The sequence below is a fragment of the Scyliorhinus torazame genome, chromosome 15 (assembly GCF_047496885.1).
Source record: "Scyliorhinus torazame isolate Kashiwa2021f chromosome 15, sScyTor2.1, whole genome shotgun sequence".
Taxonomy (NCBI): domain Eukaryota; kingdom Metazoa; phylum Chordata; class Chondrichthyes; order Carcharhiniformes; family Scyliorhinidae; genus Scyliorhinus; species Scyliorhinus torazame.
In genome coordinates this window covers 208,181,962-208,250,863 of record NC_092721.1, presented here as the reverse complement: position 1 = coordinate 208,250,863, position 68,902 = coordinate 208,181,962, and positions in this window count along the sequence as shown.

Below are 68,902 nucleotides of genomic sequence, written 5' to 3'. Positions count from 1 at the left end.
GAGAGCGGCGGAGACACAGTGAAAGAGCGCGAGGAGAGCAGCGGGGACAGAGTGAAAGAGCGCGAATAGAGTGGCGGGGACGCAGTGAAAGGGCGCAAGGAGTGCAGCGGGGACACAGTGAAAGAGCGGGAGGAGTGCGGCTTGGATACAGTGAAAGAGCGGGAGGAGAGCGGCGGAGACACAGTGAAAGAGCGCGAGGAGAGCGGCGGAGACACAGTGAAAGAGCGCGAGGAGAGCAGCGGGGACAGAGTGAAAGAGAGTGAGGAGAGCGGCGGAGACACAGGATAAAAGAGCTCGAGGAGAGCGGCGGAGACTCAGTGAAAGAGCGCGAGGAGAGCGGCGGGGACACAGTGAAAGTGCGCGAGGAGAGCGGCGGGGACACAGTGAAAGAGCGCGAGGAGAGCAGCGGGGACACGGTGGAAGAGCGCGAGGAGAGCGGCTTGGACACAGTGAAAGAGCCGGTGGAGAGCGGCGGGGACACAGTGAAAGAGGGCGAGGAGAGCGGATGAGGCACAGTGAAAGAGCGCGAATAGAGTGGCGTGGACACAGTGAAAGAGCGCGAGGAGTGCAGCGGAGACACAGTGAAAGAGCGGGAGGAGAGCGGCGGGGTCACTGTGAAAGAGCGTGAGGAAAGCGGCGGAGACACAGTGAAAGAGCGCGAGGAGAGCGGCGGAGACACAGTGAAAGAGCGCGAGGATAGCAGCGGGGTCAGAGTGAATGTGCGCGAGCAGAGCGGCGGTGACACAGTGAAAGAGCACGAGGAGAGTGGCAGAGACACAGTGAAAGAGCGCGAGGAGAGCAGTGGGGACAGAGTGAAAGAGCGCGAGGAGAACAGCAGAGACACAGAGAAAGAGCGCGAGGAGAGCGGCGGAGACACAGTGAAAGAGCGCGAGGAGAGCGGCGGGGAGACAGGGAAAGTGCGCGAGGTGAGCGGTGGGGACACAGTGAAAGAGCGCGAGGGGAGTGGCTTAGATACAATGAAAGAGCGCGAGGAGAGCGGCGGGGACACAGGGAAAGAGCGTGAGGAGAGCGGCATGGATACAATGAAAGAGCGCGAGGAGAGCATTGGGGACAGAGTGAAAGAACGCGAGGAGAACAGCAGAGACACAGAGAAAGAGCGCGAGGAGAGCGGCGGAGACACAGTGAAAGAGCGCGAGGAGAGCGGCGGGGACACAGGGAAAGTGCGCGAGGTGAGCGGTGGGGACACAGTGAAAGAGCGCGAGGGGAGTGGCTTAGATACAATGAAAGAGCGCGAGGAGAGCGGCGGGGACACAGGGAAAGAGCGTGAGGAGAGCGGCATGGATACAATGAAAGAGCGCGAGGAGAGCGGCGGGGACACAGTGAAAGAGCGCGAGGAGAGCGGCGGGGACACAGTGAAAGAGCGCGAGGAGAGCAGCGGGGACAGAGAGAAAGAGAGCGAGGAGCGCAGCGGAGTAATAGGATAAAAGAGCGCGAGGAAAGCGGTGGAGACACAGTGAAAGTGCGCGAGGAGAGCGGCGGGGACACAGTGAAAGAGCGCGAGGAGAGCGGCAGAGACACAGTGAAAGAGCGCGAGGAGAGCCGCAGGGACAGAGTGAAAGAGCGCGAAGAGAGCAGCAGAGACACAGAGAAAGAGCGCAACGAGAGCGGTGGAGACACAGTGAAAGAGCGCGAGGAGAGCGGCAGAGACACAGGATAAAAGAGCGCGAGGAGAGCGGTGGGGACACAGTTAAAGGGCGCGAGTAGAGCGGCGGGGACACAGCGAAAGAGCACGAGGAGAGCGGCTTGGATACAGTGAAAGAGCGCGAGGAGTGCGGCGGGGACACAGTGAAAGAGCGCGAGGAGAGCGGCGGGGACACAGTGAAAGTGCGCGAGCAGAGCGGCGGGGATACAGTGAAAGAGCGCGAGGAGAGCGGCAGAGACACAGTGAAAGAGCGCCAGGAGAGCAGCGGGGACACGGTGAAAGAGCGCGAGGAGAGCGGCTTGGAAACAGTGAAAGAGCGGGAGGAGAGCGGCGGGGATACAGTGAAAGAGCGTGAGGAGAGCGGATGAGGCACAGTGAAAGAGCGCGATAAGAGTGGCGTGGACACAGTGAAAGAGCGCGAGGAGTGCAGCGGGGACACAGTGAAAGAGCGGGAGGAGAGCGGCGGGGTCACAGTGAAAGAGCGTGAGGAGAGCGGCGGAGACACAGTGAAAGAGCGCGAGGAGAGCGGCGGAGACACAGTGAAAGAGCGCGAGGAGAGCAGCGGGGACAGAGTGAAAGAGCGCGAATAGAGTGGCGGGGACGCAGTGAAAGGGCGCAAGGAGTGCAGCGGGGACACAGTGAAAGAGCGGGAGGAGTGCGGCTTGGATACAGTGAAAGAGCGGGAGGAGAGCGGCGGAGACACAGTGAAAGAGCGCGAGGAGAGCGGCGGAGACACAGTGAAAGAGCGCGAGGAGAGCAGCGGGGACAGAGTGAAAGAGAGCGAGGAGAGCGGCGGAGACACAGGATAAAAGAGCTCGAGGAGAGCGGCGGAGACTCAGTGAAAGAGCGCGAGGAGAGCGGCGGGGACACAGTGAAAGTGCGCGAGGAGAGCGGCGGGGACACAGTGAAAGAGCGCGAGGAGAGCAGCGGGGACACAGTGGAAGAGCGCGAGGAGAGCGGCTTGGACACAGTGAAAGAGCCGGTGGAGAGCGGCGGGGACACAGTGAAAGAGGGCGAGGAGAGCGGATGAGGCACAGTGAAAGAGCGCGAATAGAGTGGCGTGGACACAGTGAAAGAGCGCGAGGAGTGCAGCGGAGACACAGTGAAAGAGCGGGAGGAGAGCGGCGGGGTCACTGTGAAAGAGCGTGAGGAAAGCGGCGGAGACACAGTGAAAGAGCGCGAGGAGAGCGGCGGAGACACAGTGAAAGAGCGCGAGGATAGCAGCGGGGTCAGAGTGAATGCGCGCGAGCAGAGCGGCGGTGACACAGTGAAAGAGCACGAGGAGAGTGGCAGAGACACAGTGAAAGAGCGCGAGGAGAGCAGTGGGGACAGAGTGAAAGAGCGCGAGGAGAACAGCAGAGACACAGAGAAAGAGCGCGAGGAGAGCGGCGGAGACACAGTGAAAGAGCGCGAGGAGAGCGGCGGGGAGACAGGGAAAGTGCGCGAGGTGAGCGGTGGGGACACAGTGAAAGAGCGCGAGGGGAGTGGCTTAGATACAATGAAAGAGCGCGAGGAGAGCGGCGGGGACACAGGGAAAGAGCGTGAGGAGAGCGGCATGGATACAATGAAAGAGCGCGAGGAGAGCGGCGGGGACACAGTGAAAGAGCGCGAGGAGAGCGGCGGGGACACAGTGAAAGAGCGCGAGGAGAGCAGCAGGGACAGAGTGAAGAAGAGCGAGGAGCGCAGCGGAGTAACAGGATAAAAGAGCCCGAGGATAGCGGCGGGGACACAGTGAAAGAGCGCGAGGAGAACGGCGGAGACACAGTGAAAGAGCGCGAGGAGAGCGGCAGAGACACAGTGAAAGAGCGCGATGAGAGCCGCAGGGACAGAGGGAAAGAGCGCGAAGAGAGCAGCAGAGACACAGAGAAAGAGCGCAACGAGAGTGGTGGAGACACAGTGAAAGAGCGTGAGGACAGCGGCAGGGACACCGGATAAAAGAGCGCGAGGAGAGCGGCGGGGACACAGTGAAAGTGCGCGAGGAAAGCGGTGGGGACACAGTGAAAGTGCGCGAGGAGAGCGGCGGGGACACAGTGAAAGAGCGCGAGGAGAGCGGCAGAGACACAGTGAAAGAGCGCGAGGAGAGCCGCAGGGACAGAGTGAAAGAGCGCGAAGAGAGCAGCAGAGACACAGAGAAAGAGCGCAACGAGAGCGGTGGAGACACAGTGAAAGAGCGCGAGGAGAGCGGCGGAGACACAGGATAAAAGAGCGCGAGGAGAGCGGCGGGGACACAGTGAAAGTGCGCGAGAAGAGCGGCGGGGACACAGTGAAAGAGCGCGAGGAGAGCGGCTTGGATACAGTGAAAGAGCGCGAGGAGAGCGGCGGGGACACAGTGTAAGAGCGCGAGGAGGGCAGCGCCGACATAGTGAAAGAGCGTGAGGAGAGCGGCTTGGATACAATGAAAGAGCGCGAGGAGAGCCGCAGGGACAGAGTGAAAGCGCGCGAAGAGAGCAGCAGAGACACAGAGAAAGAGCGCAACGAGAGCGGTGGAGACACAGTGAAAGAGCGCGAGGAGAGCGGCAGAGACACAGGATAAAATAGCGCGAGGAGAGCGGTGGGGACACAGTGAAAGTGCGCGAGTAGAGCGGCGGGGACACAGCGAAAGAGCGCGAGGAGAGCGGCTTGGATACAGTGAAAGAGCGCGAGGCGAGCGGCGGGGACACAGTCAAAGAGCGCGAGGAGAGCGGCGGGGACACAGTGAAAGTGCGCGAGCAGAGCGGCAGGGACACAGTGAAAGAGCGTGAGGAGAATGGCGGAGACACAGTGAAACAGACTGAGGAGAGCGGAGGTGACACAGTGAAAGAGCGCGAGGACAACGGCGGGGACACAGTGAAAGAGTGCGAGGAGAGCGGCGGGGACACAGTGAAAGAGTGCGAGGAGAGCGGCGGAGACACAGTGAAAGAGCGCGAGGAGAGCAGCGGGACACGGTGAAAGAGCGCGAGGAGAGCGGCTTGGATACAGTGAAAGAGCGGGAGGAGAGCGGCGGGGATACAGTGAAAGAGCGTGAGGAGAGCGGATGAGGCACAGTGAAAGAGCGCGAATAGAGTGGCGGGGACACAGTGAAAGAGCGCGAGGAGTGCAGCGGGGACACAGTGAAAGAGCGGGAGGAGAGCGGCTTGGATACAGTGAAAGAGCGCGAGGAGAGCGGCGGAGACACCGTGAAAGAGCGCGAGGAGAGTGGCAGGGACAGAGTAAAAGAGCGCGAGGAGAGCGGTGGAGACACAGTGAAAGAGCGCGAGGAGAGCGGTGGAGACACAGTGATAGAGCGTGAGGAGAGCAGTGGAGACACAGTGAAAGAGTGCGAGGAGAGCAGCGGAGACACAGTGAAAGAGCGCGAATAGAGTGGCAGGGACACAGTGAAAGAGCGCGAGGAGAGTGGCGGGGACACAGTGAAAGAGCGCGATGAGTGCAGCGGGGACACAGTGAAAGAGCGCGAATAGAGCGGCGGGGACACAGTGAAAGAGCGCGAGGAGTGCAGCGGGGACACAGTGAAAGACCGGGAGGAGAGCGGCTTTGATACAGTGAAAGAGCGCGAAGAGAGCGGCGGATACACCGTGAAAGAGCGCGAGGAGACTGGCAGGGACAGAGTAAAAGAGCGCGAGGAGAGCGGTGGAGACACAGTGAAAGAGCGCGAGGAGAGCAGCGGAGACACAGTGAAAGAGCGCGAGGAGAGCGGCGGAGACAGAGTGAAAGAACGCGAGGAGAACAGCAGAGACACAGAGAAAGAGCGCGAGGAGAGCGGCGGAGACACAGTGAAAGAGCGCGAGGAGAGCGGCGGGGACACAGGGAAAGTGCGCGAGGTGAGCGGTGGGGACACAGTGAAAGAGCGCGAGGGGAGTGGCTTAGATACAATGAAAGAGCGCGAGGAGAGCGGCGGGGACACAGGGAAAGAGCGTGAGGAGAGCGGCATGGATACAATGAAAGAGCGCGAGGAGAGCATTGGGGACAGAGTGAAAGAACGCGAGGAGAACAGCAGAGACACAGAGAAAGAGCGCGAGGAGAGCGGCGGAGACACAGTGAAAGAGCGCGAGGAGAGCGGCGGGGACACAGGGAAAGTGCGCGAGGTGAGCGGTGGGGACACAGTGAAAGAGCGCGAGGGGAGTGGCTTAGATACAATGAAAGAGCGCGAGGAGAGCAGCGGGGACAGAGTGAAAGTGCGCGAGCAGAGCGGCGGTGACACAGTGAAAGAGCACGAGGAGAGTGGCAGAGACACAGTGAAAGAGCGCGAGGAGAGCATTGGGGACAGAGTGAAAGAACGCGAGGAGAACAGCAGAGACACAGAGAAAGAGCGCGAGGAGAGCGGCGGAGACACAGTGAAAGAGCGCGAGGAGAGCGGCGGGGACACAGGGAAAGTGCGCGAGGTGAGCGGTGGGGACACAGTGAAAGAGCGCGAGGGGAGTGGCTTAGATACAATGAAAGAGCGCGAGGAGAGCGGCGGGGACACAGTGAAAGAGCGCGAGGAGAGCGGCGGGGACACAGTGAAAGAGCGCGAGGAGAGCAGCGGGGACAGAGTGAAAGAGAGCGAGGAGCGCAGCGGAGTAATAGGATAAAAGAGCGCGAGGAAAGCGGTGGGGACACAGTGAAAGTGCGCGAGGAGAGCGGCGGGGACACAGTGAAAGAGCGCGAGGAGAGCGGCAGAGACACAGTGAAAGAGCGCGAGGAGAGCCGCAGGGACAGAGTGAAAGAGCGCGAAGAGAGCAGCAGAGACACAGAGAAAGAGTGCAACGAGAGCGGTGGAGACACAGTGAAAGAGCGCGAGGAGAGCGGCAGAGACACAGGATAAAAGAGCGCGAGGAGAGCGGTGGGGACACAGTTAAAGGGCGCGAGTAGAGCGGCGGGGACACAGCGAAAGAGCACGAGGAGAGCGGCTTGGATACAGTGAAAGAGCGCGAGGAGTGCGGCGGGGACACAGTGAAAGAGCGCGAGGAGAGCGGCGGGGACACAGTGAAAGTGCGCGAGCAGAGCGGCGGGGACACAGTGAAAGAGCGCGAGGAGAGCGGCAGAGACACAGTGAAAGAGCGCGAGGAGAGCGGCGGGGACACAGTGAAAGTGCGGGAGGAGTGCGGCTTGGATACAGTGAAAGAGCGGGAGGAGAGCGGCAGAGACACAGTGAAAGAGGGCGAATAGAGTGGCGTGGACACAGTGAAAGAGCGCGAGGAGTGCAGCGGGGACACAGTGAAAGAGCGGGAGGAGAGCGGCGGGGTCACAGTGAAAGAGCGGGAGGAGTGCGGCTTGGATACAGTGAAAGAGCGGGAGGAGAGCGGCAGAGACACAGAGAGCGGCAGAGACACAGTGAAAGAGCGCGAGGATAGCGGCGGAGACACAGTGAAAGAGCGCGAGGAGAGCAGCGGGGACAGAGTGAAAGAGAGCGAGGAGAGCGGCGGAGACACAGGATAAAAGAGCTCGAGGAGAGCGGCGGAGACTCAGTGAAAGAGCGCGAGGAGAGCGGCGGGGACACAGTGAAAGTGCGCGAGGAGAGCGGCGGGGACACAGTGAAAGAGCGCGAGGAGAGCAGCGGGGACACGGTGGAAGAGCGCGAGGAGAGCGGCTTGGACACAGTGAAAGAGCGGGTGGAGAGCGGCGGGGACACAGTGAAAGAGGGCGAGGAGAGCGGATGAGGCACAGTGAAAGAGCGCGAATAGAGTGGCGTGGACACAGTGAAAGAGCGCGAGGAGTGCAGCGGAGACACAGTGAAAGAGCGGGAGGAGAGCGGCGGGGTCACTGTGAAAGAGCGTGAGGAAAGCGGCGGAGACACAGTGAAAGAGCGCGAGGAGAGCGGCGGAGACACAGTGAAAGAGCGCGAGGATAGCAGCGGGGTCAGAGTGAATGTGCGCGAGCAGAGCGGCGGTGACACAGTGAAAGAGCACGAGGAGAGTGGCAGAGACACAGTGAAAGAGCGCGAGGAGAGCAGTGGGGACAGAGTGAAAGAGCGCGAGGAGAACAGCAGAGACACAGAGAAAGAGCGCGAGGAGAGCGGCGGAGACACAGTGAAAGAGCGCGAGGAGAGCGGCGGGGAGACAGGGAAAGTGCGCGAGGTGAGCGGTGGGGACACAGTGAAAGAGCGCGAGGGGAGTGGCTTAGATACAATGAAAGAGCGCGAGGAGAGCGGCGGGGACACAGTGAAAGAGCCGGTGGAGAGCGGCGGGGACACAGTGAAAGAGGGCGAGGAGAGCGGATGAGGCACAGTGAAAGAGCGCGAATAGAGTGGCGTGGACACAGTGAAAGAGCGCGAGGAGTGCAGCGGAGACACAGTGAAAGAGCGGGAGGAGAGCGGCGGGGTCACTGTGAAAGAGCGTGAGGAAAGCGGCGGAGACACAGTGAAAGAGCGCGAGGAGAGCGGCGGAGACACAGTGAAAGAGCGCGAGGATAGCAGCGGGGTCAGAGTGAATGCGCGCGAGCAGAGCGGCGGGGACACAGTGAAAGAGCGCGAGGAGAGCGGCAGAGACACAGTGAAAGAGCGCGAGGAGAGCCGCAGGGACAGAGTGAAAGAGCGCGAAGAGAGCAGCAGAGACACAGAGAAAGAGTGCAACGAGAGCGGTGGAGACACAGTGAAAGAGCGCGAGGAGAGCGGCAGAGACACAGGATAAAAGAGCGCGAGGAGAGCGGTGGGGACACAGTTAAAGGGCGCGAGTAGAGCGGCGGGGACACAGCGAAAGAGCACGAGGAGAGCGGCTTGGATACAGTGAAAGAGCGCGAGGAGTGCGGCGGGGACACAGTGAAAGAGCGCGAGGAGAGCGGCGGGGACACAGTGAAAGTGCGCGAGCAGAGCGGCGGGGACACAGTGAAAGAGCGCGAGGAGAGCGGCAGAGACACAGTGAAAGAGCGCGAGGAGAGCGGCGGGGACACAGTGAAAGTGCGGGAGGAGTGCGGCTTGGATACAGTGAAAGAGCGGGAGGAGAGCGGCAGAGACACAGTGAAAGAGGGCGAATAGAGTGGCGTGGACACAGTGAAAGAGCGCGAGGAGTGCAGCGGGGACACAGTGAAAGAGCGGGAGGAGAGCGGCGGGGTCACAGTGAAAGAGCGGGAGGAGTGCGGCTTGGATACAGTGAAAGAGCGGGAGGAGAGCGGCAGAGACACAGAGAGCGGCAGAGACACAGTGAAAGAGCGCGAGGATAGCGGCGGAGACACAGTGAAAGAGCGCGAGGAGAGCAGCGGGGACAGAGTGAAAGAGAGCGAGGAGAGCGGCGGAGACACAGGATAAAAGAGCTCGAGGAGAGCGGCGGAGACTCAGTGAAAGAGCGCGAGGAGAGCGGCGGGGACACAGTGAAAGTGCGCGAGGAGAGCGGCGGGGACACAGTGAAAGAGCGCGAGGAGAGCAGCGGGGACACGGTGGAAGAGCGCGAGGAGAGCGGCTTGGACACAGTGAAAGAGCGGGTGGAGAGCGGCGGGGACACAGTGAAAGAGGGCGAGGAGAGCGGATGAGGCACAGTGAAAGAGCGCGAATAGAGTGGCGTGGACACAGTGAAAGAGCGCGAGGAGTGCAGCGGAGACACAGTGAAAGAGCGGGAGGAGAGCGGCGGGGTCACTGTGAAAGAGCGTGAGGAAAGCGGCGGAGACACAGTGAAAGAGCGCGAGGAGAGCGGCGGAGACACAGTGAAAGAGCGCGAGGATAGCAGCGGGGTCAGAGTGAATGTGCGCGAGCAGAGCGGCGGTGACACAGTGAAAGAGCACGAGGAGAGTGGCAGAGACACAGTGAAAGAGCGCGAGGAGAGCAGTGGGGACAGAGTGAAAGAGCGCGAGGAGAACAGCAGAGACACAGAGAAAGAGCGCGAGGAGAGCGGCGGAGACACAGTGAAAGAGCGCGAGGAGAGCGGCGGGGAGACAGGGAAAGTGCGCGAGGTGAGCGGTGGGGACACAGTGAAAGAGCGCGAGGGGAGTGGCTTAGATACAATGAAAGAGCGCGAGGAGAGCGGCGGGGACACAGTGAAAGAGCCGGTGGAGAGCGGCGGGGACACAGTGAAAGAGGGCGAGGAGAGCGGATGAGGCACAGTGAAAGAGCGCGAATAGAGTGGCGTGGACACAGTGAAAGAGCGCGAGGAGTGCAGCGGAGACACAGTGAAAGAGCGGGAGGAGAGCGGCGGGGTCACTGTGAAAGAGCGTGAGGAAAGCGGCGGAGACACAGTGAAAGAGCGCGAGGAGAGCGGCGGAGACACAGTGAAAGAGCGCGAGGATAGCAGCGGGGTCAGAGTGAATGCGCGCGAGCAGAGCGGCGGTGACACAGTGAAAGAGCACGAGGAGAGTGGCAGAGACACAGTGAAAGAGCGCGAGGAGAGCAGTGGGGACAGAGTGAAAGAGCGCGAGGAGAACAGCAGAGACACAGAGAAAGAGCGCGAGGAGAGCGGCGGAGACACAGTGAAAGAGCGCGAGGAGAGCGGCGGGGAGACAGGGAAAGTGCGCGAGGTGAGCGGTGGGGACACAGTGAAAGAGCGCGAGGGGAGTGGCTTAGATACAATGAAAGAGCGCGAGGAGAGCGGCGGGGACACAGGGAAAGAGCGTGAGGAGAGCGGCATGGATACAATGAAAGAGCGCGAGGAGAGCGGCGGGGACACAGTGAAAGAGCGCGAGGAGAGCGGCGGGGACACAGTGAAAGAGCGCGAGGAGAGCAGCAGGGACAGAGTGAAGAAGAGCGAGGAGCGCAGCGGAGTAACAGGATAAAAGAGCCCGAGGATAGCGGCGGGGACACAGTGAAAGAGCGCGAGGAGAACGGCGGAGACACAGTGAAAGAGCGCGAGGAGAGCGGCAGAGACACAGTGAAAGAGCGCGATGAGAGCCGCAGGGACAGAGGGAAAGAGCGCGAAGAGAGCAGCAGAGACACAGAGAAAGAGCGCAACGAGAGTGGTGGAGACACAGTGAAAGAGCGTGAGGACAGCGGCAGGGACACCGGATAAAAGAGCGCGAGGAGAGCGGCGGGGACACAGTGAAAGTGCGCGAGGAAAGCGGTGGGGACACAGTGAAAGTGCGCGAGGAGAGCGGCGGGGACACAGTGAAAGAGCGCGAGGAGAGCGGCAGAGACACAGTGAAAGAGCGCGAGGAGAGCCGCAGGGACAGAGTGAAAGAGCGCGAAGAGAGCAGCAGAGACACAGAGAAAGAGCGCAACGAGAGCGGTGGAGACACAGTGAAAGAGCGCGAGGAGAGCGGCGGAGACACAGGATAAAAGAGCGCGAGGAGAGCGGCGGGGACACAGTGAAAGTGCGCGAGAAGAGCGGCGGGGACACAGTGAAAGAGCGCGAGGAGAGCGGCTTGGATACAGTGAAAGAGCGCGAGGAGAGCGGCGGGGACACAGTGTAAGAGCGCGAGGAGGGCAGCGCCGACATAGTGAAAGAGCGTGAGGAGAGCGGCTTGGATACAATGAAAGAGCGCGAGGAGAGCCGCAGGGACAGAGTGAAAGCGCGCGAAGAGAGCAGCAGAGACACAGAGAAAGAGCGCAACGAGAGCGGTGGAGACACAGTGAAAGAGCGCGAGGAGAGCGGCAGAGACACAGGATAAAATAGCGCGAGGAGAGCGGTGGGGACACAGTGAAAGTGCGCGAGTAGAGCGGCGGGGACACAGCGAAAGAGCGCGAGGAGAGCGGCTTGGATACAGTGAAAGAGCGCGAGGCGAGCGGCGGGGACACAGTCAAAGAGCGCGAGGAGAGCGGCGGGGACACAGTGAAAGTGCGCGAGCAGAGCGGCAGGGACACAGTGAAAGAGCGTGAGGAGAATGGCGGAGACACAGTGAAACAGACTGAGGAGAGCGGAGGTGACACAGTGAAAGAGCGCGAGGACAACGGCGGGGACACAGTGAAAGAGTGCGAGGAGAGCGGCGGGGACACAGTGAAAGAGTGCGAGGAGAGCGGCGGAGACACAGTGAAAGAGCGCGAGGAGAGCAGCGGGACACGGTGAAAGAGCGCGAGGAGAGCGGCTTGGATACAGTGAAAGAGCGGGAGGAGAGCGGCGGGGATACAGTGAAAGAGCGTGAGGAGAGCGGATGAGGCACAGTGAAAGAGCGCGAATAGAGTGGCGGGGACACAGTGAAAGAGCGCGAGGAGTGCAGCGGGGACACAGTGAAAGAGCGGGAGGAGAGCGGCTTGGATACAGTGAAAGAGCGCGAGGAGAGCGGCGGAGACACCGTGAAAGAGCGCGAGGAGAGTGGCAGGGACAGAGTAAAAGAGCGCGAGGAGAGCGGTGGAGACACAGTGAAAGAGCGCGAGGAGAGCGGTGGAGACACAGTGATAGAGCGTGAGGAGAGCAGTGGAGACACAGTGAAAGAGTGCGAGGAGAGCAGCGGAGACACAGTGAAAGAGCGCGAATAGAGTGGCAGGGACACAGTGAAAGAGCGCGAGGAGAGTGGCGGGGACACAGTGAAAGAGCGCGATGAGTGCAGCGGGGACACAGTGAAAGAGCGCGAATAGAGCGGCGGGGACACAGTGAAAGAGCGCGAGGAGTGCAGCGGGGACACAGTGAAAGACCGGGAGGAGAGCGGCTTTGATACAGTGAAAGAGCGCGAAGAGAGCGGCGGATACACCGTGAAAGAGCGCGAGGAGACTGGCAGGGACAGAGTAAAAGAGCGCGAGGAGAGCGGTGGAGACACAGTGAAAGAGCGCGAGGAGAGCAGCGGAGACACAGTGAAAGAGCGCGAGGAGAGCGGCGGAGACAGAGTGAAAGAACGCGAGGAGAACAGCAGAGACACAGAGAAAGAGCGCGAGGAGAGCGGCGGAGACACAGTGAAAGAGCGCGAGGAGAGCGCCGGGGACACAGGGAAAGTGCGCGAGGTGAGCGGTGGGGACACAGTGAAAGAGCGCGAGGGGAGTGGCTTAGATACAATGAAAGAGCGCGAGGAGAGCGGCGGGGACACAGGGAAAGAGCGTGAGGAGAGCGGCATGGATACAATGAAAGAGCGCGAGGAGAGCATTGGGGACAGAGTGAAAGAACGCGAGGAGAACAGCAGAGACACAGAGAAAGAGCGCGAGGAGAGCGGCGGAGACACAGTGAAAGAGCGCGAGGAGAGCGGCGGGGACACAGGGAAAGTGCGCGAGGTGAGCGGTGGGGACACAGTGAAAGAGCGCGAGGGGAGTGGCTTAGATACAATGAAAGAGCGCGAGGAGAGCAGCGGGGACAGAGTGAAAGTGCGCGAGCAGAGCGGCGGTGACACAGTGAAAGAGCACGAGGAGAGTGGCAGAGACACAGTGAAAGAGCGCGAGGAGAGCATTGGGGACAGAGTGAAAGAACGCGAGGAGAACAGCAGAGACACAGAGAAAGAGCGCGAGGAGAGCGGCGGAGACACAGTGAAAGAGCGCGAGGAGAGCGGCGGGGACACAGGGAAAGTGCGCGAGGTGAGCGGTGGGGACACAGTGAAAGAGCGCGAGGGGAGTGGCTTAGATACAATGAAAGAGCGCGAGGAGAGCGGCGGGGACACAGTGAAAGAGCGCGAGGAGAGCGGCGGGGACACAGTGAAAGAGCGCGAGGAGAGCAGCGGGGACAGAGTGAAAGAGAGCGAGGAGCGCAGCGGAGTAATAGGATAAAAGAGCGCGAGGAAAGCGGTGGGGACACAGTGAAAGTGCGCGAGGAGAGCGGCGGGGACACAGTGAAAGAGCGCGAGGAGAGCGGCAGAGACACAGTGAAAGAGCGCGAGGAGAGCCGCAGGGACAGAGTGAAAGAGCGCGAAGAGAGCAGCAGAGACACAGAGAAAGAGCGCAACGAGAGCGGTGGAGACACAGTGAAAGAGCGCGAGGAGAGCGGCAGAGACACAGGATAAAAGAGCGCGAGGAGAGCGGTGGGGACACAGTTAAAGGGCGCGAGTAGAGCGGCGGGGACACAGCGAAAGAGCACGAGGAGAGCGGCTTGGATACAGTGAAAGAGCGCGAGGAGTGCGGCGGGGACACAGTGAAAGAGCGCGAGGAGAGCGGCGGGGACACAGTGAAAGTGCGCGAGCAGAGCGGCGGGGACACAGTGAAAGAGCGCGAGGAGAGCGGCAGAGACACAGTGAAAGAGCGCGAGGAGAGCGGCGGGGACACAGTGAAAGTGCGGGAGGAGTGCGGCTTGGATACAGTGAAAGAGCGGGAGGAGAGCGGCAGAGACACAGTGAAAGAGGGCGAATAGAGTGGCGTGGACACAGTGAAAGAGCGCGAGGAGTGCAGCGGGGACACAGTGAAAGAGCGGGAGGAGAGCGGCGGGGTCACAGTGAAAGAGCGGGAGGAGTGCGGCTTGGATACAGTGAAAGAGCGGGAGGAGAGCGGCAGAGACACAGAGAGCGGCAGAGACACAGTGAAAGAGCGCGAGGATAGCGGCGGAGACACAGTGAAAGAGCGCGAGGAGAGCAGCGGGGACAGAGTGAAAGAGAGCGAGGAGAGCGGCGGAGACACAGGATAAAAGAGCTCGAGGAGAGCGGCGGAGACTCAGTGAAAGAGCGCGAGGAGAGCGGCGGGGACACAGTGAAAGTGCGCGAGGAGAGCGGCGGGGACACAGTGAAAGAGCGCGAGGAGAGCAGCGGGGACACGGTGGAAGAGCGCGAGGAGAGCGGCTTGGACACAGTGAAAGAGCGGGTGGAGAGCGGCGGGGACACAGTGAAAGAGGGCGAGGAGAGCGGATGAGGCACAGTGAAAGAGCGCGAATAGAGTGGCGTGGACACAGTGAAAGAGCGCGAGGAGTGCAGCGGAGACACAGTGAAAGAGCGGGAGGAGAGCGGCGGGGTCACTGTGAAAGAGCGTGAGGAAAGCGGCGGAGACACAGTGAAAGAGCGCGAGGAGAGCGGCGGAGACACAGTGAAAGAGCGCGAGGATAGCAGCGGGGTCAGAGTGAATGTGCGCGAGCAGAGCGGCGGTGACACAGTGAAAGAGCACGAGGAGAGTGGCAGAGACACAGTGAAAGAGCGCGAGGAGAGCAGTGGGGACAGAGTGAAAGAGCGCGAGGAGAACAGCAGAGACACAGAGAAAGAGCGCGAGGAGAGCGGCGGAGACACAGTGAAAGAGCGCGAGGAGAGCGGCGGGGAGACAGGGAAAGTGCGCGAGGTGAGCGGTGGGGACACAGTGAAAGAGCGCGAGGGGAGTGGCTTAGATACAATGAAAGAGCGCGAGGAGAGCGGCGGGGACACAGGGAAAGAGCGTGAGGAGAGCGGCATGGATACAATGAAAGAGCGCGAGGAGAGCGGCGGGGACACAGTGAAAGAGCGCGAGGAGAGCGGCGGGGACACAGTGAAAGAGCGCGAGGAGAGCAGCAGGGACAGAGTGAAGAAGAGCGAGGAGCGCAGCGGAGTAACAGGATAAAAGAGCCCGAGGATAGCGGCGGGGACACAGTGAAAGAGCGCGAGGAGAACGGCGGAGACACAGTGAAAGAGCGCGAGGAGAGCGGCAGAGACACAGTGAAAGAGCGCGATGAGAGCCGCAGGGACAGAGGGAAAGAGCGCGAAGAGAGCAGCAGAGACACAGAGAAAGAGCGCAACGAGAGTGGTGGAGACACAGTGAAAGAGCGTGAGGACAGCGGCAGGGACACCGGATAAAAGAGCGCGAGGAGAGCGGCGGGGACACAGTGAAAGTGCGCGAGGAAAGCGGTGGGGACACAGTGAAAGTGCGCGAGGAGAGCGGCGGGGACACAGTGAAAGAGCGCGAGGAGAGCGGCAGAGACACAGTGAAAGAGCGCGAGGAGAGCCGCAGGGACAGAGTGAAAGAGCGCGAAGAGAGCAGCAGAGACACAGAGAAAGAGCGCAACGAGAGCGGTGGAGACACAGTGAAAGAGCGCGAGGAGAGCGGCGGAGACACAGGATAAAAGAGCGCGAGGAGAGCGGCGGGGACACAGTGAAAGTGCGCGAGAAGAGCGGCGGGGACACAGTGAAAGAGCGCGAGGAGAGCGGCTTGGATACAGTGAAAGAGCGCGAGGAGAGCGGCGGGGACACAGTGTAAGAGCGCGAGGAGGGCAGCGCCGACATAGTGAAAGAGCGTGAGGAGAGCGGCTTGGATACAATGAAAGAGCGCGAGGAGAGCCGCAGGGACAGAGTGAAAGCGCGCGAAGAGAGCAGCAGAGACACAGAGAAAGAGCGCAACGAGAGCGGTGGAGACACAGTGAAAGAGCGCGAGGAGAGCGGCAGAGACACAGGATAAAAGAGCGCGAGGAGAGCGGTGGGGACACAGTGAAAGTGCGCGAGTAGAGCGGCGGGGACACAGCGAAAGTGCGCGAGGAGAGCGGCTTGGATACAGTGAAAGAGCGCGAGGCGAGCGGCGGGGACACAGTGAAAGAGGGCGAGGAGAGCGGCGGGGACACAGTGAAAGTGCGCGAGCAGAGCGGCAGTGACACAGTGAAAGAGCGTGAGGAGAGCGGCGGAGACACAGTGAATCAGACTGAGGAGAGCGGAGGTGACACAGTGAAAGAGCGCGAGGACAACGGCGGGGACACAGTGAAAGAGTGCGAGGAGAGCGGCGGGGACACAGTGAAAGAGTGCGAGGAGAGCGGCGGAGACACAGTGAAAGAGCGCGAGGAGAGCAGCGGGACACGGTGAAAGAGCGCGAGGAGAGCGGCTTGGATACAGTGAAAGAGCGGGAGGAGAGCGGCGGGGATACAGTGAAAGAGCGTGAGGAGAGCGGATGAGGCACAGTGAAAGAGCGCAAATAGATTGGCGTGGACACAGTGAAAGAGCGCGAGGAGTGCAGCGGGGACACAGTGAAAGAGCGAGAGGAGAGCGGCGGGGTCACAGTGAAAGAGCGGGAGGAGAGCGGCTTGGATACAGTGAAAGAGCGGGAGGAGAGCGGCGGAGACACAGTGAAAGAGCGCGAGGAGAGTGGCAGGGACAGAGTAAAAGAGCGCGAGGAGAGCGGTGGAGACACAGTGAAAGAGCGTGAGGAGAGCGGTGGAGACACAGTGAAAGAGCGCGAGGAGAGCGGTGGAGACACAGTGAAAGAGCGTGAGGAGAGCGGTGGAGACACAGTGAAAGAGCGCGAGGAGAGCAGCGGAGACACAGTGAAAGAGCGCGAGGAGAGCAGCGGAGACTCAGTGAAAGAGCGCGAGGAGAGCGGTGGGGACACAGTGAAAGAGCGCGAGGAGAGCGGTGGAGACACAGTGAAAGAGCGCGAGGAGAGCGGTGGAGACACAGTGAAAGAGCGTGAGGAGAGCGGTGGAGACACAGTGAAAGAGCGCGAGGAGAGTGGCGGGGACACAGTGAAAGAGCGCGAGGAGTGCAGCGGGGACACAGTGAAAGAGCGCGAATAGAGTGGCGGGGACACAGTGAAAGAGCGCGAGGAGTGCAGCGGGGACACAGTGAAAGAGCGGGAGGAGAGCGGCTTGGATACAGTGAAAGAGCGCGAGGAGAGCGGCGGAGACACCGTGAAAGAGCGCGAGGAGAGTGGCAGGGACAGAGTAAAAGAGCGCGAGGAGAGCGGTGGAGACACAGTGAAAGAGCGTGAGGAGAGCAGTGGAGACACAGTGAAAGAGTGCGAGGAGAGCAGCGGAGACACAGTGAAAGAGCGCGAATAGAGTGGCAGGGACACAGTGAAAGAGCGCGAGGAGAGTGGCGGGGACACAGTGAAAGAGCGCGATGAGTGCAGCGGGGACACAGTGAAAGAGCGCGAATAGAGTGGCGGGGACACAGTGAAAGAGCGCGAGGAGTGCAGCGGGGACACAGTGAAAGACCGGGAGGAGAGCGGCTTTGATACAGTGAAAGAGCGCGAAGAGAGCGGCGGATACACCGTGAAAGAGCGCGAGGAGACTGGCAGGGACAGAGTAAAAGAGCGCGAGGAGAGCGGTGGAGACACAGTGAAAGAGCGCGAGGAGAGCAGCGGAGACACAGTGAAAGAGCGCGAGGAGAGCAACAGAGACTCAGTGAAAGAGCGCGAGGAGAGCGGTGGGGACACAGTGAAAGAGCGCGAGGAGAGCGGTGGAGACACAGTGAAAGAGCGCAAGGAGAGCGGTGGAGACACAGTGAAAGAGCGTGAGGAGAGCGTTGGAGACACAGTGAAAGAGCGCGAGGAGAGTGGCGGGGACACAGTGAAAGACCGCGAGGAGTGCAGCGGGGACACAGTGAAAGAGCGCGAATAGAGTGGCAGGGACACGGTGAAAGAGCACGAGGAGTGCAGCGGGGACACAGTGAAAGAGCGGGAGGAGAGCGGCTTGGATACAGTGAAAGAGCGCGAGGAGAGTGGCGGAGACACCGTGAAAGGGACCGAGGAGAGTGGCAGGGACAGAGTAAAAGAGCGCGAGGAGAGCGGTGGAGACACAGTGAAAGAGCGCGAGGAGAGCGGTGGAGACACAGTGAAAGAGCGTGAGGAGAGCAGAGGAGACACAGTGAAAGAGTGCGAGGAGAGCAGCGGAGACACAGTGAAAGAGCGCGAATAGTGTGGCGGGGACACAGTGAAAGAGCGCGAGGAGAGAGGCGGGGACACAGTGAAAGAGCGCGAGGAGTGCAGCGGGGACACAGTGAAAGAGCGCGAATAGAGTGGCGGGGACACAGTGAAAGAGCGCGAGGAGTGCAGCGGGGACACAGTGAAAGAGCGGGAGGAGAGCGGCTTTGATACAGTGAAAGAGCGCGAAGAAAGCGGCGGAGACACCGTGAAAGAGCGTAGGAGACTAGCAGGGACAGAGTCAAAGAGCGCGAGGAGAGCGGTGGAGACTCAATGAAAGAGCACGAGGAGAGTGGCAGACACAGGATAAAAGAGCGCGAGGAGAGCGGAGGGGACACAGTGAAAGTGCGCGAGTAGAGCGGCGGGGACACAGCGAAAGAGCGCGAGGAGAGCGGCTTGGATACAGTGAAAGAGCGCGAGGAGAGCGGCGGGGACACAGTGAAAGAGCGCGAGGAGAGCGGCGGGAACACAGTGAAAGTTCGCGAGCAGAGCGGCGGGGACACAGTGAAAGAGCGCGAGGAGAGCGGCAGAGACACAGTGAAAGAGCGCGAGGAGAGCAGCGGGGACACGGTGAAAGAGCGCGAGGAGAGCGGCTTGGATACAGTGAAAGAGCGGGAGGAGAGCGGCGGGGATACAGTGAAAGAGCGTGAGGAGAGCGGATGAGGCACAGTGAAAGAGCGCAAATAGATTGGCGTGGACACAGTGAAAGAGCGCGAGGAGTGCAGCGGGGACACAGTGAAAGAGCGAGAGGAGAGCGGCGGGGTCACAGTGAAAGAGCGCGAGGAGAGCGGTGGAGACACAGTGAAAGAGCGCGAGGAGAGCAGCGGAGACATTGAAAGAGCGCGAGGAGAGCAGCGAAGACTCAGTGAAAGAGCGCGAGGAGAGCGGTGGGGACACAGTGAAAGAGCGCGAGGAGAGCGGTGGAGACACAGTGAAAGAGCGCAATGAGAGTGGCGGAGACACAGTGAAAGAGCGCGATGAGTGCAGCGGGGACACAGTGAAAGAGCGCGAATAGAGTGGCGGGGACACAGTGAAAGAGCGCGAGGAGTGCAGCGGGGACACAGTGAAAGACCGGGAGGAGAGCGGCTTTGATACAGTGAAAGAGCGCGAAGAGAGCGGCGGATACACCGTGAAAGAGCGTGAGGAGACTGGCAGGGACAGAGTAAAAGAGCGCGAGGAGAGCGGTGGAGACACAGTGAAAGAGCGCGAGGAGAGCAGCGGAGACACAGTGAAAGAGCGCGAGGAGAGCAACAGAGACTCAGTGAAAGAGCGCGAGGAGAGCGGTGGGGACACAGTGAAAGAGCGCGAGGAGAGCGGTGGAGACACAGTGAAAGAGCGCGAGGAGAGCGGTGGAGACACAGTGAAAGAGCGTGAGTAGAGCGTTGGAGACACAGTGAAAGAGCGCGAGGAGAGTGGCGGGGACACAGTGAAAGACCGCGAGGAGTGCAGCGGGGACACAGTGAAAGAGCGCGAATAGAGTGGCAGGGACACGGTGAAAGAGCACGAGGAGTGCAGCGGGGACACAGTGAAAGAGCGGGAGGAGAGCGGCTTGGATACAGTGAAAGAGCGCGAGGAGAGTGGCGGAGACACCGTGAAAGGGACCGAGGAGAGTGGCAGGGACAGAGTAAAAGAGCGCGAGGAGAGCGGTGGAGACACAGTGAAAGAGCGCGAGGAGAGCGGTGGAGACACAGTGAAAGAGCGTGAGGAGAGCAGAGGAGACACAGTGAAAGAGTGCGAGGAGAGCAGCGGAGACACAGTGAAAGAGCGCGAATAGTGTGGCGGGGACACAGTGAAAGAGCGTGAGGAGAGAGGCGGGGACACAGTGAAAGAGCGCGAGGAGTGCAGCGGGGACACAGTGAAAGAGCGCGAATAGAGTGGCGGGGACACAGTGAAAGAGCGCGAGGAGTGCAGCGGGGACACAGTGAAAGAGCGGGAGGAGAGCGGCTTTGATACAGTGAAAGAGCGCGAAGAAAGCGGCGGAGACACCGTGAAAGAGCGCGAGGAGACTGGCAGGGACAGAGTAAAAGAGCGCGAGGAGAGCGGTGGAGACTCAGTGAAAGAGCACGAGGAGAGTGGCAGACACAGGATAAAAGAGCGCGAGGAGAGCGGTGGGGACACAGTGAAAGTGCGCGAGTAGAGCGGCGGGGACACAGCGAAAGAGCGCGAGGAGAGCGGCTTGGATACAGTGAAAGAGCGCGAGGAGAGCGGCGGGGACACAGTGAAAGAGCGCGAGGAGAGCGGCGGGAACACAGTGAAAGTTCGCGAGCAGAGCTGCGGGGACACAGTGAAAGAGCGCGAGGAGAGCGGCAGAGACACAGTGAAAGAGCGCGAGGAGAGCAGCGGGGACACGGTGAAAGAGCGCGAGGAGAGCGGCTTGGATACAGTGAAAGAGCGGGAGGAGAGCGGCGGGGATACAGTGAAAGAGCGTGAGGAGAGCGGATGAGGCACAGTGAAAGAGCGCGAATAGATTGGCGTGGACACAGTGAAAGAGCGCGAGGAGTGCAGCGGGGACACAGTGAAAGAGCGAGAGGAGAGCGGCGGGGTCACAGTGAAAGAGCGCGAGGAGAGCGGTGGAGACACAGTGAAAGAGCGCGAGGAGAGCAGCGGAGACATTGAAAGAGCGCGAGGAGAGCAGCGGAGACTCAGTGAAAGAGCGCGAGGAGAGCGGTGGGGACACAGTGAAAGAGCGCGAGGAGAGCGGTGGAGACACAGTGAAAGAGCGCAATGAGAGTGGCGGAGACACAGTGAAAGAGCGCGAGGATAGCGGCGGGGACACAGTGAAAGAGCGCGAGGAGAGCGGCGGAGACACCGTGAAAGAGCGCGAGGAGAGCGGCAGGGACACGGGATAAAAGAACGCAAGGAGAGCGGCGGGGACACAGCGAAAGTGCGCGTGGAGAGCAGCAGGGACACAATGAAAGAGCGCGAGGAGAGCGGCAGAGACACAGTGAAAGAGCGCGAGGAGAGCAGCAGGGACAGGGTGTAAGAGCGCGAAGAGAGCAGCAGAGACACAGAGAAAGAGCGCAACGAGAGCGGTGGAGACACAGTGAAAGAGCGTGAGGAGAGCGGCGGAGACACAGGATAAAAGAGCGCGAGGAGAGCGGCGGGGACACAGTGAAAGTGCGCGAGTAGAGCGGCGGGAACACAGTGAAAGAGCGCAAGGAGAGCGGCTTGGATACAGTGAAAGAGCGCGAGGAGAGCGGCGGGGACACAGTGAAAGAGCGCGAGGAGGACAGCGCGGACATAGTGAAAGAGCGTGAAGAGAGCGGCTTGGATACAATGAAAGAGCGCGAGGAGAGCGGCGGGGACACAGTGAAAGAGCGCGAGGAGAGCGGTGGAGACTCAGTCCAAGAGCGCGAGGAGAGTCGCAGGGACACAGTGAAAGAGCGCGAGGAGAGCGGCTGGGACACAGTGAAAGAGCGCGAGGAGAGCGGCGGGGACACCGTGAAAGAGCGCGAGGGGAGCGGTGGAGACACAATGAAAGAGCGCGAGGAGAGCGGCGGAGACACAGTGTAGAGCGCGAGGAGAGCGGCGGGGACTCAGTGAAAGAGAACGAGGAGAGCAGCGGAGACATGGTGAAAGAGCGCGAGGAGAGCGGCTTGGATACAGTGAAAGAGCGGGAGGAGAGCGGCGGGGACACAGTGAAAGAGGGCGAGGAGAGCGGATGAGGCACAGTGAAAGAGCGCGAATAGAGTGGCGTGGAAACAGTGAAAGAGCACGAGGAGTGCAGCGGGGACACAGAGAAAGAGCGGGAGGAGAGCGGCGGGGACACAGTGAAAGAGCGTGAGGAGAGCGGCGGAGACACAGTGAAAGAGCGCGAGGAGAGCGGCGGAGACACAATGAAAGAGCGCGAGGAGAGCAGCGGGGACAGAGTGAAAGAGAGCGAGGAGAGCGGCGGAGACACAGGATAAAAGAGCTCGAGGAGAGCGGTGGAGACTCAGTGAAAGAGCGCGAGGAGAGCGGCGGGGACACAGTGAAAGTGCGCGAGGAGAGCGGCGGGGACACAGTGAAAGAGCGCGAGGAGAGCAGCGGGGTCACGGTGGAAGAGCGCGAGGAGAGCGGCTTGGACACAGTGAAAGAGCGGGAGGAGAGCGGCGGGGACACAGTGAAAGAGGGCAAGGAGAGCGGATGAGGCACAGTGAAAGAGCGCGAATAGAGTGGCGTGGACACAGTGAAAGAGCGCGAGGAGTGCAGCGGAGACACAGTGAAAGAGCGGGAGGAGAGCGGCGGGGTCACTGTGAAAGAGCGTGAGGAGAGCGGCGGAGACACAGTGAAAGAGCGCGAGGAGAGCGGCGGAGACACAGTGAAAGAGCGCGAGGAGAGCAGCGGGGACAGAGTGAAAGTGCGCGAGCAGAGCGGCGGTGACACAGTGAAAGAGCACGAGGAGAGTGGCAGAGACACAGTGAAAGAGCGCGAGGAGAGCACTGGGGACAGAGTGAAAGAGCGCGAGGAGAACAGCAGAGACACAGAGAAAGAGCGCGAGGAGAGCGGCGGAGACACAGTGAAAGAGCGCGAGGAGAGCGGCGGGGACACAGGGAAAGTGCGCGAGGTGAGCGGTGGGGACACAGTGAAAGAGCGCGAGGGGAGTGGCTTAGATACAATGAAAGAGCGCGAGGAGAGCGGCGGGGACACAGGGAAAGAGCGTGAGGAGAGCGGCATGGATACAATGAAAGAGCGCGAGGAGAGCGGCGGGGACACAGTGAAAGAGCGCGAGGAGAGCGGCGGGGACACAGTGAAAGAGCGCGAGGAGAGCAGCGGGGACAGAGTGAAAGAGAGCGAGGAGCGCAGCGGAGTAATAGGATAAAAGAGCGCGAGGAAAGCGGTGGGGACACAGTGAAAGTGCGCGAGGAGAGCGGCGGGGACACAGTGAAAGAGCGCGAGGAGAGCGGCAGAGACACAGTGAAAGAGCGCGAGGAGAGCCGCAGGGACAGAGTGAAAGAGCGCGAAGAGAGCAGCAGAGACACAGAGAAAGAGCGCAACGAGAGCTGTGGAGACACAGTGAAAGAGCACGAGGAGAGCGGCAGAGACACAGGATAAAAGAGCGCGAGGAGAGCGGTGGGGACACAGTTAAAGGGCGCGATGAGTGCAGCGGGGACACAGTGAAAGAGCGCGAATAGAGTGGCGGGGACACAGTGAAAGAGCGCGAGGAGTGCAGCGGGGACACAGTGAAAGACCGGGAGGAGAGCGGCTTTGATACAGTGAAAGAGCGCGAAGAGAGCGGCGGATACACCGTGAAAGAGCGCGAGGAGACTGGCAGGGACAGAGTAAAAGAGCGCGAGGAGAGCGGTGGAGACACAGTGAAAGAGCGCGAGGAGAGCAGCGGAGACACAGTGAAAGAGCGCGAGGAGAGCAACAGAGACTCAGTGAAAGAGCGCGAGGAGAGCGGTGGGGACACAGTGAAAGAGCGCGAGGAGAGCGGTGGAGACACAGTGAAAGAGCGCGAGGAGAGCGGTGGAGACACAGTGAAAGAGCGTGAGGAGAGCGTTGGAGACACAGTGAAAGAGCGCGAGGAAAGTGGCGGGGACACAGTGAAAGACCGCGAGGAGTGCAGCGGGGACACAGTGAAAGAGCGCGAATAGAGTGGCAGGGACACGGTGAAAGAGCACGAGGAGTGCAGCGGGGACACAGTGAAAGAGCGGGAGGAGAGCGGCTTGGATACAGTGAAAGAGCGCGAGGAGAGTGGCGGAGACACCGTGAAAGGGACCGAGGAGAGTGGCAGGGACAGAGTAAAAGAGCGCGAGGAGAGCGGTGGAGACACAGTGAAAGAGCGCGAGGAGAGCGGTGGAGACACAGTGAAAGAGCGTGAGGAGAGCAGAGGAGACACAGTGAAAGAGTGCGAGGAGAGCAGCGGAGACACAGTGAAAGAGCGCGAATAGTGTGGCGGGGACACAGTGAAAGAGCGCGAGGAGAGAGGCGGGGACACAGTGAAAGAGCGCGAGGAGTGCAGCGGGGACACAGTGAAAGAGCGCGAATAGAGTGGCGGGGACACAGTGAAAGAGCGCGAGGAGTGCAGCGGGGACACAGTGAAAGAGCGGGAGGAGAGCGGCTTTGATACAGTGAAAGAGCGCGAAGAAAGCGGCGGAGACACCGTGAAAGAGCGCGAGGAGACTGGCAGGGACAGAGTAAAAGAGCGCGAGGAGAGCGGTGGAGACTCAGTGAAAGAGCACGAGGAGAGTGGCAGACACAGGATAAAAGAGCGCGAGGAGAGCGGTGGGGACACAGTGAAAGTGCGCGAGTAGAGCGGCGGGGACACAGCGAAAGAGCGCGAGGAGAGCGGCTTGGATACAGTGAAAGAGCGCGAGGAGAGCGGCGGGGACACAGTGAAAGAGCGCGAGGAGAGCGGCGGGAACACAGTGAAAGTTCGCGAGCAGAGCGGCGGGGACACAGTGAAAGAGCGCGAGGAGAGCGGCAGAGACACAGTGAAAGAGCGCGAGGAGAGCAGCGGGGACACGGTGAAAGAGCGCGAGGAGAGCGGCTTGGATACAGTGAAAGAGCGGGAGGAGAGCGGCGGGGATACAGTGAAAGAGCGTGAGGAGAGCGGATGAGGCACAGTGAAAGAGCGCGAATAGATTGGCGTGGACACAGTGAAAGAGCGCGAGGAGTGCAGCGGGGACACAGTGAAAGAGCGAGAGGAGAGCGGCGGGGTCACAGTGAAAGAGCGCGAGGAGAGCGGTGGAGACACAGTGAAAGAGCGCGAGGAGAGCAGCGGAGACATTGAAAGAGCACGAGGAGAGCAGCGGAGACTCAGTGAAAGAGCGCGAGGAGAGCGGTGGGGACACAGTGAAAGAGCGCGAGGAGAGCGGTGGAGACACAGTGAAAGAGCGCAATGAGAGTGGCGGAGACACAGTGAAAGAGCGCGAGGATAGCGGCGGGGACACAGTGAAAGAGCGCGAGGAGAGCGGCGGAGACACCGTGAAAGAGCGCGAGGAGAGCGGCAGGGACACGGGATAAAAGAGCGCAAGGAGAGCGGCGGGGACACAGCGAAAGTGCGCGTGGAGAGCAGCAGGGACACAATGAAAGAGCGCGAGGAGAGCGGCAGAGACACAGTGAAAGAGCGCGAGGAGAGCAGCAGGGACAGGGTGTAAGAGCGCGAAGAGAGCAGCAGAGACACAGAGAAAGAGCGCAACGAGAGCGGTGGAGACACAGTGAAAGAGCGTGAGGAGAGCGGCGGAGACACAGGATAAAAGAGCGCGAGGAGAGCGGCGGGGACACAGTGAAAGTGCGCGAGTAGAGCGGCGGGAACACAGTGAAAGAGCGCAAGGAGAGCGGCTTGGATACAGTGAAAGAGCGCGAGGAGAGCGGCGGGGACACAGTGAAAGAGCGCGAGGAGGACAGCGCGGACATAGTGAAAGAGCGTGAAGAGAGCGGCTTGGATACAATGAAAGAGCGCGAGGAGAGCGGCGGGGACACAGTGAAAGAGCGCGAGGAGAGCGGTGGAGACTCAGTCCAAGAGCGCGAGGAGAGTCGCAGGGACACAGTGAAAGAGCGCGAGGAGAGCGGCTGGGACACAGTGAAAGAGCGCGAGGAGAGCGGCGGGGACACCGTGAAAGAGCGCGAGGGGAGCGGTGGAGACACAATGAAAGAGCGCGAGGAGAGCGGCGGAGACACAGTGTAGAGCGCGAGGAGAGCGGCGGGGACTCAGTAAAAGAGAACGAGGAGAGCAGCGGAGACATGGTGAAAGAGCGCGAGGAGAGCGGCTTGGATACAGTGAAAGAGCGGGAGGAGAGCGGCGGGGACACAGTGAAAGAGGGCGAGGAGAGCGGATGAGGCACAGTGAAAGAGCGCGAATAGAGTGGCGTGGAAACAGTGAAAGAGCACGAGGAGTGCAGCGGGGACACAGAGAAAGAGCGGGAGGAGAGCGGCGGGGACACAGTGAAAGAGCGTGAGGAGAGCGGCGGAGACACAGTGAAAGAGCGCGAGGAGAGCGGCGGAGACACAGTGAAAGAGCGCGAGGAGAGCAGCGGGGACAGAGTGAAAGAGAGCGAGGAGAGCGGCGGAGACACAGGATAAAAGAGCTCGAGGAGAGCGGTGGAGACTCAGTGAAAGAGCGCGAGGAGAGCGGCGGGGACACAGTGAAAGTGCGCGAGGAGAGCGGCGGGGACACAGTGAAAGAGCGCGAGGAGAGCAGCGGGGTCACGGTGGAAGAGCGCGAGGAGAGCGGCTTGGACACAGTGAAAGAGCGGGAGGAGAGCGGCGGGGACACAGTGAAAGAGGGCAAGGAGAGCGGATGAGGCACAGTGAAAGAGCGCGAATAGAGTGGCGTGGACACAGTGAAAGAGCGCGAGGAGTGCAGCGGAGACACAGTGAAAGAGCGGGAGGAGAGCGGCGGGGTCACTGTGAAAGAGCGTGAGGAGAGCGGCGGAGACACAGTGAAAGAGCGCGAGGAGAGCGGCGGAGACACAGTGAAAGAGCGCGAGGAGAGCAGCGGGGACAGAGTGAAAGTGCGCGAGCAGAGCGGCGGTGACACAGTGAAAGAGCACGAGGAGAGTGGCAGAGACACAGTGAAAGAGCGCGAGGAGAGCAGTGGGGACAGAGTGAAAGAGCGTGAGGAGAACAGCAGAGACACAGAGAAAGAGCGCGAGGAGAGCGGCGGAGACACAGTGAAAGAGCGCGAGGAGAGCGGCGGGGACACAGGGAAAGTGCGCGAGGTGAGCGGTGGGGACACAGTGAAAGAGCGCGAGGGGAGTGGCTTAGATACAATGAAAGAGCGCAAGGAGAGCGGCGGGGACACAGGGAAAGAGCGTGAGGAGAGCGGCATGGATACAATGAAAGAGCGCGAGGAGAGCGGCGGGGACACAGTGAAAGAGCGCGAGGAGAGCGGCGGGGACACAGTGAAAGAGCGCGAGGAGAGCAGCGGGGACAGAGTGAAAGAGAGCGAGGAGCGCAGCGGAGTAATAGGATAAAAGAGCGCGAGGAAAGCGGTGGGGACACAGTGAAAGTGCGCGAGGAGAGCGGCGGGGACACAGTGAAAGAGCGCGAGGAGAGCGGCAGAGACACAGTGAAAGAGCGCGAGGAGAGCCGCAGGGACAGAGTGAAAGAGCGCGAAGAGAGCAGCAGAGACACAGAGAAAGAGCGCAACGAGAGCTGTGGAGACACAGTGAAAGAGCACGAGGAGAGCGGCAGAGACACAGGATAAAAGAGCGCGAGGAGAGCGGTGGGGACACAGTTAAAGGGCGCGAGTAGAGCGGCGGGGACACAGCGAAAGAGCGCGAGGAGAGCGGCTTGGATACAGTGAAAGAGCGCGAGGAGTGCGGCGGGGACACAGTGAAAGAGCGCGAGGAGAGCGGCGGGGACACAGTGAAAGTGCGCGAGCAGAGCGGCGGGGACACAGTGAAAGAGCGCGAGGAGAGCGGCAGAGACACAGTGAAAGAGCGCCAGGAGAGCAGCGGGGACACGGTGAAAGAGCGCGAGGAGAGCGGCTTGGAAACAGTGAAAGAGCGGGAGGAGAGCGGCGGGGATACAGTGAAAGAGCGTGAGGAGAGCGGATGAGGCACAGTGAAAGAGCGCGAATAGAGTGGCGTGGACACAGTGAAAGAGCGCGAGGAGTGCAGCGGGGACACAGTGAAAGAGCGGGAGGAGAGCGGCGGGGTCACAGTGAAAGAGCGTGAGGAGAGCGGCGGAGACACAGTGAAAGAGCGCGAGGAGCGCGGCGGAGACACAGTGAAAGAGCGCGAGGAGAGCAGCGGGGACAGAGTGAAAGAGAGCGAGGAGAGCGGCGGAGACACAGGATAAAAGAGCTCGAGGAGAGCGGCGGAGACTCAGTGAAAGAGCGCGAGGAGAGCGGCGGGGACACAGTGAAAGTGCGCGAGGAGAGCGGCGGGGACACAGTGAAAGAGCGCGAGGAGAGCAGCGGGGACACGGTGGAAGAGCGCGAGGAGAGCGGCTTGGACACAGTCAAAGAGCGGGTGGAGAGCGGCGGGGACACAGTGAAAGAGGGCGAGGAGAGCGGATGAGGCACAGTGAAAGAGCGCGAATAGTGTGGCGTGGACACAGTGAAAGAGCGCGAGGAGTGCAGCGGAGACACAGTGAAAGAGCGGGAGGAGAGCGGCGGGGTCACTGTGAAAGAGCGTGAGGAAAGCGGCGGAGACACAGTGAAAGAGCGCGAGGAGAGCGGCGGAGACACATTGAAAGAGCGCGAGGATAGCAGCGGGGTCAGAGTGAATGTGCGCGAGCAGAGCGGCGGTGACACAGTGAAAGAGCACGAGGAGAGTGGCAGTGACACAGTGAAAGAGCGCGAGGAGAGCAGTGGGGACAGAGTGAAAGAGCGCGAGGAGAACAGCAGAGACACAGAGAAAGAGCGCGAGGAGAGCGGCGGAGACACAGTGAAAGAGCGCGAGGAGAGCGGCGGGGACACAGGGAAAGTGCGCGAGGTGAGCGGTGGGGACACAGTGAAAGAGCGCGAGGGGAGTGGCTTAGATACAATGAAAGAGCGCGAGGAGAGCGGCGGGGACACAGGGAAAGAGCGTGAGGAGAGCGGCATGGATACAATGAAAGAGCGCGAGGAGAGCGGCGGGGACACAGTGAAAGAGCGCGAGGAGAGCGGCGGGGACACAGTGAAAGAGCGCGAGGAGAGCAGCAGGGACAGAGTGAAGAAGAGCGAGGAGCGCAGCGGAGTAACAGGACAAAAGAGCGCGAGGATAGCGGCGGGGACACAGTGAAAGAGCGCGAGGAGAACGGCGGAGACACAGTGAAAGAGCGCGAGGAGAGCGGCAGAGACACAGTGAAAGAGCGCGATGAGAGCCGCAGGGACAGAGGGAAAGAGCGCGAAGAGAGCAGCAGAGACACAGAGAAAGAGCGCAACGAGATTGGTGGAGACACAGTGAAAGAGCGTGAGGACAGTGGCAGGGACACCGGATAAAAGAGCGCGAGGAGAGCGGCGGGGACACAGTGAAAGTGCGCGAGGAAAGCGGTGGGGACACAGTGAAAGTGCGCGAGGAGAGCGGCGGGGACACAGTGAAAGAGCGCGAGGAGAGCGGCAGAGACACAGTGAAAGAGCGCGAGGAGAGCCGCAGGGACTGAGTGAAAGAGCGCGAAGAGAGCAGCAGAGACACAGAGAAAGAGCGCAACGAGAGCGGTGGAGACACAGTGAAAGAGCGCGAGGAGAGCGGCGGAGACACAGGATAAAAGAGCGCGAGGAGAGCGGCGGGGACACAGTGAAAGTGCGCGAGAAGAGCGGCGGGGACACAGTGAAAGAGCGCGAGGAGAGCGGCTTGGATACAGTGAAAGAGCGCGAGGAGAGCGGCGGGGACACAGTGTAAGAGCGCGAGGAGGGCAGCGCCGACATAGTGAAAGAGCGTGAGGAGAGCGGCTTGGATACAATGAAAGAGCGCGAGGAGAGCCGCAGGGACAGAGTGAAAGCGCGCGAAGAGAGCAGCAGAGACACAGAGAAAGAGCGCAACGAGAGCGGTGGAGACACAGTGAAAGAGCGCGAGGAGAGCGGCAGAGACACAGGATAAAAGAGCGCGAGGAGAGCGGTGGGGACACAGTGAAAGTGCGCGAGTAGAGCGGCGGGGACACAGCGAAAGAGCGCGAGGAGAGCGGCTTGGATACAGTGAAAGAGCGCGAGGCGAGCGGCGGGGACACAGTGAAAGATCGCGAGGAGAGCGGCGGGGACACAGTGAAAGTGCGCGAGCAGAGCGGCAGGGACACAGTGAAAGAGCGTGAGGAGAGCGGCGGAGACACAGTGAAACAGACTGAGGAGAGCGGAGGTGACACAGTGAAAGAGCGCGAGGACAACGGCGGGGACACAGTGAAAGAGTGCGAGGAGAGCGGCGGGGACACAGTGAAAGAGTGCGAGGAGAGCGGCGGAGACACAGTGAAAGAGCGCGAGGAGAGCAGCGGGACACGGTGAAAGAGCGCGAGGAGAGCGGCTTGGATACAGTGAAAGAGCGGGAGGAGAGCGGCGGGGATACAGTGAAAGAGCGTGAGGAGAGCGGATGAGGCACAGTGAAAGAGCGCGAATAGATTGGCGTGGACACAGTGAAAGAGCGCGAGGAGTGCAGCGGGGACACAGTGAAAGAGCGAGAGGAGAGCGGCGGGGTCACAGTGAAAGAGCGTGAGGAGAGCGGCGGAGACACAGTGAAAGAGCGCGAGGAGAGCAGCGGGGACAGAGTGAAAGAGCGCGAATAGAGTGGCGGGGACACAGTGAAAGAGCGCAAGGAGTGCAGCGGGGACACAGTGAAAGAGCGGGAGGAGAGCGGCTTGGATACAGTGAAAGAGCGGGAGGAGAGCGGCGGAGACACAGTGAAAGAGCGCGAGGACAGTGGCAGGGACAGAGTAAAAGAGCGCGAGGAGAGCGGTGGAGACACAGGTAAAGAGCGCGAGGAGAGCGGTGGAGACACAGTGAAAGAGCGCGAGGAGAGCGGTGGAGACACAGTGAAAGAGCGTGAGGAGAGCGGTGGAGACACAGTGAAAGAGCGCGAGGAGAGTGGCGGGGACACAGTGAAAGAGCGCGAGGAGTGCAGCGGGGACACAGTGAAAGAGCGCGAATAGAGTGGCGGGGACACAGTGAAAGAGCGCGAGGAGAGCGGTGGAGACACAGTGAAAGAGCGTGAGGAGAGCAGTGGAGACACAGTGAAAGAGTGCGAGGAGAGCAGCGGAGACACAGTGAAAGAGCGCGAATAGAGTGGCAGGGACACAGTGAAAGAGCGCGAGGAGAGTGGCGGGGACACAGTGAAAGAGCGCGATGAGTGCAGCGGGGACACAGTGAAAGAGCGCGAATAGAGTGGCGGGGACACAGTGAAAGAGCGCGAGGAGTGCAGCGGGGACACAGTGAAAGACCGGGAGGAGAGCGGCTTTGATACAGTGAAAGAGCGCGAAGAGAGCGGCGGATACACCGTGAAAGAGCGCGAGGAGACTGGCAGGGACAGAGTAAAAGAGCGCGAGGAGAGCGGTGGAGACACAGTGAAAGAGCGCGAGGAGAGCAGCGGAGACACAGTGAAAGAGCGCGAGGAGAGCAGTGGAGACACAGTGAAAGAGCCTGAGGAGAGCGTTGGAGACACAGTGAAAGAGCGCGAGGAGAGTGGCGGGGACACAGTGAAAGAGCGCGAGGAGTGCAGCGGGGACACAGTGAAAGAGCGCGAATAGAGTGGCAGGGACACGGTGAAAGAGCACGAGGAGTGCAGCGGGGACACAGTGAAAGAGCGGGAGGAGAGCGGCTTGGATACAGTGAAAGAGCGCGAGGAGAGTGGCGGAGACACCGTGAAAGAGACCGAGGAGAGTGGCAGGGACAGAGTAAAAGAGCGCGAGGAGAGCGGTGGAGACACAGTGAAAGAGCGCGAGGAGAGCGGTGGAGACACAGTGAAAGAGCGTGAGGAGAGCAGTGGAGACACAGTGAAAGAGTGCGAGGAGAGCAGCGGAGACACAGTGAAAGAGCGCGAATAGTGTGGCGGGGACACAGTGAAAGAGCGCGAGGAGAGAGGCGGGGACACAGTGAAAGAGCGCGAGGAGTGCAGCGGGGACACAGTGAAAGAGCGCGAATAGAGTGGCGGGGACACAGTGAAAGAGCGCGAGGAGTGCAGCGGGAACACAGTGAAAGAGCGGGAGGAGAGCGGCTTTGATACAGTGAAAGAGCGCGAAGAAAGCGGCGGAGACACCGTGAAAGATCGCGAGGAGACTGGCAGGGACAGAGTAAAAGAGCGCGAGGAGAGCGGTGGAGACTCAGTGAAAGAGCACGAGGAGAGTGGCAGACACAGGATAAAAGAGCGCGAGGAGAGCGGTGGGGACACAGTGAAAGTGCGCGAGTAGAGCGGCGGGGACACAGCGAAAGAGCGCGAGGAGAGCGGCTTGGATACAGTGAAAGAGCGCGAGGAGAGCGGCGGGGACACAGTGAAAGAGCGCGAGGAGAGCGGCGGGAACACAGTGAAAGTTCGCGAGCAGAGCGGCGGGGACACAGTGAAAGAGCGCGAGGAGAGCGGCAGAGACACAGTGAAAGAGCGCAAGGAGAGCAGCGGGGACACGGTGAAAGAGCGCGAGGAGAGCGGCTTGGATACAGTGAAAGAGCGGGAGGAGAGCGGCGGGGATACAGTGAAAGAGCGTGAGGAGAGCGGATGAGGCACAGTGAAAGAGCGCGAATAGATTGGCGTGGACACAGTGAAAGAGCGCGAGGAGTGCAGCGGGGACACAGTGAAAGAGCGAGAGGAGAGCGGCGGGGTCACAGTGAAAGAGCGCGAGGAGAGCGGTGGAGACACAGTGAAAGAGCGCGAGGAGAGCAGCGGAGACATTGAAAGAGCGCGAGGAGAGCAGCGGAGACTCAGTGAAAGAGCGCGAGGAGAGCGGTGGGGACACAGTGAAAGAGCGCGAGGAGAGCGGTGGAGACACAGTGAAAGAGCGCAATGAGAGTGGCGGAGACACAGTGAAAGAGCGCGAGGAGAGTGGCGGAGACACAGTGAAAGAGCGCGAGGAGAGCAGCGGCGACACATTGAAAGAGCGCGAGGAGAGCGACGGGATAGAGTGAAAGAGCGCGAGGCGTGCGGCGGGGAAACAGAGAAAGAGCGCGAGGAGAGCGGCCGAGACACAGTGAAAGAGAGCGGGGAGTGCGGCGGGGCCACAGTGAAAGAGCGCGAGGAGTGCGGAGGGAACACAGTGAAAGAGCGCAAGGAGTGCGGCGGGGACACAGTGAAAGAGCGTGAGGACAGCGGCGGAGACACAGTGAAACAGACTGAGGAGAGCGGAGGTGACACAGTGAAAGAGTGCTAGGAGAGCGGCGGGGACACAGTGAAAGAGTGCGAGGAGAGCGGCGGAGACACAGTGAAAGAGCGCGAGGAGAGCAGCGGGACACGGTGAAAGAGCGCGAGGAGAGCGGCTTGGATACAGTGAAAGTGCGGGAGGAGAGCGGCGGGGATACAGTGAAAGAGCGTGAGGAGAGCGGATGAGGCACAGTGAAAGAGCGCGAATAGATTGGCATGGACACAGTGAAAGAGCGCGAGGAGAGTGGCAGACACACAGTGAAAGAGCGCGAGGAGAGCAGTGGGGACAGAGTGAAAGAGCACGAGGAGAACAGCAGAGACACAGAGAAAGAGCGCGAGGAGAGCAGCGGAGACACAGTGAAAGAGCGCGAGGAGAGCGGCGGGGACACAGGGAAAGTGCGCGAGGTGAGCGGTGGGGACACAGTGAAAGAGCGCGAGGGGAGTGGCTTAGATACAATGAAAGAGCGCGAGGAGAGCGGCGGGGACACAGGGAAAGAGCGTGAAGAGAGCGGCATGGATACAATGAAAGAGCGCGAGGAGAGCGGCGGGGACACAGTGAAAGAGCGCGAGGAGAGCGGCGGGGACACAGTGAAAGAGCGCGAGGAGAGCAGCAGGGACAGAGTGAAGAAGAGCGAGGAGCGCAGCGGAGTAACAGGATAAAAGAGCGCGAGGATAGCGGCGGGGACACAGTGAAAGAGCGCGAGGAGAACGGCGGAGACACAGTGAAAGAGCGCGAGGAGAGCGGCAGAGACACAGTGAAAGAGCGCGATGAGAGCCGCAGGGACAGAGGGAAAGAGCGCGAAGAGAGCAGCAGAGACACAGAGAAAGAGCGCAACGAGAGTGGTGGAGACACAGTGAAAGAGCGTGAGGACAGCGGCAGGGACACCGGATAAAAGAGCGCGAGGAGAGCGGCGGGGACACAGTGAAAGTGCGCGAGGAAAGCGGTGGGGACACAGTGAAAGTGCGCGAGGAGAGCGGCGGGGACACAGTGAAAGAGCGCGAGGAGAGCGGCAGAGACACAGTGAAAGAGCGCGAGGAGAGCCGCAGGGACAGAGTGAAAGAGCGCGAAGAGAGCAGCAGAGACACAGAGAAAGAGCGCAACGAGAGCGGTGGAGACACAGTGAAAGAGCGGCGGAGACACAGGATAAAAGAGCGCGAGGAGAGTGGCGGGGACACAGTGAAAGAGCGCGAGGAGTGCAGCGGGGACACAGTGAAAGAGCGCGAATAGAGTGGCAGGGACACGGTGAAAGAGCACGAGGAGTGCAGCGGGGACACAGTGAAAGAGCGGGAGGAGAGCGGCTTGGATACAGTGAAAGAGCGCGAGGAGAGTGGCGGAGACACCGTGAAAGAGACCGAGGAGAGTGGCAGGGACAGAGTAAAAGAGCGCGAGGAGAGCGGTGGAGACACAGTGAAAGAGCGCGAGGAGAGCGGTGGAGACACAGTGAAAGAGCGTGAGGAGAGCAGTGGAGACACAGTGAAAGAGTGCGAGGAGAGCAGCGGAGACACAGTGAAAGAGCGCGAATAGTGTGGCGGGGACACAGTGAAAGAGCGCGAGGAGAGAGGCGGGGACACAGTGAAAGAGCGCGAGGAGTGCAGCGGGGACACAGTGAAAGAGCGCGAATAGAGTGGCGGGGACACAGTGAAAGAGCGCGAGGAGTGCAGCGGGAACACAGTGAAAGAGCGGGAGGAGAGCGGCTTTGATACAGTGAAAGAGCGCGAAGAAAGCGGCGGAGACACCGTGAAAGATCGCGAGGAGACTGGCAGGGACAGAGTAAAAGAGCGCGAGGAGAGCGGTGGAGACTCAGTGAAAGAGCACGAGGAGAGTGGCAGACACAGGATAAAAGAGCGCGAGGAGAGCGGTGGGGACACAGTGAAAGTGCGCGAGTAGAGCGGCGGGGACACAGCGAAAGAGCGCGAGGAGAGCGGCTTGGATACAGTGAAAGAGCGCGAGGAGAGCGGCGGGGACACAGTGAAAGAGCGCGAGGAGAGCGGCGGGAACACAGTGAAAGTTCGCGAGCAGAGCGGCGGGGACACAGTGAAAGAGCGCGAGGAGAGCGGCAGAGACACAGTGAAAGAGCGCAAGGAGAGCAGCGGGGACACGGTGAAAGAGCGCGAGGAGAGCGGCTTGGATACAGTGAAAGAGCGGGAGGAGAGCGGCGGGGATACAGTGAAAGAGCGTGAGGAGAGCGGATGAGGCACAGTGAAAGAGCGCGAATAGATTGGCGTGGACACAGTGAAAGAGCGCGAGGAGTGCAGCGGGGACACAGTGAAAGAGCGAGAGGAGAGCGGCGGGGTCACAGTGAAAGAGCGCGAGGAGAGCGGTGGAGACACAGTGAAAGAGCGCGAGGAGAGCAGCGGAGACATTGAAAGAGCGCGAGGAGAGCAGCGGAGACTCAGTGAAAGAGCGCGAGGAGAGCGGTGGGGACACAGTGAAAGAGCGCGAGGAGAGCGGTGGAGACACAGTGAAAGAGCGCAATGAGAGTGGCGGAGACACAGTGAAAGAGCGCGAGGAGAGTGGCGGAGACACAGTGAAAGAGCGCGAGGAGAGCAGCGGCGACACATTGAAAGAGCGCGAGGAGAGCGACGGGATAGAGTGAAAGAGCGCGAGGCGTGCGGCGGGGAAACAGAGAAAGAGCGCGAGGAGAGCGGCCGAGACACAGTGAAAGAGAGCGGGGAGTGCGGCGGGGACACAGTGAAAGAGCGCGAGGAGTGCGGAGGGAACACAGTGAAAGAGCGCAAGGAGTGCGGCGGGGACACAGTGAAAGAGCGTGAGGACAGCGGCGGAGACACAGTGAAACAGACTGAGGAGAGCGGAGGTGACACAGTGAAAGAGTGCTAGGAGAGCGGCGGGGACACAGTGAAAGAGTGCGAGGAGAGCGGCGGAGACACAGTGAAAGAGCGCGAGGAGAGCAGCGGGACACGGTGAAAGAGCGCGAGGAGAGCGGCTTGGATACAGTGAAAGTGCGGGAGGAGAGCGGCGGGGATACAGTGAAAGAGCGTGAGGAGAGCGGATGAGGCACAGTGAAAGAGCGCGAATAGATTGGCGTGGACACAGTGAAAGAGCGCGAGGAGAGTGGCAGACACACAGTGAAAGAGCGCGAGGAGAGCAGTGGGGACAGAGTGAAAGAGCACGAGGAGAACAGCAGAGACACAGAGAAAGAGCGCGAGGAGAGCAGCGGAGACACAGTGAAAGAGCGCGAGGAGAGCGGCGGGGACACAGGGAAAGTGCGCGAGGTGAGCGGTGGGGACACAGTGAAAGAGCGCGAGGGGAGTGGCTTAGATACAATGAAAGAGCGCGAGGAGAGCGGCGGGGACACAGGGAAAGAGCGTGAAGAGAGCGGCATGGATACAATGAAAGAGCGCGAGGAGAGCGGCGGGGACACAGTGAAAGAGCGCGAGGAGAGCGGCGGGGACACAGTGAAAGAGCGCGAGGAGAGCAGCAGGGACAGAGTGAAGAAGAGCGAGGAGCGCAGCGGAGTAACAGGATAAAAGAGCGCGAGGATAGCGGCGGGGACACAGTGAAAGAGCGCGAGGAGAACGGCGGAGACACAGTGAAAGAGCGCGAGGAGAGCGGCAGAGACACAGTGAAAGAGCGCGATGAGAGCCGCAGGGACAGAGGGAAAGAGCGCGAAGAGAGCAGCAGAGACACAGAGAAAGAGCGCAACGAGAGTGGTGGAGACACAGTGAAAGAGCGTGAGGACAGCGGCAGGGACACCGGATAAAAGAGCGCGAGGAGAGCGGCGGGGACACAGTGAAAGTGCGCGAGGAAAGCGGTGGGGACACAGTGAAAGTGCGCGAGGAGAGCGGCGGGGACACAGTGAAAGAGCGCGAGGAGAGCGGCAGAGACACAGTGAAAGAGCGCGAGGAGAGCCGCAGGGACAGAGTGAAAGAGCGCGAAGAGAGCAGCAGAGACACAGAGAAAGAGCGCAACGAGAGCGGTGGAGACACAGTGAAAGAGCGGCGGAGACACAGGATAAAAGAGCGCGAGGAGAGCGGCGGGGACACAGTGAAAGTGCGCGAGAAGAGCGGCGGGGACACAGTGAAAGAGCGCGAGGAGAGCGGCTTGGATACAGTGAAAGAGCGCGAGGAGAGCGGCGGGGACACAGTGTAAGAGCGCGAGGAGGGCAGCGCCGACATAGTGAAAGAGTGTGAGGAGAGCGGCTTGGATACAATGAAAGAGCGCGAGGAGAGCCGCAGGGACAGAGTGAAAGCGCGCGAAGAGAGCAGCAGAGACACAGAGAAAGAGCGCAACGAGAGCGGTGGAGACACAGTGAAAGAGCGCGAGGAGAGCGGCAGAGACACAGGATAAAAGAGCGCGAGGAGAGCGGTGGGGACACAGTGAAAGTGCGCGAGTAGAGCGGCGGGGACACAGCGAAAGAGCGCGAGGAGAGCGGCTTGGATACAGTGAAAGAGCGCGAGGCGAGCGGCGGAGACACAGTGAAAGAGCGCGAGGAGAGCGGCGGGGACACAGTGAAAGTGCGCGAGCAGAGCGGCAGGGACACAGTGAAAGAGCGTGAGGAGAGCGGCGGAGACACAGTGAAACAGACTGAGGAGAGCGGAGGTGACACAGTGAAAGAGCGCGAGGACAACGGCGGGGACACAGTGAAAGAGTGCGAGGAGAGCGGCGGGGACACAGTGAAAGAGTGCGAGGAGAGCGGCGGAGGCACAGTGAAAGAGCGCGAGGAGAGCAGCGGGACACGGTGAAAGAGCGCGAGGAGAGCGGCTTGGATACAGTGAAAGAGCGGGAGGAGAGCGGCGGGGATACAGTGAAAGAGCGTGAGGAGAGCGGATGAGGCACAGTGAAAGAGCGCGAATAGATTGGCGTGGACACAGTGAAAGAGCGCGAGGAGTGCAGCGGGGACACAGTGAAAGAGCGAGAGGAGAGCGGCGGGGTCACAGTGAAAGAGCGTGAGGAGAGCGGCGGAGACAAAGTGAAAGAGCGCGAGGAGAGCAGCGGGGACAGAGTGAAAGAGCGCGAATAGAGTGGTGGGGACACAGTGAAAGAGCGCAAGGAGTGCAGCGGGGACACAGTGAAAGAGCGGGAGGAGAGCGGCTTGGATACAGTGAAAGAGCGGGAGGAGAGCGGCGGAGACACAGTGAAAGAGCGCGAGGAGAGTGGCAGGGACAGAGTAAAAGAGCGCGAGGAGAGCGGTGGAGACACAGTGAAAGAGCGCGAGGAGAGCGGTGGAGACACAGTGAAAGAGCGCGAGGAGAGCGGTGGAGACACAGTGAAAGAGCGTGAGGAGAGCGGTGGAGACACAGTGAAAGAGCGCGAGGAGAGCAGCGGAGACACAGTGAAAGAGCGCGAGGAGAGCAGCGGAGACTCAGTGAAAGAGCGCGAGGAGAGCGGTGGGGACACAGTGAAAGAGCGCGAGGAGAGCGGTGGAGACACAGTGAAAGAGCGCGAGGAGAGCAGTGGAGACACAGTGAAAGAGCGTGAGGAGAGCGGTGGAGACACAGTGAAAGAGCGCGAGGAGAGTGGCGGGGACACAGTGAAAGAGCGCGAGGAGTGCAGCGGGGACACAGTGAAAGAGCGCGAATAGAGTGGCGGGGACACAGTGAAAGAACGCGAGGAGTGCAGCGGGGACACAGTGAAAGAGCGGGAGGAGAGCGGCTTGGATACAGTGAAAGAGCGCGAGGAGAGCGGCGGAGACACCGTGAAAGAGCGCGAGGAGAGTGGCAGGGACAGAGTAAAAGAGCGCGAGGATAGCGGTGGAGACACAGTGAAAGAGCGCAAGGAGAGCGGTGGAGACACAGTGAAAGAGCGCGAGGAGAGCAGCGGAGACACAGTGAAAGAGTGCGAATAGAGTGGCGGGGACACAGTGAAAGAGCGCGATGAGTGCAGCGGGGACACAGTGAAAGAGCGCAAATAGAGTGGCGGGGACACAGTGAAAGAGCGCGAGGAGTGCAGCGGGGACACAGTGAAAGACCGGGAGGAGAGCGGCTTTGATACAGTGAAAGAGCGCGAAGAGAGCGGCGGATACACCGTGAACGAGCGCGAGGAGACTGGCAGGGACAGAGTAAAAGAGCGCGAGGAGAGCGGTGGAGACACAGTGAAAGAGCGCGAGGAGAGCAGCGGAGACACAGTGAAAGAGCGCGAGGAGAGCAGCGGAGACTCAGTGAAAGAGCGCGAGGAGAGCGGTGGGGACACAGTGAAAGAGCGCGAGGAGAGCGGTGGAGACACAGTGAAAGAGCGCGAGGAGAGCGGTGGAGACACAGTGAAAGAGCGTGAGGAGAGCGTTGGAGACACAGTCAAAGAGCGCGAGGAGAGTGGCGGGGACACAGTGAAAGAGCGCGAGGAGTGCAGCGGGGACACAGTGAAAGAGCGCGAATAGAGTGGCAGGGACACAGTGAAAGAGCACGAGGAGTGCAGCGGGGACACAGTGAAAGAGCGGGAGGAGAGCGGCTTGGATACAGTGAAAGAGCGCGAGGAGAGTGGCGGAGACACCGTGAAAGAGACCGAGGAGACTGGCAGGGACAGAGTAAAAGAGCGCGAGGAGAGCGGTGGAGACACAGTGAAAGAGCGCGAGGAGAGCGGTGGAGACACAGTGAAAGAGCGTGAGGAGAGCAGTGGAGACACAGTGAAAGAGTGCGAGGAGAGCAGCGGAGACACAGTGAAAGAGCGCGAATAGTGTGGCGGGGACACAGTGAAAGAGCGCGAGGAGAGAGGCGGGGACACAGTGAAAGAGCGCGAGGAGTGCAGCGGGGACACAGTGAAAGAGCGCGAATAGAGTGGCGGGGACACAGTGAAAGAGCGCGAGGAGTGCAGCGGGGACACAGTGAAAGAGCGGGAGGAGACTGGCAGGGACAGAGTAAAAGAGCGCGAGGAGAGCGGTGGAGACTCAGTGAAAGAGCACGAGGAGAGTGGCAGACACAGGATAAAAGAGCGCGAGGAGAGCGGTGGGGACACAGTGAAAGAGAGCGAGGAGAGCGGCTTGGATACAGTGAAAGAGCGCGAGGAGAGCGGCGGGGACACTGTAAAAGAGCGCGAGGAGAGCGGCGGGAACACAGTGAAAGTTCGCGAGCAGAGCGGCGGGGACACAGTGAAAGAGCGCGAGGAGAGCGGCAGAGACACAGTGAAAGAGCGCGAGGAGAGCAGCGGGGACACGGTGAAAGAGCGCGAGGAGAGCGGCTTGGATACAGTGAAAGAGCGGGAGGAGAGCGGCGGGGATACAGTGAAAGAGCGTGAGGAGAGCGGATGAGGTACAGTGAAAGAGCGCGAATTGATTGGCGTGGACACAGTGAAAGAGCGCGAGGAGTGCAGCGGGGACACAGTGAAAGAGCGAGAGGAGAGCGGCGGGGTCACAGTGAAAGAGCGCGAGGAGAGCGGTGGAGTCACAGTGAAAGAGCGCGAGGAGAGCAGCGGAGACATTGAAAGAGCGCGAGGAGAGCAGCGGAGACTCAGTGAAAGAGCGCGAGGAGAGCGGTGGGGACACAGTGAAAGAGCGCGAGGAGAGCAGCGGAGACACAGTGAAAGAGCGCGAGGAGAGCAGCGGAGACTCAGTGAAAGAGCGCGAGGAGAGCGGTGGGGACACAGTGAAAGAGCGCGAGGAGAGCGGTGGAGACACAGTGAAAGAGCGCGAGGAGAGCGGTGGAGACACAGTGAAAGAGCGTGAGGAGAGCGTTGGAGACACAGTGAAAGAGCGCGAGGAGAGTGGCGGGGACACAGTGAAAGAGCGCGAGGAGTGCAGCGGGGACACAGTGAAAGAGCGCGAATAGAGTGGCAGGGACACAGTGAAAGAGCACGAGGAGTGCAGCGGGGACACAGTGAAAGAGCGGGAGGAGAGCGGCTTGGATACAGTGAAAGAGCGCGAGGAGAGTGGCGGAGACACCGTGAAAGAGACCGAGGAGAGTGGCAGGGACAGAGTAAAAGAGCGCGAGGAGAGCGGTGGAGACACAGTGAAAGAGCGCGTGGAGAGCGGTGGAGACACAGTGAAAGAGCGTGAGGAGAGCAGTGGAGACACAGTGAAAGAGTGCGAGGAGAGCAGCGGAGACACAGTGAAAGAGCGCGAATAGTGTGGCGGGGACACAGTGAAAGAGCGCGAGGAGAGAGGCGGGGACACAGTGAAAGAGCGCGAGGAGTGCAGCGGGGACACAGTGAAAGAGCGCGAATAGAGTGGCGGGGACACAGTGAAAGAGCGCGAGGAGTGCAGCGGGGACACAGTGAAAGAGCGGGAGGAGACTGGCAGGGACAGAGTAAAAGAGCGCGAGGAGAGCGGTGGAGACTCAGTGAAAGAGCACGAGGAGAGTGGCAGACACAGGATAAAAGAGCGCGAGGAGAGCGGTGGGGACACAGTGAAAGAGAGCGAGGAGAGCGGCTTGGATACAGTGAAAGAGCGCGAGGAGAGCGGCGGGGACACTGTAAAAGAGCGCGAGGAGAGCGGCGGGAACACAGTGAAAGTTCGCGAGCAGAGCGGCGGGGACACAGTGAAAGAGCGCGAGGAGAGCGGCAGAGACACAGTGAAAGAGCGCGAGGAGAGCAGCGGGGACACGGTGAAAGAGCGCGAGGAGAGCGGCTTGGATACAGTGAAAGAGCGGGAGGAGAGCGGCGGGGATACAGTGAAAGAGCGTGAGGAGAGCGGATGAGGTACAGTGAAAGAGCGCGAATTGATTGGCGTGGACACAGTGAAAGAGCGCGAGGAGTGCAGCGGGGACACAGTGAAAGAGCGAGAGGAGAGCGGCGGGGTCACAGTGAAAGAGCGCGAGGAGAGCGGTGGAGTCACAGTGAAAGAGCGCGAGGAGAGCAGCGGAGACATTGAAAGAGCGCGAGGAGAGCAGCGGAGACTCAGTGAAAGAGCGCGAGGAGAGCGGTGGGGACACAGTGAAAGAGCGCGAGGAGAGCGGTGGAGACACAGTGAAAGAGCGCAATGAGAGTGGCGGAGACACAGTGAAAGAGCGCGAGGAGAGTGGCGGAGACACAGTGAAAGAGCGCGAGGAGAGCAGCGGCGACATAGTGAAAGAGCGCGAGGAGAGCGACGGGATAGAGTGAAAGAGCGCGAGGCGTGCGGCGGGGAAACAGAGAAAGAGCGCGAGGAGAGCGGCCGAGACACAGTGAAAGAGAGCGGGGAGTGCGGCGGGGACACAGTGAAAGAGCGCGAGGAGTGCGGAGGGAACACAGTGAAAGAGCGCGAGGAGTGCGGCAGGGACACAGTGAAAGAGCGTCAGGAGAGCGGCGGAGACACAGTGAAACAGACTGAGGAGAGCGGAGGTGACACAGTGAAAGAGCGCGAGGACAACGGCGGGGACACAGTGAAAGAGTGCGAGGAGAGCGGCGGGGACACAGTGAAAGAGTGCGAGGAGATCGGCGGAGACACAGTGAAAGATCGCGAGGAGAGCAGCGGGACACGGTGAAAGAGCGCGAGGAGAGCGGCTTGGATACAGTGAAAGAGCGGGAGGAGAGCGGCGGGGATACAGTGAAAGAGCGTGAGGAGAGCGGATGAGGCACAGTGAAAGAGCGCGAATAGATTGGCGTGGACACAGTGAAAGAGCGCGAGGAGTGCAGCGGGGACACAGTGAAAGAGCGGGAGGAGAGCGGCTTTGATACAGTGAAAGAGCGCAAAGAAAGCGGCGGAGACACCGTGAAAGAGCGCGAGGAGACTGGCAGGGACAGAGTAAAAGAGCGCGAGGAGAGCGGTGGAGACTCAGTGAAAGAGCACGAGGAGAGTGGCAGACACAGGATAAAAGAGCGCGAGGAGAGCGGTGGGGACACAGTGAAAGTGCGCGAGTAGAGCGGCGGGGACACAGCGAAAGAGCGCGAGGAGAGCGGCTTGGATACAGTGAAAGAGCGCGAAGAGAGCGGCGGGGACACTGTAAAAGAGCGCGAGGAGAGCGGCGGGAACACAGTGAAAGTTCGCGAGCAGAGCGGCGGGGACACAGTGAAAGAGCGCGAGGAGAGCGGCAGAGACACAGTGAAAGAGCGCGAGGAGAGCAGCGGGGACACGGTGAAAGAGCGCGAGGAGAGCGGCTTGGATACAGTGAAAGAGCGGGAGGAGAGCGGCGGGGATACAGTGAAAGAGCGTGAGGAGAGCGGATGAGGCACAGTGAAAGAGCGCGAATAGATTGGCGTGGACACAGTGAAAGAGCGCGAGGAGTGCAGCGGGGACACAGTGAAAGAGCGAGAGGAGAGCGGCGTGGTCACAGTGAAAGAGCGCGAGGAGAGCGGTGGAGACACAGTGAAAGAGCGCGAGGAGAGCAGCGGAGACATTGAAAGAGCGCGAGGAGAGCAGCGGAGACTCAGTGAAAGAGCGCGAGGAGAGCGGTGGGGACACAGTGAAAGAGCGCGAGGAGAGCGGTGGAGACACAGTGAAAGAGCGCAATGAGAGTGGCGGAGACACAGTGAAAGAGCGCGAGGAGAGTGGCGGAGACACAGTGAAAGAGCGCGAGGAGAGCAGCGGCGACATAGTGAAAGAGCGCGAGGAGAGCGACGGGATAGAGTGAAAGAGCGCGAGGCGTGCGGCGGGGAAACAGAGAAAGAGCGCGAGGAGAGCGGCCGAGACACAGTGAAAGAGAGCGGGGAGTGCGGCGGGGACACAGTGAAAGAGCGCGAGGAGTGCGGAGGGAACACAGTGAAAGAGCGCGAGGAGTGCGGCGGGGACACAGTGAAAGAGCGTCAGGAGAGCGGCGGAGACACAGTGAAACAGACTGAGGAGAGCGGAGGTGACACAGTGAAAGAGCGCGAGGACAACGGCGGGGACACAGTGAAAGAGTGCGAGGAGAGCGGCGGGGACACAGTGAAAGAGTGCGAGGAGAGCGGCGGAGACACAGTGAAAGAGCGCGAGGAGAGCAGCGGGACACGGTGAAAGAGCGCGAGGAGAGCGGCTTGGATACAGTGAAAGAGCGGGAGGAGAGCGGCGGGGATACAGTGAAAGAGCGTGAGGAGAGCGGATGAGGCACAGTGAAAGAGCGCGAATAGATTGGCGTGGACACAGTGAAAGAGCGCGAGGAGTGCAGCGGGGACACAGTGAAAGAGCGAGAGGAGAGCGGCGGGGTCACAGTGAAAGAGCGCGAGGAGAGCAGCGGGGACAGAGTGAAAGAGCGCGAATAGAGTGGCGGGGACAGAGTGAAAAAGAGCGAGGAGCGCAGCGGAGTAACAGGATAAAAGAGCACGAGGATAGCGGCGGGGACACAGTGAAAGAGCGCGAGGAGAGCGGCAGAGACACAGTGAAAGAGCGCGATGAGAGCCGCAGGGACAGAGGGAAAGAGCGCGAAGAGAGCAGCAGAGACACAGAGAAAGAGCGTGAGGACAGCGGCAGGGACACCGGATAAAAGAGCGCGAGGAGAGCGGCGGGGACACAGTGAAAGTGCGCGAGGAAAGCGGTGGGGACACAGTGAAAGTGCGCGAGAGAGCGGCGGGGACACAGTGAAAGAGCGCGAGGAGAGCGGCAGAGACACAGTGAAAGAGCGCGAGGAGAGCCGCAGGGACAGAGTGAAAGAGCGCGAAGAGAGCAGCAGAGATACAGAGAAAGAGCGCAACGAGAGCGGTGGAGACACAGTGAAAGAGCGCGAGGAGAGCGGCGGAGACACAGGATAAAAGAGCGCGAGGAGAGCGGCGGGGACACAGTGAAAGTGCGCGAGAAGAGCGGCGGGGACACAGTGAAAGAGCGCGAGGAGAGCGGCTTGGATACAGTGAAAGAGCGCGAGGAGAGCGGCGGGGACACAGTGTAAGAGCGCGAGGAGGGCAGCGCCGACATAGTGAAAGAGCGTGAGGAGAGCGGCTTGGATACAATGAAAGAGCGCGAGGAGAGCCGCAGGGACAGAGTGAAAGCGCGCGAAGAGAGCAGCAGAGACACAGAGAAAGAGCGCAACGAGAGCGGTGGAGACACAGTGAAAGAGCGCGAGGAGAGCGGCAGAGACACAGGATAAAAGAGCGCGAGGAGAGCGGTGGGGACACAGTGAAAGTGCGCGAGTAGAGCGGCGGGGACACAGCGAAAGAGCGTGAGGAGAGCGGCGGAGACACAGTGAAACAGACTGAGGAGAGCGGAGGTGACACAGTGAAAGAGCGCGAGGACAACGGCGGGGACACAGTGAAAGAGTGCGAGGAGAGCGGCGGGGACACAGTGAAAGAGTGCGAGGAGAGCGGCGGAGACACAGTGAAAGAGCGCGAGGAGAGCGGCTTGGATACAGTGAAAGAGCGCGAGGCGAGCGGCGGGGACACAGTGAAAGAGCGCGAGGAGAGCGGCGGGGACACAGTGAAAGTGCGCGAGCAGAGCGGCAGGGACACAGTGAAAGAGCGTGAGGAGAGCGGCGGAGACACAGTGAAACAGACTGAGGAGAGCGGAGGTGACACAGTGAAAGAGCGCGAGGACAACGGCGGGGACACAGTGAAAGAGTGCGAGGAGAGCGGCGGGGACACAGTGAAAGAGTGCGAGGAGAGCGGCGGAGACACAGTGAAAGAGCGCGAGGAGAGCAGCGGGACACGGTGAAAGAGCGCGAGGAGAGCGGCTTGGATACAGTGAAAGAGCGGGAGGAGAGCGGCGAGGATACAATGAAAGAGCGTGAGGAGAGCGGATGAGGCACAGTGAAAGAGCACGAATAGATTGGCGTGGACACAGTGAAAGAGCGCGAGGAGTGCAGCGGGGACACAGTGAAAGAGCAAGAGGAGAGCGGCGGGGTCACAGTGAAAGAGCGTGAGGAGAGCGGCGGAGACACAGTGAAAGAGCGCGAGGAGAGCAGCGGGGACAGAGTGAAAGAGCGCAAATAGAGTGGCGGGGACACAGTGAAAGAGCGCAAGGAGTGCAGCGGGGACACAGTGAAAGAGCGGGAGGAGAGCGGCTTGGATACAGTGAAAGAGCGGGAGGAGAGCGGCGGAGACACAGTGAAAGAGCGCGAGGAGAGTGGCAGGGACAGAGTAAAAGAGCGCGAGGAGAGCGGTGGAGACACAGTGAAAGAGCGCGAGGAGAGCGGTGGAGACACAGTGAAAGAGCGCGAGGAGAGCGGTGGAGACACAGTGAAAGAGCGTGAGGAGAGCGGTGGAGACACAGTGAAAGAGCGCGAGGAGAGCAGCGGAGACACAGTGAAAGAGCGCGAGGAGAGCAGCGGAGACTCAGTGAAAGAGCGCGAGGAGAGCGGTGGGGACACAGTGCAAGAGCGCGAGGAGAGCGGTGGAGACACAGTGAAAGAGCGCGAGGAGAGCGGTGGAGACACAGTGAAAGAGCGTGAGGAGAGCGGTGGAGACACAATGAAAGAGCGCGAGGAGAGTGGCGGGGACACAGTGAAAGAGCGCGAGGAGTGCAGCGGGGACACAGTGAAAGAGCGCGAATAGAGTGGCGGGGACACAGTGATAGAGCGCGAGGAGTGCAGCGGGGACACAGTGAAAGAGCGGGAGGAGAGCGGCTTGGATACAGTGAAAGAGCGCGAGGAAAGCGGCGGAGACACCGTGAAAGAGCGCGAGGAGAGTGGCAGGGACAGAGTAAAAGAGCGCGAGGAGAGCGCTGGAGACACAGTGAAAGAGCGCGAGGAGAGCGGTGGAGACACAGTGAAAGAGCGTGAGGAGAGCAGTGGAGACACAGTGAAAGAGTGCGAGGAGAGCAGCGGAGACACAGTGAAAGAGCGCGAATAGAGTGGCAGGGACACAGTGAAAGAGCGCGAGGAGAGTGGCGGGGACACAGTGAAAGAGCGCGAGGAGTGCAGCGGGGACACAGTGAAAGAGCGCGAATAGAGTGGCGGGGACACAGTGAAAGAGCGCGAGGAGTGCAGCGGGGACACAGTGAAAGAGCGGGACGAGAGCGGCTTTGATACAGTGAAAGAGCGCGAAGAGAGCGGCGGATACACCGTGAAAGAGCGCGAGGAGACTGGCAGGGACAGAGTAAAAGAGCGCGAGGAGAGCGGTGGAGACACAGTGAAAGAGCGCGAGGAGAGCAGCGGAGACACAGTGAAAGAGCGCGAGGAGAGCAGCGGAGACTCAGTGAAAGAGCGCGAGGAGAGCGGTGGGGACACAGTGAAAGAGCGCGAGGAGAGCGGTGGAGACACAGTGAAAGAGCACGAGGAGAGCGGTGGAGACACAGTGAAAGAGCGTGAGGAGAGCGTTGGAGACACAGTGAAAGAGCGCGAGGAGAGTGGCGGGGACACAGTGAAAGAGCGCGAGGAGTGCAGCGGGGACACAGTGAAAGAGCGCGAATAGAGTGGCAGGGACACAGTGAAAGAGCACGAGGAGTGCAGCGGGGACACAGTGAAAGAGCGGGAGGAGAGCGGCTTGGATACAGTGAAAGAGCGCGAGGAGAGTGGCGGAAACACCGTGAAAGAGCGCGAGGAGAGTGGCAGGGACAGAGTAAAAGAGCGCGAGGAGAGCGGTGGAGACACAGTGAAAGAGCGCGAGGAGAGCGGTGGAGACACAGTGAAAGAGCGTGAGGAGAGCAGTGGAGACACAGTGAAAGAGTGCGAGGAGAGCAGCGGAGACACAGTGAAAGAGCGCGAATAGTGTGGCGGGGACACAGTGAAAGAGCGCGAGGAGAGAGGCGGGGACACAGTGAAAGAGCGCGAGGAGTGCAGCGGGGACACAGTGAAAGAGCGCGAATAGAGTGGCGGGGACACAGTGAAAGACCGCGAGGAGTGCAGCGGGGACACTGTGAAAGAGCGGGAGGAGAGCGGCTTTGATACAGTGAAAGAGCGCGAAGAAAGCGGCGGAGACACCGTGAAAGAGCGCGAGGAGACTGGCAGGGACAGAGTAAAAGAGCGCGAGGAGAGCGGTGGAGACTCAGTGAAAGAGCGCGAGGAGAGTGGCAGACACAGGATAAAAGAGCGCGAGGAGAGCGGTGGGGACACAGTGAAAGTGCGCGAGTAGAGCGGCGGGGACACAGCGAAAGAGCGCGAGGAGAGCGGCTTGGATACAGTGAAAGAGCGCGAGGAGAGCGGCGGGGACACAGTGAAAGAGCGCGAGGAGAGCGGCGGGAACACAGTGAAAGTTCGCGAGCAGAGCGGCGGGGACACAGTGAAAGAGCGCGAGGAGAGCGGCAGAGACACAGTGAAAGAGCGCGAGGAGAGCAGCGGGGACACGGTGAAAGAGCGCGAGGAGAGCGGCTTGGATACAGTGAAAGAGCGGGAGGAGAGCGGCGGGGATACAGTGAAAGAGCGTGAGGAGAGCGGATGAGGCACAGTGAAAGAGCGCGAATAGATTGGCGTGGACACAGTGAAAGAGCGCGAGGAGTGCAGCGGGGACACAGTGAAAGAGCGAGAGGAGAGCGGCGGCGTCACAGTGAACGAGCGCGAGGAGAGCGGTGGAGACACAGTGAAAGAGCGCGAGGAGAGCAGCGGAGACATTGAAAGAGCGCGAGGAGAGCAGCGGAGACTCAGTGAAAGAGCGCGAGGAGAGCGGTGGGGACACAGTGAAAGAGCGCGAGGAGAGCGGTGGAGACACAGTGAAAGAGCGCAATGAGAGTGGCGGAGACACAGTGAAAGAGCGCGAGGAGAGTGGCGGAGACACAGTGAAAGAGCGCGAGGAGAGCAGCGGCGACACAGTGAAAGAGCGCGAGGAGAGCGACGGGATAGAGTGAAAGAGCGCGAGGCGTGCGGCGGGGAAACAGAGAAAGAGCGCGAGGAGAGTGGCCGAGACACAGTGAAAGAGAGCGGGGAGTGCGGCGGGGACACAGTGAAAGAGCGCGAGGAGTGCGGAGGGAACACAGTGAAAGAGCGCGAGGAGTGCGGCCGAGACACAGTGAAAGAGAGCGGGGAGTGCGGCGGGGACACAGTGAAAGAGCGCGAGGAGTGCGGAGGGAACACAGTGAAAGAGCGCGAGGAGTGCGGCGGGGACACAGTGAAAGAGCGTGAGGAGAGCGGCGAAGACACAGTGAAGCAGACTGAGGAGAGCGGAGGTGACACAGTGAAAGAGCGCGAGGACAACGGCGGGGACACAGTGAAAGAGTGCGAGGAGAGCGGCTGGGACACAGTGAAAGAGTGCGAGGAGAGCGGCGGAGACACAGTGAAAGAGCGCGAGGAGAGCAGTGGGACACGGTGAAAGAGCGCGAGGAGAGCGGCTTGGATACAGTGAAAGAGCGGGAGGAGAGCGGCGGGGATACAGTGAAAGAGCGTGAGGAGAGCGGATGAGGCACAGTGAAAGAGCGCGAATAGATTGGCGTGGACATAGTGAAAGAGCGCGAGGAGTGCAGCGGGGACACAGTGAAAGAGCGAGAGGAGAGCGGCGGGGTCACAGTGAAAGAGCGTGAGGAGAGCGGCGGAGACACAGTGAAAGAGCGCGAGGAGAGCAGCGGGGACAGAGTGAAAGAGCGCGAATAGAGTGGCGGGGACACAGTGAAAGAGCGCAAGGAGTGCAGCGGGGACACAGTGAAAGAGCGGGAGGAGAGCGGCTTGGATACAGTGAAAGAGCGGGAGGAGAGCGGCGGAGACACAGTGAAAGAGCGCGAGGAGAGTGGCAGGGACAGAGTAAAAGAGCGCGAGGAGAGCGGTGGAGACACAGTGAAAGAGCGCGAGGAGAGCGGTGGAGACACAGTGAAAGAGCGCGAGGAGAGCGGTGGAGACACAGTGAAAGAGCGTGAGGAGAGCGGTGGAGACACAGTGAAAGAGCGCGAGGAGAGCAGCGGAGACACAGTGAAAGAGCGCGAGGAGAGCAGCGGAGACTCAGTGAAAGAGCGCGAGGAGAGCGGTGGGGACACAGTGAAAGAGCGCGAGGAGAGCGGTGGAGACACAGTGAAAGAGCGCGAGGAGAGCGGTGGAGACACAGTGAAAGAGCGTGAGGAGAGCGGTGGAGACACAGTGAAAGAGCGCGAGGAGAGTGGCGGGGACACAGTGAAAGAGCGCGAGGAGTGCAGCGGGGACACAGTGAAAGAGCGCGAAAAGAGTGGCGGGGACACAGTGAAAGAGCGCGAGGAGTGCAGCGGGGACACAGTGAAAGAGCGGGAGGAGAGCGGCTTGGATACAGTGAAAGAGCGCGAGGAGAGCGGCGGAGACACCGTGAAAGAGCGCGAGGAGAGTGGCAGGGACAGAGTAAAAGAGCGCGAGGAGAGCGGTGGAGACACAGTGAAAGAGCGCGAGGAGAGCGGTGGAGACACAGTGAAAGAGCGTGAGGAGAGCAGTGGAGACACAGTGAAAGAGTGCGAGGAGAGCAGCGGAGACACAGTGAAAGAGCGCGAATAGAGTGGCGGGGACACAGTGAATGAGCGCGAGGAGAGTGGCGGAGACACAGTGAAAGAGCGCGAGGAGAGCAGTGGGACACGGTGAAAGAGCGCGAGGAGAGCGGCTTGGATACAGTGAAAGAGCGGGAGGAGAGCGGCGGGGATACAGTGAAAGAGCGTGAGGAGAGCGGATGAGGCACAGTGAAAGAGCGCGAATAGATTGGCGTGGACATAGTGAAAGAGCGCGAGGAGTGCAGCGGGGACACAGTGAAAGAGCGAGAGGAGAGCGGCGGGGTCACAGTGAAAGAGCGTGAGGAGAGCGGCGGAGACACAGTGAAAGAGCGCGAGGAGAGCAGCGGGGACAGAGTGAAAGAGCGCGAATAGAGTGGCGGGGACACAGTGAAAGAGCGCAAGGAGTGCAGCGGGGACACAGTGAAAGAGCGGGAGGAGAGCGGCTTGGATACAGTGAAAGAGCGGGAGGAGAGCGGCGGAGACACAGTGAAAGAGCGCGAGGAGAGTGGCAGGGACAGAGTAAAAGAGCGCGAGGAGAGCGGTGGAGACACAGTGAAAGAGCGCGAGGAGAGCGGTGGAGACACAGTGAAAGAGCGCGAGGAGAGCGGTGGAGACACAGTGAAAGAGCGTGAGGAGAGCGGTGGAGACACAGTGAAAGAGCGCGAGGAGAGCAGCGGAGACACAGTGAAAGAGCGCGAGGAGAGCAGCGGAGACTCAGTGAAAGAGCGCGAGGAGAGCGGTGGGGACACAGTGAAAGAGCGCGAGGAGAGCGGTGGAGACACAGTGAAAGAGCGCGAGGAGAGCGGTGGAGACACAGTGAAAGAGCGTGAGGAGAGCGGTGGAGACACAGTGAAAGAGCGCGAGGAGAGTGGCGGGGACACAGTGAAAGAGCGCGAGGAGTGCAGCGGGGACACAGTGAAAGAGCGCGAAAAGAGTGGCGGGGACACAGTGAAAGAGCGCGAGGAGTGCAGCGGGGACACAGTGAAAGAGCGGGAGGAGAGCGGCTTGGATACAGTGAAAGAGCGCGAGGAGAGCGGCGGAGACACCGTGAAAGAGCGCGAGGAGAGTGGCAGGGACAGAGTAAAAGAGCGCGAGGAGAGCGGTGGAGACACAGTGAAAGAGCGCGAGGAGAGCGGTGGAGACACAGTGAAAGAGCGTGAGGAGAGCAGTGGAGACACAGTGAAAGAGTGCGAGGAGAGCAGCGGAGACACAGTGAAAGAGCGCGAATAGAGTGGCGGGGACACAGTGAATGAGCGCGAGGAGAGTGGCGGGGACACAGTGAAAGAGCGCGAGGAGTGCAGCGGGGACACAGTGAAAGAGCGCGAATAGAGTGGCGGGGACACAGTGAAAGAGCGCGAGGAGTGCAGCGGGGACACAGTGAAAGAGCGGGAGGAGAGCGGCTTTGATACAGTGAAAGAGCGCGAAGAGAGCGGCGGATACACCGTGAAAGAGCGCGAGGAGACTGGCAGGGACAGAGTAAAAGAGCGCGAGGAGAGCGGTGGAGACACAGTGAAAGAGCGCGAGGAGAGCAGCGGAGACACAGTGAAAGAGCGCGAGGAGAGCAGCGGAGACTCAGTGAAAGAGCGCGAGGAGAGCGGTGGGGACACAGTGAAAGAGCGCGAGGAGAGCGGTGGAGACACAGTGAAAGAGCGCGAGGAGAGCGGTGGAGACACCGAGAAAGAGCGTGAGGAGAGCGGTGGAGACACAGTGAAAGAGCGCGAGGAGACTGGCGGGGACACAGTGAAAGAGCGCGAGGAGTGCAGCGGGGACACAGTGAAAGAGCGCGAATAGTGTGGCAGGGACACAGTGAAAGAGCACGAGGAGTGCAGCGGGGACACAGTGAAAGAGCGGGAGGAGAGTGGCTTGGATACAGTGAAAGAGCTCGAGGAGAGTGGCGGAGACACCGTGAAAGAGCGCGAGGAGAGTGGCAGGGACAGAGTAAAAGAGCGCGAGGAGAGCGGTGGAGACACAGTGAAAGAGCGCGAGGAGAGCGGTGGAGACACAGTGAAAGGGCATGAGGAGAGCAGTGGAGACACAGTGAAAGAGTGCGAGGAGAGCAGCGGAGACACAGTGAAAGAGCGCGAATAGAGTGGCGGGGACACAGTGAAAGAGCGCAAGGAGAGAGGCGGGGACACAGTGAAAGAGTGCGAGGAGTGCAGCGGGGACACAGTGAAAGAGCGCGAATAGAGTGGCGGGGACACAGTGAAAGAGCGCGAGGAGTGCAGCGGGGACACAGTGAAAGAGCGGGAGGAGAGCGGCTTTGATACAGTGAAAGAGCGCGAAGAGAGCGGCGGAGACACCGTGAAAGAGCGCGAGGAGACTGGCAGGGACAGAGTAAAAGAGCGCGAGGAGAGCGGTGGAGACTCAGTGAAAGAGCGCGAAGAGAGTGGCAGACACAGGATAAAAGAGCGCGAGGAGAGCGGTGGGGACACAGTGAAAGTGCGCGAGTAGAGCGGCGGGGACACAGCGAAAGAGCGCGAGTAGAGCGGCTTGGATACAGTGAAAGAGCGCGAGGAGAGCGGCGGGGACACAGTGAAAGAGCGCGAGGAGAGCGGCGGGAACACAGTGAAAGTTCGCGAGCAGAGCGGCGGGGACACAGTGAAAGAGCGCGAGGAGAGCAGCGGAGACACAGTGAAAGAGCGCGAGGAGAGCAGCGGTGGACACGGTGTGAGAGCGTGAGGAGAGGGGCTTGGATACAGTGAAAGAGCGGGAGGAGAGCGGCGGGGATACAGTGAAAGAGCGTGAGGAGAGCGGATGAGGCACAGTGAAAGAGCGCGAATAGATTGGCGTGGACACAGTGAAAGAGCGCGAGGAGTGCAGCGGGGACACAGTGAAAGAGCGAGAGGAGAGCGGCGGGGTCACAGTGAAAGAGCGTGAGGAGAGCGGCGGAGACACAGTGAAAGAGCGCGAGGAGAGCGGCGGAGACACAGTGAAAGAGCGCGAGGAGAGCAGCGGGGACAGAGTGAAAGAGCGCGAATAGAGTGGCGGGGACACAGTGAAAGAGCGCAAGGAGTGCAGCGGGGACACAGTGAAAGAGCGGGAGGAGAGCGGCTTGGATACAGTGAAAGAGCGGGAGGAGAGCGGCGGAGACACAGTGAAAGAGCGCGAGGAGAGTGGCAGGGACAGAGTAAAAGAGCGCGAGGAGAGCGGTGGAGACACAGTGAAAGAGCGCGAGGAGAGCAGCGGAGACACAGTGAAAGAGCGCGAGGAGAGCAGCGGAGACTCAGTGAAAGAGCGCGAGGAGAGCAGCGGAGACACAGTGAAAGAGCGCGAATAGAGTGGCGGGGACACAGTGAAAGAGCGCAAGGAGAGAGGCGGGGACACAGTGAAAGAGTGCGAGGAGTGCAGCGGGGACACAGTGAAAGAGCGCGAATAGAGTGGCGGGGACACAGTGAAAGAGCGCGAGGAGTGCAGCGGGGACACAGTGAAAGAGCGGGAGGAGAGCGGCTTTGATACAGTGAAAGAGCGCGAAGAGAGCGGCGGAGACACCGTGAAAGAGCGCGAGGAGACTGGCAGGGACAGAGTAAAAGAGCGCGAGGAGAGCGGTGGAGACTCAGTGAAAGAGCGCGAGGAGAGTGGCAGACACAGGATAAAAGAGCGCGAGGAGAGCGGTGGGGACACAGTGAAAGTGCGCGAGTAGAGCGGCGGGGACACAGCGAAAGAGCGCGAGTAGAGCGGCTTGGATACAGTGAAAGAGCGCGAGGAGAGCGGCGGGGACACAGTGAAAGAGCGCGAGGAGAGCGGCGGGAACACAGTGAAAGTTCGCGAGCAGAGCGGCGGGGACACAGTGAAAGAGCGCGAGGAGAGCAGCGGAGACACAGTGAAAGAGCGCGAGGAGAGCAGCGGTGGACACGGTGTGAGAGCGTGAGGAGAGGGGCTTGGATACAGTGAAAGAGCGGGAGGAGAGCGGCGGGGATACAGTGAAAGAGCGTGAGGAGAGCGGATGAGGCACAGTGAAAGAGCGCGAATAGATTGGCGTGGACACAGTGAAAGAGCGCGAGGAGTGCAGCGGGGACACAGTGAAAGAGCGAGAGGAGAGCGGCGGGGTCACAGTGAAAGAGCGTGAGGAGAGCGGCGGAGACACAGTGAAAGAGCGCGAGGAGAGCGGCGGAGACACAGTGAAAGAGCGCGAGGAGAGCAGCGGGGACAGAGTGAAAGAGCGCGAATAGAGTGGCGGGGACACAGTGAAAGAGCGCAAGGAGTGCAGCGGGGACACAGTGAAAGAGCGGGAGGAGAGCGGCTTGGATACAGTGAAAGAGCGGGAGGAGAGCGGCGGAGACACAGTGAAAGAGCGCGAGGAGAGTGGCAGGGACAGAGTAAAAGAGCGCGAGGAGAGCGGTGGAGACACAGTGAAAGAGCGCGAGGAGAGCAGCGGAGACACAGTGAAAGAGCGCGAGGAGAGCAGCGGAGACTCAGTGAAAGAGCGCGAGGAGAGCGGTGGAGACACAGTGAAAGAGCGTGAGGAGAGCGGTGGAGACACAGTGAAAGAGCGCGAGGAGTGCAGCGGGGACACAGTGAAAGAGCGGGAGGAGAGCGGCTTTGATACAGTGAAAGAGCGCGAAGAGAGCGGCGGATACACCGTGAAAGAGCGCGAGGAGACTGGCAGGGACAGAGTAAAAGAGCGCGAGGAGAGCGGTGGAGACACAGTGAAAGAGCGCGAGGAGAGCAGCGGAGACACAGTGAAAGAGCGCGAGGAGAGCAGCGGAGACTCAGTGAAAGAGCGCGAGGAGAGCGGTGGGGACACAGTGAAAGAGCGCGAGGAGAGCGGTGGAGACACAGTGAAAGAGCGCGAGGAGAGCGGTGGAGACACAGAGAAAGAGCGTGAGGAGAGCGGTGGAGACACAGTGAAAGAGCGCGAGGAGAGTGGCGGGGACACAGTGAAAGAGCGCGAGGAGTGCAGCGGGGACACAGTGAAAGAGCGCGAAAAGAGTGGCGGGGACACAGTGAAAGAGCGCGAGGAGTGCAGCGGGGACACAGTGAAAGAGCGGGAGGAGAGCGGCTTGGATACAGTGAAAGAGCGCGAGGAGAGCGGCGGAGACACCGTGAAAGAGCGCGAGGAGAGTGGCAGGGACAGAGTAAAAGAGCGCGAGGAGAGCGGTGGAGACACAGTGAAAGAGCGCGAGGAGAGCGGTGGAGACACAGTGAAAGAGCGTGAGGAGAGCAGTGGAGACACAGTGAAAGAGTGCGAGGAGAGCAGCGGAGACACAGTGAAAGAGCGCGAATAGAGTGGCGGGGACACAGTGAATGAGCGCGAGGAGAGTGGCGGGGACACAGTGAAAGAGCGCGAGGAGTGCAGCGGGGACACAGTGAAAGAGCGCGAATAGAGTGGCGGGGACACAGTGAAAGAGCGCGAGGAGTGCAGCGGGGACACAGTGAAAGAGCGGGAGGAGAGCGGCTTTGATACAGTGAAAGAGCGCGAAGAGAGCGGCGGATACACCGTGAAAGAGCGCGAGGAGACTGGCAGGGACAGAGTAAAAGAGCGCGAGGAGAGCGGTGGAGACACAGTGAAAGAGCGCGAGGAGAGCAGCGGAGACACAGTGAAAGAGCGCGAGGAGAGCAGCGGAGACTCAGTGAAAGAGCGCGAGGAGAGCGGTGGGGACACAGTGAAAGAGCGCGAGGAGAGCGGTGGAGACACAGTGAAAGAGCGCGAGGAGAGCGGTGGAGACACCGAGAAAGAGCGTGAGGAGAGCGGTGGAGACACAGTGAAAGAGCGCGAGGAGACTGGCGGGGACACAGTGAAAGAGCGCGAGGAGTGCAGCGGGGACACAGTGAAAGAGCGCGAATAGTGTGGCAGGGACACAGTGAAAGAGCACGAGGAGTGCAGCGGGGACACAGTGAAAGAGCGGGAGGAGAGTGGCTTGGATACAGTGAAAGAGCTCGAGGAGAGTGGCGGAGACACCGTGAAAGAGCGCGAGGAGAGTGGCAGGGACAGAGTAAAAGAGCGCGAGGAGAGCGGTGGAGACACAGTGAAAGAGCGCGAGGAGAGCGGTGGAGACACAGTGAAAGGGCATGAGGAGAGCAGTGGAGACACAGTGAAAGAGTGCGAGGAGAGCAGCGGAGACACAGTGAAAGAGCGCGAATAGAGTGGCGGGGACACAGTGAAAGAGCGCAAGGAGAGAGGCGGGGACACAGTGAAAGAGTGCGAGGAGTGCAGCGGGGACACAGTGAAAGAGCGCGAATAGAGTGGCGGGGACACAGTGAAAGAGCGCGAGGAGTGCAGCGGGGACACAGTGAAAGAGCGGGAGGAGAGCGGCTTTGATACAGTGAAAGAGCGCGAAGAGAGCGGCGGAGACACCGTGAAAGAGCGCGAGGAGACTGGCAGGGACAGAGTAAAAGAGCGCGAGGAGAGCGGTGGAGACTCAGTGAAAGAGCGCGAGGAGAGTGGCAGACACAGGATAAAAGAGCGCGAGGAGAGCGGTGGGGACACAGTGAAAGTGCGCGAGTAGAGCGGCGGGGACACAGCGAAAGAGCGCGAGTAGAGCGGCTTGGATACAGTGAAAGAGCGCGAGGAGAGCGGCGGGGACACAGTGAAAGAGCGCGAGGAGAGCGGCGGGAACACAGTGAAAGTTCGCGAGCAGAGCGGCGGGGACACAGTGAAAGAGCGCGAGGAGAGCAGCGGAGACACAGTGAAAGAGCGCGAGGAGAGCAGCGGTGGACACGGTGTGAGAGCGTGAGGAGAGGGGCTTGGATACAGTGAAAGAGCGGGAGGAGAGCGGCGGGGATACAGTGAAAGAGCGTGAGGAGAGCGGATGAGGCACAGTGAAAGAGCGCGAATAGATTGGCGTGGACACAGTGAAAGAGCGCGAGGAGTGCAGCGGGGACACAGTGAAAGAGCGAGAGGAGAGCGGCGGGGTCACAGTGAAAGAGCGTGAGGAGAGCGGCGGAGACACAGTGAAAGAGCGCGAGGAGAGCGGCGGAGACACAGTGAAAGAGCGCGAGGAGAGCAGCGGGGACAGAGTGAAAGAGCGCGAATAGAGTGGCGGGGACACAGTGAAAGAGCGCAAGGAGTGCAGCGGGGACACAGTGAAAGAGCGGGAGGAGAGCGGCTTGGATACAGTGAAAGAGCGGGAGGAGAGCGGCGGAGACACAGTGAAAGAGCGCGAGGAGAGTGGCAGGGACAGAGTAAAAGAGCGCGAGGAGAGCGGTGGAGACACAGTGAAAGAGCGCGAGGAGAGCAGCGGAGACACAGTGAAAGAGCGCGAGGAGAGCAGCGGAGACTCAGTGAAAGAGCGCGAGGAGAGCGGTGGAGACACAGTGAAAGAGCGTGAGGAGAGCGGTGGAGACACAGTGAAAGAGCGCGAGGAGTGCAGCGGGGACACAGTGAAAGAGCGGGAGGAGAGCGGCTTTGATACAGTGAAAGAGCGCGAAGAGAGCGGCGGATACACCGTGAAAGAGCGCGAGGAGACTGGCAGGGACAGAGTAAAAGAGCGCGAGGAGAGCGGTGGAGACACAGTGAAAGAGCGCGAGGAGAGCAGCGGAGACACAGTGAAAGAGCGCGAGGAGAGCAGCGGAGACTCAGTGAAAGAGCGCGAGGAGAGCGGTGGGGACACAGTGAAAGAGCGCGAGGAGAGCGGTGGAGACACAGTGAAAGAGCGCGAGGAGAGCGGTGGAGACACAGAGAAAGAGCGTGAGGAGAGCGGTGGAGACACAGTGAAAGAGCGCGAGGAGAGTGGCGGGGACACAGTGAAAGAGCGCGAGGAGTGCAGCGGGGACACAGTGAAAGAGCGCGAATAGAGTGGCAGGGACACAGTGAAAGAGCACGAGGAGTGCAGCGGGGACACAGTGAAAGAGCGGGAGGAGAGTGGCTTGGATACAGTGAAAGAGCTCGAGGAGAGTGGCGGAGACACCGTGAAAGAGCGCGAGGAGAGTGGCAGGGACAGAGTAAAAGAGCGCGAGGAGAGCGGTGGAGACACAGTGAAAGAGCGCGAGGAGAGCGGTGGAGACACAGTGAAAGGGCGTGAGGAGAGCAGTGGAGACACAGTGAAAGAGTGCGAGGAGAGCAGCGGAGACACAGTGAAAGAGCGCGAATAGAGTGGCGGGGACACAGTGAAAGAGCGCAAGGAGAGAGGCGGGGACACAGTGAAAGAGCGCGAGGAGTGCAGCGGGGACACAGTGAAAGAGCGCGAATAGAGTGGCGGGGACACAGTGAAAGAGCGCGAGGAGTGCAGCGGGGACACAGTGAAAGAGCGGGAGGAGAGCGGCTTTGATACAGTGAAAGAGCGCGAAGAGAGCGGCGGAGACACCGTGAAAGAGCGCGAGGAGACTGGCAGGGACAGAGTAAAAGAGCGCGAGGAGAGCGGTGGAGACTCAGTGAAAGAGCGCGAGGAGAGTGGCAGACACAGGATAAAAGAGCGCGAGGAGAGCGGTGGGGACACAGTGAAAGTGCGCGAGTAGAGCGGCGGGGACACAGCGAAAGAGCGCGAGTAGAGCGGCTTGGATACAGTGAAAGAGCGCGAGGAGAGCGGCGGGGACACAGTGAAAGAGCGCGAGGAGAGCGGCGGGAACACAGTGAAAGTTCGCGAGCAGAGCGGCGGGGACACAGTGAAAGAGCGCGAGGAGAGCGGCAGAGACACAGTGAAAGAGCGCGAGGAGAGCAGCGGGGACACGGTGTAAGAGCGCGAGGAGAGCGGCTTGGATACAGTGAAAGAGCGGGAGGAGAGCGGCGGGGATACAGTGAAAGAGCGTGAGGAGAGCGGATGAGGCACAGTGAAAGAGCGCGAATAGATTGGCGTGGACACAGTGAAAGAGCGCGAGGAGTGCAGCGGGGACACAGTGAAAGAGCGAGAGGAGAGCGGCGGGGTCACAGTGAAAGAGCGTGAGGAGAGCGGCGGAGACACAGTGAAAGAGCGCGAGGAGAGCGGCGGAGACACAGTGAAAGAGCGCGAGGAGAGCAGCGGGGACAGAGTGAAAGAGCGCGAATAGAGTGGCGGGGACACAGTGAAAGAGCGCAAGGAGTGCAGCGGGGACACAGTGAAAGAGCGGGAGGAGAGCGGCTTGGATACAGTGAAAGAGCGGGAGGAGAGCGGCGGAGACACAGTGAAAGAGCGCGAGGAGAGTGGCAGGGACAGAGTAAAAGAGCGCGAGGAGAGCGGTGGAGACACAGTGAAAGAGCGCGAGGAGAGCGGTGGAGACACAGTGAAAGAGCGCGAGGAGAGCGGTGGAGACACAGTGAAAGAGCGTGAGGAGAGCGGTGGAGACACAGTGAAAGAGCACGAGGAGAGCAGCGGAGACATTGAAAGAGCGCGAGGAGAGCAGCGGAGACTCAGTGAAAGAGCGCGAGGAGAGCGGTGGGGACACAGTGAAAGAGCGCGAGGAGAGCAGTGGAGACACAGTGAAAGAGCGCAATGAGAGTGGCGGAGACACAGTGAAAGAGCGCGAGGAGAGTGGCGGAGACACAGTGAAAGAGCGCGAGGAGAGCAGCGGGGACACAGTGAAAGAGCGCGAGGAGAGCGACGGGATAGAGTGAAAGAGCGCGAGGCGTGCGGCGGGGAAACAGAGAAAGAGCGCGAGGAGAGCGGCCGAGACACAGTGAAAGAGAGCGGGGAGTGCGGCGGGGACACAGTGAAAGAGCGCGAGGAATGCGGAGGGAACACAGTGAAAGAGCGCGAGGGGTGCGGCGGGGACACAGTGAAAGAGCGTGAGGAGAGCGGCGGAGACACAGTGAAACAGACTGAGGAGAGCGGAGGTGACACAGTGAAAGAGTGCGAGGAGAGCGGCGGAGACACAGTGAAAGAGCGCGAGGACAACGGCGGGGACACAGTGAAAGAGTGCGAGGAGAGCGGCGGGGACACAGTGAAAGAGTGCGAGGAGAGCGGCGGAGACACAGTGAAAGAGTGCGAGGAGAGCGGCAGGGACACAGTGAAAGAGTGCAAGGAGAGCAGCGGAGACACAGTCAAAGAGCGCGAGGAGAGCGGCGGGACACAGTGACAGAGCCCGAGGAGAGCGGCGGGACACAGTGAAATAGTGCGAGGAGAGCGGCGGAGACACAGTGAAAGAGCGCGATGGGAGAGTCGGGGACACAGTGAAAGAGCGCGAGGAGAGCGGTGGGGACACAGTGAAAGAGCGCGAGGAGAGCGGTGGAGACACAGTGAAAGAGCGCGAGGAGAGCGGTGGAGACACAGAGAAAGAGCGTGAGGAGAGCGGTGGAGACACAGTGAAAGAGCGCGAGGAGACTGGCGGGGACACAGTGAAAGAGCGCGAGGAGTGCAGCGGGGACACAGTGAAAGAGCGCGAATAGTGTGGCAGGGACACAGTGAAAGAGCACGAGGAGTGCAGCGGGGACACAGTGAAAGAGCGGGAGGAGAGTGGCTTGGATACAGTGAAAGAGCTCGAGGAGAGTGGCGGAGACACCGTGAAAGAGCGCGAGGAGAGTGGCAGGGACAGAGTAAAAGAGCGCGAGGAGAGCGGTGGAGACACAGTGAAAGAGCGCGAGGAGAGCGGTGGAGACACAGTGAAAGGGCATGAGGAGAGCAGTGGAGACACAGTGAAAGAGTGCGAGGAGAGCAGCGGAGACACAGTGAAAGAGCGCGAATAGAGTGGCGGGGACACAGTGAAAGAGCGCAAGGAGAGAGGCGGGGACACAGTGAAAGAGTGCGAGGAGTGCAGCGGGGACACAGTGAAAGAGCGCGAATAGAGTGGCGGGGACACAGTGAAAGAGCGCGAGGAGTGCAGCGGGGACACAGTGAAAGAGCGGGAGGAGAGCGGCTTTGATACAGTGAAAGAGCGCGAAGAGAGCGGCGGAGACACCGTGAAAGAGCGCGAGGAGACTGGCAGGGACAGAGTAAAAGAGCGCGAGGAGAGCGGTGGAGACTCAGTGAAAGAGCGCGAGGAGAGTGGCAGACACAGGATAAAAGAGCGCGAGGAGAGCGGTGGGGACACAGTGAAAGTGCGCGAGTAGAGCGGCGGGGACACAGCGAAAGAGCGCGAGTAGAGCGGCTTGGATACAGTGAAAGAGCGCGAGGAGAGCGGCGGGGACACAGTGAAAGAGCGCGAGGAGAGCGGCGGGAACACAGTGAAAGTTCGCGAGCAGAGCGGCGGGGACACAGTGAAAGAGCGCGAGGAGAGCGGCGGAGACACAGTGAAAGAGCGCGAGGAGAGCAGCGGTGGACACGGTGTGAGAGCGTGAGGAGAGCGGCTTGGATACAGTGAAAGTGCGGGAGGAGAGCGGCGGGGATACAGTGAAAGAGCGTGAGGAGAGCGGATGAGGCACAGTGAAAGAGCGCGAATAGATTGGCGTGGACACAGTGAAAGAGCGCGAGGAGTGCAGCGGGGACACAGTGAAAGAGCGAGAGGAGAGCGGCGGGGTCACAGTGAAAGAGCGTGAGGAGAGCGGCGGAGACACAGTGAAAGAGCGCGAGGAGAGCGGCGGAGACACAGTGAAAGAGCGCGAGGAGAGCAGCGGGGACAGAGTGAAAGAGCGCGAATAGAGTGGCGGGGACACAGTGAAAGAGCGCAAGGAGTGCAGCGGGGACACAGTGAAAGAGCGGGAGGAGAGCGGCTTGGATACAGTGAAAGAGCGGGAGGAGAGCGGCGGAGACACAGTGAAAGAGCGCGAGGAGAGTGGCAGGGACAGAGTAAAAGAGCGCGAGGAGAGCGGTGGAGACACAGTGAAAGAGCGCGAGGAGAGCAGCGGAGACACAGTGAAAGAGCGCGAGGAGAGCAGCGGAGACTCAGTGAAAGAGCGCGAGGAGAGCGGTGGAGACACAGTGAAAGAGCGTGAGGAGAGCGGTGGAGACACAGTGAAAGAGCGCGAGGAGTGCAGCGGGGACACAGTGAAAGAGCGGGAGGAGAGCGGCTTTGATACAGTGAAAGAGCGCGAAGAGAGCGGCGGATACACCGTGAAAGAGCGCGAGGAGACTGGCAGGGACAGAGTAAAAGAGCGCGAGGAGAGCGGTGGAGACACAGTGAAAGAGCGCGAGGAGAGCAGCGGAGACACAGTGAAAGAGCGCGAGGAGAGCAGCGGAGACTCAGTGAAAGAGCGCGAGGAGAGCGGTGGGGACACAGTGAAAGAGCGCGAGGAGAGCGGTGGAGACACAGTGAAAGAGCGCGAGGAGAGCGGTGGAGACACAGAGAAAGAGCGTGAGGAGAGCGGTGGAGACACAGTGAAAGAGCGCGAGGAGAGTGGCGGGGACACAGTGAAAGAGCGCGAGGAGTGCAGCGGGGACACAGTGAAAGAGCGCGAATAGAGTGGCAGGGACACAGTGAAAGAGCACGAGGAGTGCAGCGGGGACACAGTGAAAGAGCGGGAGGAGAGTGGCTTGGATACAGTGAAAGAGCTCGAGGAGAGTGGCGGAGACACCGTGAAAGAGCGCGAGGAGAGTGGCAGGGACAGAGTAAAAGAGCGCGAGGAGAGCGGTGGAGACACAGTGAAAGAGCGCGAGGAGAGCGGTGGAGACACAGTGAAAGGGCGTGAGGAGAGCAGTGGAGACACAGTGAAAGAGTGCGAGGAGAGCAGCGGAGACACAGTGAAAGAGCGCGAATAGAGTGGCGGGGACACAGTGAAAGAGCGCAAGGAGAGAGGCGGGGACACAGTGAAAGAGCGCGAGGAGTGCAGCGGGGACACAGTGAAAGAGCGGGAGGAGAGCGGCTTTGATACAGTGAAAGAGCGCGAAGAGAGCGGCGGAGACACCGTGAAAGAGCGCGAGGAGACTGGCAGGGACAGAGTAAAAGAGCGCGAGGAGAGCGGTGGAGACTCAGTGAAAGAGCGCGAGGAGAGTGGCAGACACAGGATAAAAGAGCGCGAGGAGAGCGGTGGGGACACAGTGAAAGTGCGCGAGTAGAGCGGCGGGGACACAGCGAAAGAGCGCGAGTAGAGCGGCTTGGATACAGTGAAAGAGCGCGAGGAGAGCGGCGGGGACACAGTGAAAGAGCGCGAGGAGAGCGGCGGGAACACAGTGAAAGTTCGCGAGCAGAGCGGCGGGGACACAGTGAAAGAGCGCGAGGAGAGCGGCAGAGACACAGTGAAAGAGCGCGAGGAGAGCAGCGGGGACACGGTGTAAGAGCGCGAGGAGAGCGGCTTGGATACAGTGAAAGAGCGGGAGGAGAGCGGCGGGGATACAGTGAAAGAGCGTGAGGAGAGCGGATGAGGCACAGTGAAAGAGCGCGAATAGATTGGCGTGGACACAGTGAAAGAGCGCGAGGAGTGCAGCGGGGACACAGTGAAAGAGCGAGAGGAGAGCGGCGGGGTCACAGTGAAAGAGCGTGAGGAGAGCGGCGGAGACACAGTGAAAGAGCGCGAGGAGAGCGGCGGAGACACAGTGAAAGAGCGCGAGGAGAGCAGCGGGGACAGAGTGAAAGAGCGCGAATAGAGTGGCGGAGACACAGTGAAAGAGCGCAAGGAGTGCAGCGGGGACACAGTGAAAGAGCGGGAGGAGAGCGGCTTGGATACAGTGAAAGAGCGGGAGGAGAGCGGCGGAGACACAGTGAAAGAGCGCGAGGAGAGTGGCAGGGACAGAGTAAAAGAGCGCGAGGAGAGCGGTGGAGACACAGTGAAAGAGCGCGAGGAGAGCGGTGGAGACACAGTGAAAGAGCGCGAGGAGAGCGGTGGAGACACAGTGAAAGAGCGTGAGGAGAGCGGTGGAGACACAGTGAAAGAGCACGAGGAGAGCAGCGGAGACATTGAAAGAGCGCGAGGAGAGCAGCGGAGACTCAGTGAAAGAGCGCGAGGAGAGCGGTGGGGACACAGTGAAAGAGCGCGAGGAGAGCAGTGGAGACACAGTGAAAGAGCGCAATGAGAGTGGCGGAGACACAGTGAAAGAGCGCGAGGAGAGTGGCGGAGACACAGTGAAAGAGCGCGAGGAGAGCAGCGGGGACACAGTGAAAGAGCGCGAGGAGAGCGACGGGATAGAGTGAAAGAGCGCGAGGCGTGCGGCGGGGAAACAGAGAAAGAGCGCGAGGAGAGCGGCCGAGACACAGTGAAAGAGAGCGGGGAGTGCGGCGGGGACACAGTGAAAGAGCGCGAGGAATGCGGAGGGAACACAGTGAAAGAGCGCGAGGGGTGCGGCGGGGACACAGTGAAAGAGCGTGAGGAGAGCGGCGGAGACACAGTGAAACAGACTGAGGAGAGCGGAGGTGACACAGTGAAAGAGTGCGAGGAGAGCGGCGGAGACACAGTGAAAGAGCGCGAGGACAACGGCGGGGACACAGTGAAAGAGTGCGAGGAGAGCGGCGGGGACACAGTGAAAGAGTGCGAGGAGAGCGGCGGAGACACAGTGAAAGAGTGCGAGGAGAGCGGCAGGGACACAGTGAAAGAGTGCAAGGAGAGCAGCGGAGACACAGTCAAAGAGCGCGAGGAGAGCGGCGGGACACAGTGACAGAGCCCGAGGAGAGCGGCGGGATACAATGAAAGAGCGCGAGGAGTGCGGCGGGGACACAGTGAAAGAGCGCGAGGAGAGTGGTGGGGACACAGTGAAAGAACGCGAGGAGAGCGGCGTTAACACGGTGAAAGAGCGTGAGGAGAGCGGCGGGGACACAGTGAATGAGCGTGAGGAGAGCGGTGGAGACACAGTGAAAGAGCGCGAGGAGTGCGGCGGAGACTCAGTGAAAGAGCGCGAGGAGAGCGGCGGGGACACAGTGAAAGTGCGCGAGGAGAGCGGCGGGGACACAGTGACAGAGCCCGAGGAGAGCGGCGGGACACAGTGAAATAGTGCGAGGAGAGCGGCGGAGACACAGTGAAAGAGCGCGATGGGAGAGGCGGGGACACAGTGAAAGAGCGCGAGGGGAGCGGCGGGGACACAGTGAAAGAGCGCGAGGAGTGCGGCGGGGACACAGTGAAAGAGCGTGAGGAGAATGGTGGGGACACAGTGAAAGAACGCGAGGAGAGCGGCGTTAACACGGTGAAAGAGCGTGAGGAGAGCGGCGGGGACACAGTGAATGAGCGTGAGGAGAGCGGTGGGGACACAGTGAAAGAGCGCGAGGAGTGCGGCGGAGACTCAGTGAAAGAGCGCGAGGAGAGCGGCGGGGACACAGTGAAAGTGCGCGAGGAGAGCGGCGGGGACACAGTAAAAGAGCGCGAGGAGAGCAGCGGGGACACGGTGGAAGAGCGCGAGGAGAGCGGCTTGGACACAGTGAAAGAGCGGGAGGAGAGCGGCGGGGACACAATGAAAGAGGGCAAGGAGAGCGGATGAGGAACAGTGAAAGAGCGCGAATAGAGTGGCGTGGACACAGTGAAAGAGCGCGAGGAGTGCAGCGGAGACACAGTGAAAGAGCGGGAGGAGAGCGGCGGGGTCACTGTGAAAGAGCGTGAGGAGAGTGGCGGAGACACAGTGAAAGAGCGCGAGGAGAGCGGCGGAGACACAGTGAAAGAGCGCGAGGAGAGCAGCGGGGACAGAGTGAAAGTGCGCGAGCAGAGCGGCGGTGACACAGTGAAAGAGCACGAGGAGAGTGGCAGAGACACAGTGAAAGAGCGCGAGGAGAGCAGTGGGGACAGAGTGAAAGAGCGCGAGGAGAACAGCAGAGACACATAGAAAGAGCGCGAGGAGAGCGGCGGAGACACAGTGAAAGAGCGCGAGGAGAGCGGCGGGGACACAGGGAAAGTGCGCGAGGTGAGCGGTGGGGACACAGTGAAAGAGCGCGAGGGGAGTGGCTTAGATACAATGAAAGAGCGCGAGGAGAGCGGCGTGGACACAGGGAAAGAGCGTGAGGAGAGCGGCATGGATACAATGAAAGAGCGCGAGGAGAGCGGCGGGGACACAGTGAAAGAGCGCGAGGAGAGCAGCGGGGACACAGTGAAAGAGCGCGAGGAGAGCAGCGGGGACAGAGTGAAAGAGAGCGAGGAGCGCAGCGGAGTAATAGGATAAAAGAGCGCGAGGAAAGCGGTGGGGACACAGTGAAAGTGCGCGAGGAGAGCGGCGGGGACACAGTGAAAGAGCGCGAGGAGAGCGGCAGAGACACAGTGAAAGAGCGCGAGGAGAGCCGCAGGGACAGAGTGAAAGAGCGCGAAGAGAGCAGCAGAGACACAGAGAAAGATCGCAACGAGAGTGGTGGAGACACAGTGAAAGAGCGCGAGGAGAGCGGCAGAGACACAGGATAAAAGAGCGCGAGGAGAGCGGTGGGGACACAGTTAAAGGGCGCGAGTAGAGCGGCGGGGACACAGCGAAAGAGCGCGAGGCGAGCGGCTTGGATACAGTGAAAGAGCGCGAGGAGAGCGGCGGGGACACAGTGAAAGAGCGCGAGGAGAGCGGCGGGGACACAGTGAAAGTGCGCGTGCAGAGCGGCGGGGACACAGTGAAAGAGCGCGAGGAGAGCGGCAGAGACACAGTGAAAGAGCGCGAGGAGAGCAGCGGGGACACGGTGAAAGAGCGCGAGGAGAGCGGCTTGGATACAGTGAAAGAGCGGGAGGAGAGCGGCGTGGATACAGTGAAAGAGCGTGAGGAGAGCGGATGAGGCACAGTGTAAGAGCGCGAATAGAGTGGCGTGGACACAGTGAAAGAGCGCGAGGAGTGCAGCGGGGACACAGTGAAAGAGCGGGAGGAGAGCGGCGGGGTCACAGTGAAAGAGCGTGAGGAGAGCGGCGGAGACACAGTGAAAGAGCGCGAGGAGAGTGGCGGAGACACAGTGAAAGAGCGCGAGGAGAGCAGCGGGGACAGAGTGAAAGAGCGCGAATAGAGTGGCGGGGACACAGTGAAAGAGCGCGAGGAGAGCGGCTTGGATACAGTGAAAGAGCGGGAGGAGAGCGGCGGAGACACAGTGAAAGAGCGCGAGGAGAGCGGCGGAGACACAGTGAAAGAGCGTGAGGAGAGCGGCGGGGTCACAGTGAAAGTGCGCGAGGAGAGCGGCGGGGACACAGTGAAAGAGCGCGAGGAGAGCAGCGGGGACACGGTGGAAGAGCGCGAGGAGAGCGGCTTGGACACAGTGAAAGAGCGGGAGGAGAGCGGCGGGGACACAGTGAAAGAGGGCGAGGAGAGCGGATGAGGCACAGTGAAAGAGCGCGAATAGAGTGGCGTGGACACAGTGAAAGAGCGCGAGGAGTGCAGCGGAGACACAGTGAAAGAGCGGGAGGAGAGCGGCGGGGTCACTGTGAAAGAGCGTGAGGAAAGCGGCGGAGACACAGTGAAAGAGCGCGAGGAGAGCGGCGGAGACACAGTGAAAGAGCGCGAGGAGGGCAGCGCCGACATAGTGAAAGAGCGTGAGGAGAGCAGCTTGGATACAATGAAAGAACGCGAGGAGAGCCGCAGGGACAGAGTGAAAGAGCGCGAAGAGAGCAGCAGAGGCACAGAGAAAGCGCGCAACGAGAGCGGTGGAGACTCAGTGAAAGAGCGCGAGGAGAGCGGCAGAGACACAGGATAAAAGAGCGCGAGGAGAGCGGTTGGGACACAGTGACAGTGCGCGAGTAGAGCGGCGGGGACACAGCGAAAGAGCGCGAGGAGAGCGGCTTGGATACAGTGAAAGAGCGCGAGGCGAGCGGCGGGGACACAGTGAAAGAGCGCGAGGAGAGCGGCGGGGACACAGTGAAAGTGCGCGAGCAGAGCGGCAGGGACACAGTGAAAGAGCGCGAGGAGAGCGGCAGAGACACAGTGAAAGAGCGCGAGGAGAGCAGCGGGACACGGTGAAAGAGCGCGAGGAGAGCGGCTTGGATACAGTGAAAGAGCGGAAGGAGAGCGGCGGGGATACAGTGAAAGAGCGTGAGGAGAGCGGATGAGGCACAGTGAAAGAGCGCGAATAGATTGGCGTGGACACAGTGAAAGAGCGCGAGGAGTGCAGCGGGGACACAGTGAAAGAGCGAGAGGAGAGCGGCGGGGTCACAGTGAAAGAGCGTGAGGAGAGCGGCGGAGACACAGTGAAAGAGCGCGAGGAGAGCAGCGGGGACAGAGTGAAAGAGCGGGAGGAGAGCGGCTTGGATACAGTGAAAGAGCGGGAGGAGAGCGGCGGAGACACAGTGAAAGAGCGCGAGGAGAGTGGCAGGGACAGAGTAAAAGAGCGCGAGGAGAGCGGTGGAGACACAGTGAAAGAGCGCGAGGAGAGCGGTGGAGACACAGTGAAAGAGCGCGAGGAGAGCGGTGGAGACACAGTGAAAGAGCGTGAGGAGAGCGGTGGAGACACAGTGAAAGAGCGCGAGGAGAGCAGCAGAGACACAGTGAAAGAGCGCGAGGAGAGCAGCGGAGACTCAGTGAAAGAGCGCGAGGAGAGCGGTGGGGACACAGTGAAAGAGCGCGAGGAGAGCGGTGGAGACACAGTGAAAGAGCGCGAGGAGAGCGGTGGAGACACAGTGAAAGAGCGTGAGGAGAGCGGTGGAGACACAGTGAAAGAGCGCGAGGAGAGTGGCGGGGACACAGTGAAAGAGCGCGAGGAGTGCAGCGGGGACACAGTGAAAGAGCGCGAATAGAGTGGCGGGGACACAGTGAAAGAGCGCGAGGAGTGCAGCGGGGACACAGTGAAAGAGCGGGAGGAGAGCGGCTTGGATACAGTGAAAGAGCGCGAGGAGAGCGGCGGAGACACCGTGAAAGAGCGCGAGGCGAGTGGCAGGGACAGAGTAAAAGAGCGCGAGGAGAGCGGTGGAGACACAGTGAAAGAGCGCAAGGAGAGCGGTGGAGACACAGTGAAAGAGCGTGAGGAGAGCAGTGGAGACACAGTGAAAGAGTGCGAGGAGAGCAGTGGAGACACAGTGAAAGAGCGCGAATAGAGTGGCGGGGACACAGTGAAAGAGCGCGAGGAGAGTGGCGGGGACACAGTGAAAGAGCGCGAGGAGTGCAGCGGGGACACAGTGAAAGAGCGCGAATAGAGTGGCGGGGACACAGTGAAAGAGCGCGAGGAGTGCAGCGGGGACACAGTGAAAGAGCGGGAGGAGAGCGGCTTTGATACAGTGAAAGAGCGCGAAGAGAGCGGCGGAGACACCGTGAAAGAGCGCGAGGAGACTGGCAGGGACAGAGTAAAAGAGCGCGAGGAGAGCGGTGGAGACACAGTGAAAGAGCGCGAGGAGAGCAGCGGAGACACAGTGAAAGAGCGCGAGGAGAGCAGCGGAGACTCAGTGAAAGAGCGCGAGGAGAGCGGTGGGGACACAGTGAAAGAGCGCGAGGAGAGCGGTGGAGACACAGTGAAAGAGCGCGAGGAGAGCGGTGGAGACACAGTGAAAGAGCGTGAGGAGAGCGGTGGAGACACAGTGAAAGAGCGCGAGGAGAGTGGCGGGGACACAGTGAAAGAGCGCGAGGAGTGCAGCGGGGACACAGTGAAAGAGCGCGAATAGAGT